This window comes from Thalassophryne amazonica, chromosome 18 (genome assembly GCF_902500255.1).
Source record: "Thalassophryne amazonica chromosome 18, fThaAma1.1, whole genome shotgun sequence".
Taxonomy (NCBI): Eukaryota; Metazoa; Chordata; class Actinopteri; order Batrachoidiformes; family Batrachoididae; genus Thalassophryne; species Thalassophryne amazonica.
Genome location: NC_047120.1, coordinates 67,350,441 through 67,422,529, shown reverse-complemented (window position 1 = coordinate 67,422,529; position 72,089 = coordinate 67,350,441). Strand labels below are relative to the sequence as shown.

The window sequence follows — 72,089 nt, the reverse complement described above, 5'->3', positions numbered from 1 at the left end:
ATCTATCTATCTATCTATCTATCTATCTATCTATCTATCTATATAGATAGATTGATATATATATTTATATCTATCTATTTATATAGATAGATAGACATCTATCTATCTATCTATCTATCTATCTATCTATCTATCTATCTATCTATCTATCTATCTATCTATCTATCTATCTATCTATCTATCTATCTATCTATCTATCTATCTATCTATCTATCTATCTATCTATCTATCTATCTATCTATCTATCTATCTATCTATCTATCTATCTATCTATCTATCTATCTATATAGATAGATTGATATATATATTTATATCTATCTATTTATATAGATAGATAGACATCTATCTATCTATCTATCTATCTATCTATCTATCTATCTATCTATCTATCTATCTATCTATCTATCTATCTATCTATCTATCTATCTATCTATCTATCTATCTATCTATCTATCTATCTATCTATCTATCTATCTATCTATCTATCTATCTATCTATCTATCTATATAGATAGATTGATATATATTTATATCTATCTATCTATATAGATAGATTGATATATATTTATATCTATCTATTTATATAGATAGATAGACATCTATCTATCTATCTATCTATCTATCTATCTATCTATCTATCTATCTATCTATCTATCTATCTATCTATCTATCTATCTATCTATCTATATAGATAGATTGATATATATATTTATATCTATCTATTTATATAGATAGATAGACATCTATCTATCTATCTATCTATCTATCTATCTATCTATCTATCTATCTATCTATCTATCTATCTATCTATCTATCTATCTATCTATCTATCTATCTATCTATCTATCTATCTATCTATCTATCTATCTATCTATCTATCTATCTATCTATCTATCTATCTATCTATCTATCTATCTATCTATCTATCTATATAGATAGATTGATATATATTTATATCTATCTATCTATATAGATAGATTGATATATATTTATATCTATCTATTTATATAGATAGATAGACATCTATCTATCTATCTATCTATCTATCTATCTATCTATCTATCTATCTATCTATCTATCTATCTATCTATCTATCTATCTATCTATCTATCTATCTATCTATCTATCTATCTATCTATATAGATAGATTGATATATATTTATATCTATCTATCTATATAGATAGATTGATATATATTTATATCTATCTATTTATATAGATAGATAGACATCTATCTATCTATCTATCTATCTATCTATCTATCTATCTATCTATCTATCTATCTATCTATCTATCTATCTATCTATCTATCTATCTATCTATCTATCTATCTATCTATCTATCTATCTATCTATCTATCTATCTATCTATCTATCTATCTATCTATCTATCTATCTATCTATCTATCTATCTATCTATCTATCTATCTATCTATCTATCTATCTATATACTTAATCCCCTTAAAGCACCCAAATATAGTGTTAGTAGCTGCTGGCAGCAGCACATACAGACTTTATTGGCTTATGGAAGTGGAAGCCATCCAAACTAGAAGTCCATGTATGCTGTAATTTTTCTGCAACCTGTGTGGGTGAGACGGGCTGCGGCTGAGCTCCAGTTGAATAAGACGATGCGTCTTTCACCCACCGTCCACTGGGACAGGGGACGACTGCGGTGCAAACCTTGCATAGTGTTAATGACACGCTGCTGAAAAGAAAGTCAAACAAAAGGATGAGTGGCATGTCTGGTCTCAGCCATCATCAGCGACAGTCATCCTGAGGAGGAAAACATTAGTGCTCTTAGATTAGATTAGGTTAGATTATCAATCAATCAATTCAATCAATCAATTTTTTATATAGCGCCAAATCACAACAAACAGTTGCCCCAAGGCTACTAGATTAGACAGAACTCATAACTTTAGAACTTTGGGAAAACTCCCTCAGGGAAACTGAGGTACCAGCAGCATTGTATAGCAGCACACAGAGCATCAGAAGTGAAAGTAAAAAATAATTTGCAAATATAAATATAAATGCAAATACACAAATATAAATCCCATAAATACTGCTCGCTATTGGTTTACTGGCTACTACTGTTCCTCTCCTTCCTATCCCCTGTCTTCCTGTTACTCCTCCTCCCCCTGAGTGAGGAGTTGTACAGTCTGATGACCTGAGGGACAAAGGAGTTTTTCAGTCTGTTGGTCCTGCACTTGGGAAGGAGCAGTTACTATGATTAGCATGTTAATGTTATTAGAAAGTAACGATTAAAACCAGGAAACATTACATTACATGACAAATGAGCTAAGCAGAAAGCTGAAAGTGATGATTTTCTATTGAGGATGTCCTCATAAAAGCGTAAAGGTATGAAAAGTAATGCACAAAAAGTCATACATATTTCAAATTACATGTTCTGTAATTTGTGTCTGTATCATGGCCCAAGCAGAGGGTCACCCCTTTGAGTCTGGTCTGCTTGAGGTTTCTTCCTCAGAGGGAGTTTTTCCTTACCACTGTTGCTCTGGGGGTTAGTAAGGTTAGACGTTACTTGTGTGAAGCGCCTTGAGGCAACTCTGTTGTGATGAAATTAAACTGAAAATTGAAAAATTGAAAATCCCATGTAGTTGTCAGCTGAGATGCTGTTATAATGTTGCTGAGGACAAAATGGAAAAAGGGGTAAATTTGTCTTATAATTAGTATTATTTCATGTCTGCCACTGTGCAAGCAGTGTATTGTAATCACACCTGTGTGTGTGTTTGTGTGTGTGTGTGTTAATCTTATTAAATATGAAATAAAATTTATTTTGGACATCGATTTGTTTCAAAATATAATCAACTACTTCTTAACCAAAGGTCTACCTTTCTACCAAATTCCATTGAAATATGTTGGGTTTTTGCCTTTAGCCTGACATCTGAAGCGATCCTGGTGGTTTTTTAAAAGGTTGCCGACCTTTATGTCACAGCTGATTTTGAAGGTTATATAATGCATTGCTGTGCTGCTTCAGTCGACTCTGCAAAAAAAGGATCGAGGCAGCTCTGAGTCTTTTTGGATGTCACTTACACCTTTTTCAGTTCAGGGAAAGAGCTCTGTCTCATCTCCCTCTTCCAGTTTTCCTCTCCTTGATATGGTAGTCAGATCACATATGGAAGACATCACGCTGCTACAGAGCAGCTCTTACCACCGAGCACTAATAACAGTGCGGCTACGGCTTTAATAAAAAGGAATGGAACGAATTATGGCCTGGGCTCAGTCAGTGCCATCATGTACTGCAGCATATTAGCATTTCCTCAGCGGCCTTTTCAGTGGCTCACAGACTGTGAGGATGACAGAAGGAGAGTGGGAATGTGACGGGGACCAGGCAGCTTTCTCAGTAATAACCAGTCGGGCTGTTGGGGCTCGATGCTGCGGTGGTGGATTGATTGGAACACACAGAGAGGTGTAGCCAGGGTGAGTGTGTGCAGAGCCGAACCAAACCCTGCCGCAGGACGACAGCAGCAATAAGACGTTAGACCGCTAAAGCGAGTGCTGATTAGTAAAGACGCAAGAAAAAAATGTGTTTTCAGCTAAATACATGAACAAAACGTAGGAATTCAGTGGCGTAAAGAAATGCTCAAAAAATGTTCATATATGCCATATTTGTTGTTATTATCATGATTATTATTATTATTATTATTATTATTATTATTATTATTATTATTATTATTATTAGTAGTAGTAGTAGTGCACGACAAGACTGGGCCTGTTCAGTCTCTATGTACATCATCCCATTCAGAAATCAACCAAGAAATGATATTCCCTGCCACGGAAGGATTGCCACAATGATTAGTAGTAGTAGTAGTAGTGGTTAAGAGGCTGACCTGTCAATATGTAAACCTGGGTTTGATTCCCACTCATACTTCCTATAGGTGTCTTCGGACAAAACACTTAATCTGCACCGTTTCCATCTGACCAGCTGTGACTGGGTACCTGCCTTAGCTGGGTAAGTAACGTGTCAGACTGGTGCACTCTTCAGGAGTAGTTGTAGATAGGCACCTGCACCAGCTGGCTTCAGGGTCTACATAGGGCTTACATCATACAGAAACCAGGATCTAAGGTCAGTAATTAGACATCAGGTTCAAAAATGATTGCTCAGGATGAAAGTTTAGCAATCAACAGCTAAGATCAGCAATCAAACATTGAGTTCAGGTTCAAAGATCATTATCATGGATGAATGATCAGGATCAAAGGTCAACGATAAAGACCAAATATTTGGATCACAGATGAGCCTCAGCTTCAAAGATCAGGCCTGAAGTGTGGATATCTGATATGGATATACGTGCCATTATTATAGATATCTGAAACAGCCTTCTGGCTAGTGACAGTGTAATTATCCACTCGTCTTCAACTGCTTATCCGGGATCGGGACGTGGGGGACCCCGGACTTCCCTTTCCCGGGCCACATTGACAACCTCTAACTGGGGGATCCCAAGGTGTTCCCAGGCCAGTGTGGAGATATAATGTCTCCACCTAGTCCTGGGTCTTCCTCGGAGTCTCCTCCCAGGTGGACGTGCCTGAAACACCTCCCTAGGGAGGCATGCAGGGGGCATCCTTACCAGATGCCTGAACCACCTCAGCTGGCTGAGGTGGTAGCTACAACAAATAAAATGCAAATACAGATACTACAGTAAACAAAATAGTTCTCCACGTTTGAGCTGATTTTCTGAGGACACCAGCGTCATGCTGCGCGGGAAGGCTGGCGAAGACCACGGCGTGTTGACACAGATTTGTGTTGTAAAAGGATATATTAACTCAGACGTATGTGCATGCATGAGCAGCCGCAGAGAGACACTCATAAAATCACATACATGTGCTCACCATCCTTGTAATTGCACCTCCATCAATATCATATTACCTGTTCCTGTTGGCTGCCTATCGATCACACCCGCCACGGCGGTTCATGCGCCGGCTACGATGTGGCCTATTACCTGAATGTTTAGTGTCAGCCTCTCAGATCAGGATAAGGTGATTGCGTGGCGGTTTTGGCCGGGTGGGAGTTAGGGGGGGATTATGGTTGTCCAGGCCCTGCATTGATCTCTGGGAATGTGAAGTGTTTTGGAGCAGATGGACACTTTACTCCATATGGAGAATGTTATGGAGGCTGGCAGTGGAGTGGAGGGATTAACGTTTGGCCAAGGACGGATTTCTAGAAGGCTGATAGGGATTGTGAGAGTTCTGGAGAGAAGTCGGCTTTTACTTCTGATTCACTAAAGCATCATATGACACTAAAATTATCCACTGGATTCAGACTTTGGAGTTTCAACTCTTGAACTGCAGTGAACTTTGTTGACTGCAGACAGAAGCATTTTTTTTTTTTTTTTTTTGCAGGACATTTAGCAAACATCTTGTCAACTAAAATCTTAACCTTCATCATTTCAAAGGAGGATGTCCAGGAGCAGATCTATAACCTTTTCCCTGCATTCTCAGGCAATCTCGGAAACTGGATGTTGACCTTCTAGTTGACAGTTTTAATGCACAATATTTATTTTAAAAGCTGGAAATCTAATCCTGCATGCAACAGCGTTCATCAATCAGGCTTTGTTTGTGCAAGACCTTTCCCTTATTTTATCACACCTTTGGTCAACTGTTCAAGGGCGGTTGCAATCAACTCAGCTCCCATCTAGATCTACGGGTTAGGGTTAGTTAGGGTGCCACGGGTTGACCAAAGCACAGAACTGACCTGAATCCTGGATGGCAACCACCCAGGCATGCAGACAGACAAAAGGTTGTCCCCATCTCTTGTAAGTAACCAGCTTTCTGCCATAGCCAGGTCAAAAGTGAGCATCCCTTTGGCCTTCTCCAGCCGCTGGGGTCCTCAGTACTAAGGCAGGTGCATCCTGGGTCATGCTCACAACCAAAATGTCATAGCTGATGCTCCCTTCACAATGTAAGTGATACACCTCATCCGAGTCTTCCTAAGTAACCACTTGTTTGACACAAATTCATAGGATCCTCCAAAGATGCCGAGTGCCACAGATGTCTAGTCATCACGTTAGGTCACTTGTTATCCAAGTCACCACACAGTAAGAGAGTTAAGTTCTAGGGTCCTGAGGAGTTGGACCTTCTTTCTCCTGCAAAGATCTTGGCATTTTTTAGTGACCTTATTGTTATGTGTCGACGCGGATTGAGGAGTGGACCTGCGTCTGACGGAACCCAGCGCCAAAACAACCAGAAAGCGGTTCCAATAACAAAACAATTTATTTTCCCCCTTCTGTGCAATACAAAGTGTACAAACGTAAAATGCGTCTGTCTGGCGGAGTGAAGGACGGCGCGCTCTCCAGCGCCCAAAAGGATCGAAGCCCGGCGCTTCTGGACCCACGTTCACCGCCAAACACCCCCCAGGTGGACACGACAAACCGACTCTGCGAAGGATAGAAAAGGTGAGGTAAGTCAGCAGCTACAACTAATATCCTTCAAAAGGCACACACTATCAGCAACACATTCAGGTCTGAATTTAAGCTTTATGTAAATGAGCAGCTTCTCACAACAGTTGGAGAATCATCTGTCTGCACGCCACGGCAGTGAGAAGCGAGCTGCACAATTCTCATCAATATTCACATATACTGCGTAACAAAATACCAAGTTACTGTTAACAATTATTCAGACAATCAAATCACCTCTGATGTGTGCTGACAGCATGTGTCCCTCACCCGTCCTCCTTCACAGGCACGATGTGTCAAACCCAGGCGCGGTCCTCAGCGTCTCACAAACGAACATCACAAGGTCGAGTTCCCGGCAATTCTGCTTGAATCACACATGGCTTAAATGCAGAACGCCATCTCATTATCTACTTCAGCTGAAAGTCTTTAAGGTTGCACGTGAGCACCATCCACAGGTGCTGCACATTACGTTGATGAGGGTGAAGGACTCTTCTGCCAGCACCTTCTCCACAGACAATAAATCAGTTTGCATACCACATGGAGAGCAAAGAAAAGAAAAGAACACCCAAATGTCCAGCCAAACCCCCCAACACACAACACTTATGACTCCAAGAGTTCTTCCCCAACATCTCCCAGTCTCAAAGGCTGAGGACCCAGATAGTCCAAGATCAGTGTGTGTCTCTACAGAGTCAATACTACTTTCAATGCACACAGACAGTCCTGATGGCTGAGTCCTGGATGTCATGGAAAGCTTGGATTTTGATCTTGATCCAGGACAAATGCACATCCAGACGCTCCAGTTCCTCAAGACAATCAGGTTATCCATTGATTTACTTAACTGCACGAGTTAAATGAGATAATGAATTAATAAAAAAAATTTTTAGTTTGTCAAGCCTCCCATATAACATTTGGTAATATGAAATAACATTTTCTTTTTTACACTGTGCATATAAATGCTTCCATATAAACCCACTGCTGCAGTTCCATTTTTTCTGGAAGAGAATCCTTTCCTGGGAGGAGGATCCTCAGGAGCCTCCAGGCAGGACCAAAGAATGTGGCCAGGGAGCGGGATGTCTGATCTACCTTACTTAACCTCCTGGCCCAGATAAGCAGTGCAAAACAGATGGACCTCATTTAACAATTGATGTGTAATTTTTCTCTGGTTGCCATGTAACCCAAACCGTAGGATGTCAATTTGTGGTCTTTCATAAGTGGCAAAAAAAAAAAAAACCCACAGCCTTTGACCATGATGGATGAAGGGGGAAGATGAATCAAGGAGATTATAGCTATACTTTCATTACATTCATATGCATATCTCAGTAAGGCACTGGCTCACCACATGTCACCGGAGCAGTTTCAGTGCACCTTGGCACTGAGTCTACAAATTAATGTAACTCTGCAGAGGAGATGGAACTATATTCTTCAAAAATATATTCCTTCGTTCATTCCTACACTTGAGTCCAAAATCTCCCATAGATGTTTAGTAGGGTTGAGATGTGGTAACTAGTACTGCATTGGCTTTCCGAAGACTGCATCTGTTTTTTTAATACTGAAAATAATTCGCCAAGCATTTCCTGCAAACTCAGCTTGTTATTTAAGGTGAAGTTTCTCAGCTCTCCCCTTTGCCTGTGTACACAGCCCAGTCTCACCTTTTTTTTGTGTGTGTGTGTGTGTTCCCATGATGAAATGAGTCAAATTTTCGTGGCGGGGTGTTTTTTTAAACTCACTATTCCTAACCCTACTCCTACCCCCAAGCCTAACCTTAACCACCCACTTTTAATTTTGTGCAGCCATCACGGAATGAATTCGAATGAATTCATGCTGCTGTGACAAAAATGAGGCGTTTTTCATCACAATATCATAAACCAATAGATTAATGTATATTTCATGCTGCTGAATCATGACTTGCCGTGAGACCAGGTTGGTGTACACCACCTCTGCTGCATCAGTGTTGCTGCCTGCTGTCAGTCCTGCCTCCACCACAGCATCCACCTGTGGGGAATCTCATATATATATATATATATATATATATATATATATATATATATATATATATATATATATATATATATATATATATATATATATATATATATATATATATATTCATTGCTCCTCAAAATCACATGTAACAATCTGTAGGGAGTGATGAGGTCGGTGCCTAAATGCCCACCTTATAACATGACACTCACACAATACATTTCTTGGCTGCCTGAGATTTGCTTGATGACTCTGCTGCATTTTGTCACCATGAGCTTAATGTTTGCATCATAACTTCTCAGTTACTGGTTAACCTACCCAACATTTGAGGGTCTCTGTTTTCAGGATGATCACTGTATAGCTCCCTCGTGCAACACTGTAAGCTAGTTAGAGGAGCAGATCTCTTCAGTCCTGAAGGCATACTTGTTTCACCGGTTATTAGTGCCACTTACTATTGCGAATGTTTATGCCATATAGAAATCCAGTCCCTGAATGCAAGACAGACCCATTTTTTCAGATGTACAGTGAGGAAAATAAGTATTTGAACACCCTGCAGTTTTGCAAGTTCTCCCACTTAGAAATCATGGAGGGGTCTGAAATTTTCATCTTAGGTGCATGTCCACTGTGAGAGACATAATCTAAAAGAAAAAAAAATCCGGAAATCACAATGCATGATTTTTTAATAATTTGTTTGCACGTTACTGCTGCAAATAAGTATTTGAACACCTACCAACCAGCAAGAATCCTGGCTCACAGACCTGTTAATTTTTCTTTAAGAAGCCCTCTTATTCTGCACTCTTTACCTTTATTAATTGCACCTGTTTGAACTTGTTACCTGTATAAAAGACACCTGTTGACACACTCAATCAATCACACTCCAACCTGTCCACCATAGCCGAGACCAAAGAGCTGTCTAAGGACACCAGGGACAAAACTGTAGACCTGCACAAGGCTGGGATGGAGTACAGGACAACAGGCAAGCAGCTTGGTAGAAGACAACAACTGTTATGATTATTTATTAGAAAGACCTGCACAAGGCTGGGATGGACTACAGGACAACAGGCAAGCAGCTTGGTAGAAGACAACAACTGTTATGATTATTTATTAGAATGTGGAAGAAACACAAGATGACTGTCAATCTCCCTCGGGCTGGGATTCCATGCAAGATCTCACTTTGTGGTGTAAGGATGATTCTGAGAAAGCTCAGAACTACACAGGAGGACCTGGTCAATGACCTGAAGAGAGCTGGGACCACAGTCACAAAGATTACATTAGTAACACATGATGCTGTCATGGTTTAAAATCCTAACCCTGCTACAGTGTGTACAAACCTGGTGAAAAACTACAGGAAACGTTTGACCTCTGTAATTGCAAACAAAGGCTACTGTACCAAATATTAACATTGATTTTCACAGGTGTTCAAATACTTATTTGCAGCAGTAACATACAAATAAATTGTGATCTCCGGATTTTTTTTAGATTATGTTTCTCACAGTGGACATGCACCTAAGATGAAAATTTCAGACCCCTCCATAATTTCTAAGTGAGAGAACTTGCAAAATCGCAGGGTGTTCAAATACTTATTTTCCTCACTGTATTTCCAAGAAAAAAAAAACAGTCTAATATTGAGAACAATCCTGATCTTCTGCTTGCAATGGATTCAGACACCACTATGGCTCTGTTGCTGTTAGATCTTAGCACTGCGTTTGATACAGTGGACCATCATATTCTATTTGATAGGCTGGAGAATCATTTTGGGCAGTAATCCCAAAATAATCTCTATTTTATCTCCACAGTCCTTATGGAGATAAAACAGTCAGATTCTGTAGAGACATTCAAGCCAGACTTAAGACGCATCTATTGCCCCTCTCATATGGTTAGCAGACTGACACAGTATGCAACTATGCTTACTATCCCTTTAACTCATCTTATTAATAATTGAACAGGTCCCGGCTTCAGACACAGTATGCAACTATGCTTACTATCCCTTTAACTCATCTTATTAATAATTGAACAGGTCCCAGCTTCACTTCATCTAAATTCTGGGTCTGTTAATGAAGTTTAGGGCTACCTGCCAGCATTCACCTTCGTATTCTCTCTGCTTCCTTGTCAGTTTACTGCCGGTGAACTCACCTTAGGTCCAGTTTTTCTGGCCAACTGATTCTGCTCTTTTTCTCTCTGTCCGAGGCACTGACAACACCACTGACTGATCCTGACCCAGCACCACTGACCTTGGGATACCACACCTGTTCCACGACTGACCGGAGGTCCTAGCCTGCAGCCTATCTGTGCTGGACGTTATATGTTAGAGACCCAAGATGGACTCTACTGTATTTTCAATTAAGGACTCACTTTTTGGTGCTCGACTGCTTGTAAACAAACTTTTGTGCGATCTGCAAAATCCTTATAACAGTTATAATGGCCTAAGCAGTGGGTCACCTCTCTGGGTTTGGTCTACTTGAGGTTTCCTCCTCATTATCACCAGAGGGAGTTTTTTCTTATCACCGTCACCTGTGTGCTTGCTCGGGGGGGGGGGGGATAAGGTTAGACCTTACTCATGTGAAGTACCATGAGGCAGCTTTGTTGTGATTTGGTGATATACAAATAAAGTAAATTGAACTGAATTGAAACAATGCAGAAGGTTCCTGGTTCAAACGCATCCCCTGCCCATTCTCCAATATGGAGTTCCGCCAGGAAAGGCACCCGACATAAAGCTTGTGCCAAATCAACATACAGATGCACCTCGGATCTGCTGTGGCGACCCCGAGTAAAACAAGAGATGCCGAAGGGACTATTTGCCACCCGTTCGTACTCATGATCACAAATGAATATATGTTTCCTGTTATGAAGAAAGATAGAAACAGAAAAATGGAATATGTGTGGGGCCAAAAATTTCTTTTGGGTCTCATTTTTCTCCCTTGTGTTGAAAGCCTTTGGACTCATTTAATCTCTCACCCTCCCTGTCTCCAAGTTTACTCTTCACTTTCCATTGAATCCACATCACTGTGTCTCTTGCTGTCTTTTTCCTACCTACTTCTGTATCCATGGCCCCATGTGTGTTCAGCTTTTTGTGTTGATGTGACACAGTGTGACCGCAATTCTTTGACCTAATTGCAGTCTCTCAGCAAAGCGCCCTGATATTAAATGATGAGAGTCAGGGAGGTGATGTGGTTCTTTGTCAGGCCCCGGAGGTACAAGCTGCAGTATTGTTCCCATCTTTGACTCCAAAACGGGAATTAACTGTAGTCTGGCTCCCAGATGTACACAGGAAGTGCATACAAATTGCTCGGGTCACCGCTGCAGATAATAAAGCCAGATATTTTTTTTCTCATACCAGAAGATACCACATATGTTTAGAATGAGACTTTATGATTTACTAAGAGAAGTCCAAGATGTTCCAATTGTATATGACTTGCATATATTTGGATGAAAACTGTATGAATTAGTAATGCGTTGATCTGATATTTTTAATTGGTATTAGACTGATATCAGCCAAAATTACTGGATTGGATATCAAAACAAACAAAAAAAAAAACTGTTTTGTTAGATGGCTAAGTTAACAAAGGGCATTCAGACACATGTATTCATTAACAGATTATTTGTTTTACAACAGAGAAAAAGTATAGGATTGGTATCAGTGTCACCAGATACTGAAAAGTCCAGCATCCATATCAGTATTGATGTATCAAACATAATGATAATCATTTGGTGAGCATAGACTCATATTTCAAATAAATATATTTGCATAGAGATGTCAAAGAAATGTTTGCAATCATGTAGTTAACAAATTAGCACTTCTTACACAGAACATAAACCAGTGTTTAATGTAGAGAAATACTGTATTCACAAAGTGCTGACATGTCAATTTGACATTCTTGCAATAATTTTGCAGTTGGTTTGCCCTAAATGTTATTAAGGCCATTAATGCTGCAGTCACATTACGGATTAACAAACTGAACTCTTGTCAGGACGATAAGCTAATCATACACAAAAATGAAGCATTGTGGCTTTATTTTTATTTTAAATCACAAACTGGTTAACAGTCTGATGTTAATAGGTGAATACATTTTAGCATTAGGAAAATACATTATTTTATTGCAAATGAGCCCACACACACACAATTCCACATGATAACAAGCAGCTAGCATGCACTAAACTAGTGACTTGACAAGGCTAGCTAGCTAATACCATAGCTGCCACCAACAATATTATAAAATGAAATCACGCTAGCTACCTAGCTAACTGTCATGGCTGCCAATAAGATATTAATGATATAAGTGTTATATTTGACTGCACTGATCTGTTTATGAAAGACTTTATACTTTGGTAGGAAATAATTTTAACTGACTAGGCCAACTAGCTAGCTAACTATGGTTGCTGCAGTGATACTAAGCATCATATATGATTGCTAATGATACTGATCTCTTTGTAGAACAGTTTACACTTTGACCGGGAAGAATATTACAAAACTGCATGACACACTGCAAAGCTAGCCAATACTTTGTGAATTGCGATTTTTGGCTTAATTTGGACTAAATACACACACAGACTACTCAACCTTTGGACTATGAACCCTTCCCGCTGATATTAGCCGCCACCATTTTGAACAATGTCCCTTGTTTATGTTTAGGACATAAAGGTTTAGTGTTCTGAGGCTTCTTTGCAAATCAGAGATATTCAATTCTGGGCTTCACAGAAGTCAATAGTCTTTAGTTTATTATATAAAAAACAAATAAATGCATATCCTCAGTAGGACAGCTGGCTGTCCCAAAGAACCTGCCTGTTTTGGGGTTTTGGGGTTGCACTTTGAGGGTCAAAAGGTCATATCCACTGAGGGGGTCGGCTTCATTAAGTGTTAATGACCGTCCCCGAGGGCAGGTTGTCCACTACGCTTTTCAGCCTTCATGCAGCCTCTTTTATTACTTTCTGAAGGCCGACCTGGTCCCCGATGTCCTGGAACAGAGTAAAATTAATGTGTTCATCTGGCTCTTTGTCCTCTTTTTCTTCTGTCTCTTTTGTGTTTGTGGTGTTTAATGAGTGAACCACCAAACATGTTGGATGTGAAGCTGAACGGGCTCTGCTGAACACATGGCGGACTCCGTGAGAGGGTTCTTTCATTTAATAAACTGTCATCAGGAGGCTGTTCAAAAGCAGAGCAGCAGCGTGTAACGCAGGAACTTGGACGCGCTCCTGGTGAGATATCTGATTAATGTATGGTGGCTTTCTTTGTTCCACCCTTGATTGGCTAATTAGAGAGGAAACACGGGTGCAAATCCTCTCCGCTTTGCTGAAGGAATGCAGCGCTTGTAGCCAGAAGAGCAGAGTGTTTTCTGCTAATTTGAGGCCTGTGTGTGTGTGTGTGTGTGTGTGTGTGTGTGTGTGTGTGTGTGTGTGTGTGTCAGTAGGCCTCATTAAAGCGATCACAGAGTGTGTGATTTGGCTTCATTTCATTCAGTTATCATAAACAGACAATAGCAGCACTCAGAGTTTCAAGGACACTTGTTTGTTGATCAAATCCTTGATTTCCTTTTGGAGCTGACTGAGTTCCTGTTATGAAGGTACACAAGTAGGATCATTCACAGTAATGAAGACTCAGTTACAAAACGGTTCAACTTGTGTGTTACATTGATTTGATAGTTGGTCGGCAGTAGTATTATCGCCCCTATTTGTTTGTCTGTTTGTGAACAGCCTGTAACCCACAGTTTTTCATATATCATTTTGAAATGTTTACAGATGATTCGTATCCTGATAGCCAAGAACTGATTCAGTTTTCAAGGTCATAGGTCAAAAGTCAAACTCAGGAAAAATCTTGGAAAATTGGAAAAATCCCCATCCTTTAACATTGAATGAGTCTTCAAAAATTCATAAAAAATCTTCAAAAATTCAAAAAAGATTGAATTTATTTCATATTTGAGAGAATTATATAGGACGGTATCCTTTATCAATTGACAAAGTTTGATCCCGATCTGATCCAGATTACAGATTTTGTGGTCATTTAAATTTAAACCCCATTTAATGTATATTTTACATTATATCTTAATCAAACCTGCTCCAATCACTCTCATATTTTAAAGTGAGGTGCAGACTGACACTCACTATCACCTGACAAAGTTGATCTGGATCTGATCCAGATTACAGATTTTGTGGTAATTTAAATTTAACATTGAAAACCCCTTTTAATGTATATTTTACATTATATCTTAATCACACCTGCTCCAATCACTCTCATATTTTAAGGTGAGGTGCAGACTGACACTCACTATCACCTGACAAAGTTGATCTGGATCTGATCCAGATTACAGATTTTGTGGTCATTTAAATTTAACATTGAAAACCCCATTTAATGTATTTTTTACATTATATCTTAATCAAACCTGCTCCAATCACTCTCATATTTTAAAGTGAGGTGCAGACTGACACTCACTATCACCTGACAAAGTTTGATCTGGATCTGATCCAGATTACAGATTTTGTGGTCATTTGAATTTAACATTGAAAACCCCATTTAATGTATATTTTACATTATATCTTAACCAAACCTGCTCCAATCACTCTCATATTTTAAAGTGAGGTGCAGACTGACACTCGCTAACACCTGGCAAAGTTTGATCTGGATCTGATCCAGATTACAGATTTTGTGGTCATTTAAATTTAACATTGAAAACCCCATTTAATGTATATTTTACATTATATCTTAACCAAACCTGCTCCAATCACTCTCATATTTTAAAGTGAGGTGCAGACTGACACTCACTATCACCTGACAAAGTTTGATCTGGATCTGATCCAGATTACAGATTTTGTAGACATTTGAATTTAATATTGAAAAGCTCATTTGATGTACATTTTGTATTATATCTCAATGAAAAGTGTCCCAATCACTCTCATTTGTGACAGTGAGGTGCAAACTGGCACTCTCAATGAATGGACAAATTTTGAGCCACATCTGATCCGTATTGCAGATTTAGTGGATATTTGATTTTAACATTGAAAAGCCCCTTTGATCGATATTTTGTATTATATTTTAGCTTATGAAAACTTTGTGGAATTGGAAACGAGTGTTTGCGGAGGTTTGCGCTCGATGAGAGCAGTGCTCTAGTATCCTTTTAGTACCAAATTTCATGGTGCAGCTTGGCTTTCCAGGTGCATGCCTTAATACAAACTGGATAAGTACTGTAAAAAAAAAAAAAATAATAATAATATTTTGCAGTTTTCTTTTAGTTTATATTCTGTTTCCATTTTTTACTTCAATTCAGTTTTGCTTTAGTTTGATGAGTAAAGAGGAGGAAAATGCACATTAATGTGCATCACTGTGTGTACAGTCAAACTATTCTGAACCAGCTTGCATTCTAAAAAAGGAACTGCTGTCTCAATGACAAAAACTGATGTAACAATCTGCAAAGATTTAAAAAAAAAAAAAAAGTTATTTCAACTTTCAACTGAATTAATGCCACAAGTCTTCTCTAGTTAACTTGAAATAACTGTAGTTAAGTTGAAGTAACTTGAAAAATTGCAAATATTACATCACTTTTTCTCATTGAGATGGCAGTTAATTTTTTAGAGTGTATGTGCGTACTAGTGGTGCAGCGTAGCTAAAATTTCCATAACAACTTTTCATTTTGTCATAAAAGCACCAAATTTGGGACACATATTCTGAATTAACTAATGATTATTTTCAGATGTCAAGGCATCCTGGGACCGACCTTTAATGACCTACAGGGGTCAAAATTGAAAAATGTTCCAATCATATTGAAAGGTATACCACATTATTTGTCTGATCATAAAGATTCCAAAAAGGTATCATTTGAATTATCTATGACTGAATATTATGGACAAAGGTCAGTTTCAGTTTGTACAGGGGTCAAAAGTTAAAGTTGCTCCAATTTTGGAAAAAGTAATGCAAATTACTGAGTTAGTTGGTTGAGTCAGTTAGGTTTTAAAAAGGAATGCTTTGCACCATGTAATGCTTAGTTATCATGTTACGTGGTAACATATGTCACGTCATAGAATCCAATGGAAGTCGACCTTGTTTGATCTTTACTTTGGAGATGAAACATTCAACACAGTCAAAACTATTTCACTTATTAATCCTATTAACTAAACCAATAATCTGCATCTACAGAATGCCATATTATATTTTCCATCTGCTAAAACCACCACCAAAGTCTAAACTGAACAACACCATTCAGCAAAACATTTGAGATCTTCGGTAACATCACTCACAATGTTTTCTCCCCAAACAATGGGCTCAGTCATGACCAGTGTAGCTCAATCACTCCAGGCAGATGAGTCCAATACAAAAAGACTAGACAGATTAATCACTTCCTCCTCATATGAGGGTCAAATGAACATGGGTGACCTGGGTGATGGTTTGCACTTTGAACTCTGGCCTCCTAGGAGCCCACGTGCCTGATCCTGAGATCCAGAGCAGATCCAATTCTAGAGCAGCAAACAGTTGTTCAAGCTGTTTGAAGATCTTCACAGAAAACCATATTTTACACGCACGTCTTCTGTTATTGTGGACATGACGTGTGGCCACAGTCGTATAAGCATCAAAGTGACACACGCCGTGGAGACGTGTTGCACTGAAAGTTTAAATTTGCTGACCTTTGTGCAAACATGCTGACCTCTGCAAGCATTGAGTGTTGAGTAGGGCAGAGACTCTGCCTTCTCTCTTCTCCAGTTACTGAGGTCTTCAACACTCATCGTGCACAGAGGAACGCGTCACATGGCTAAAATGTTGGCACTGACGTTCCCTCACAATGCAAGCGATAAACCTCATAAAGTCATTCCAGCGGGACGCAAGGATCTTACAAAGGGACCGAGTACTAAAAACTAAAGTGAAGTGAAACACGCAAACCTATACAAGGAGATGTTGTGTTATAAATGCATATGTCCCGTTTACTATAAACACTACAGAAGACATGCTGAAGAAGACGTCATCATGGCTGCCATCTTATGTAGGTAAAGACAGTGTGCTTGGCTGCAACTAAACAACAACGACGGAAGCTCAGTCTCTATCTTAAATTTGCCGTTTTGTACATTTCTGTTCTATAGCTGCTTATTCCAGTTAAGGGTCACGGTGGGGGTGGAGCCTATCCCAGCAGTCTCTGGGGGAGAGGCTGGGTACACCATGGACAGGCCACCAGGCCATTGCAGGGCCAACACCTTCATAGCCCCTCTAATACCTACAGTCAATTTAAAGATTCTGGTTCACCTCACCTGTATGTCCTTGGAAGTTGGAGGAAGTGGGAGCACCTGGAGGGAACCCACACAAACGTGGGGAGGACATGCAATCTCCACCCAGAAAGGATCAGGTGGGAAGTGAACCAAGGACCTTCACACTATGAGACAACAGTGCTAACTACTAAGCCACTGTGCTACCTACAATTCTGAACCATTCTTCTTCTTCTTGTCAAATTGCACTAAAGATCATGATATAAACTCCATATAAAGTCAAAGAAAAGATTTCAAATCAAACTCAACATTCAACAACAATTGTTTGATTGGAAATATTTTGACTTTTTATATAATGTATCTCAATGATCTTTAATGTGTTTTCTCTCTATCTTTGTTCTTAAAAATGTTAAGAATAAATAATTTAAAACATTTAAGAAATTAAAAATGCTCCTTCAGTCAACCCAACGTTTTATAATATTGGTGAAGCTTTTAAAATGAATGTGGTGTTATTCATCCTTTTTGATATTTATACGCTGGGTTTTTGGATTTACACATTTATTCTTTTTCTATGTTGAAGCTTTTTTAAAATTGTTTGGCTGTTTTTCTATTTCAACAAAAATGGCCAAAAATAACAAATGTCCCAGTATGAATTACGGATATATTAATAATACATAGCGAATATATGATGAACAATCACGGTTATATAAGGCATGTAGTGAGGAAACTGATCCGACACATTGAGATTATCACAGCAGTATTACGGGTGTATTATGAATGCATCGCCCACGTGTTGCGCGTGCACGGCATCTGCATTGCAGTCATAAAAGAAGCGCACTCGGGCCGTCGGCATCACTATTCACACCAACAATACAGCCTCTGGAGCAAGTGCTGGACTTGGACAAGTTCAATCAATTCAATCAATTTTTTTATATAGCGCCAAATCACAACAAACAGTTGCCCCAAGGCGCTTTATATTGTAAGGCAAGGCCATACAATAATTATGTAAAACCCCAACGGTCAAAACGACCCCCTGTGAGCAAGCACTTGGCTACAGTGGGAAGGAAAAACTCCCTTTTAACAGGAAGAAACCTCCAGCAGAACCAGGCTCAGGGAGGGGCAGTCTTCTGCTGGGACTGGTTGGGGCTGAGGGAGAGAACCAGGAAAAAGACATGCTGTGGAGTGCTTTTTAAGTAATGGTTTAATTACTGCCACCTTAAAAGCCTGTGGTACATAGCCAACTAACAAAGATAGATTGATCATATTTAAGATCGAAGCATTAAATAATGGTAGGGCTTCCTTGAGCAGCCTGGTAGGAATGGGGTCTAATAAAACATTGGTTTGGATGAAGTAACTAATGAAAATAACTCAGACAGAACAATCGGAGAGAAAGAGTCTAACCAAATACCGGCATCACTGAAAGCAGCCAAAGATAACGATACGTCTTTGGGATGGTTATGAGTAATTTTTTCTCTAATAGTTAAAATTTTGTTAGCAAAGAAAGTCATGAAGTCATTACTAGTTAAAGTTAATGGAATACTCAGCTTAATAGAGCTCTGACTCTTTGTCAGCCTGGCTACAGTGCTGAAAAGAAACCTGGGGTTGTTCTTATTTTCTTCAATTAGTGATGAGTAGAAAGATGTCCTAGCTTTACGGAGGGCTTTTTTTATAGAGCAACAGACTCTTTTTCCAGGCTAAGTGAAGATCTTCTAAATTAGTGAGACGCCATTTCCTCTCCAACTTACAGGTTATCTGCTCTAAGCTACGAGTTTGTGAGTTATACCACGGAGTCAGGCACTTCTGATTTAAAGCTCTCTTTTTTAGAGGAGCTACAGCATCCAAAGTTGTCTTCAATGAGGATGTAAAACTATTGATGAGGTACTCTATCTCACTTACAGAGTTTAGGTAGCTACTCTGCACTGTGTTGGTATATGGCATTAGAGAACATAAAGAAGGAATCATATCCTTAAACCTAGTTACTGTTGGGAAGGTGTCGCAGCACGGACCCACAACAGGGGGCGCAAATGAACGGACAATGAGTAAGCCAAAAGGTAACAATTTACTGTTGTGACAAAACACAACTAAATGTACAGAAATTGCAAAGTCAATGAACACCACGTGACGTGTGGGCAGGCTCGAAGATAGAAGACCCCGACGAGAGAGAGACCGCGTCCCACACGGCCTCCACCACCAACGGTCTGAAGAACACCGGAGCCGCCAAGTCCCGAATCCCCAGGTGACCTCTGTCTTCGGCTGTCGACCCTGGTACTGCTGGCAGAAAGCAGAAAAAAGATGAATGAGTGTAACTCCTTACACTCAGTGGTCTACAGTTTGTGCACAGTAGGAGGAGAACCTCCACCTCCGAATCACACACTCGTGCAGCTCCTAGTGTGTCCACTTATCTGTAGCGCGGTTGTCGTCGTCACGCTCCACGCCACTTCCCAGATAAGGGTGAACACCACAGGATACCGGCTGCAACAGAAATTCAGAATCCTACACAACGTGTTAATCAGCAGAGAAGTGTACCTCACGGTAGTCGATTTCTCGGCGAGGAGGTGGAGTCCCGATCCGGCTTTTAAGATGGTGATGATGATGATGAACGAGTGACAGCTGGTGCAGGGGATGAATGACAGCTGTCACTTCCTCAGGGTCCGGCGCCCTCTCGTGCTTGGAGCCCGCACTCCAAGCAGGGCGCCCTCTGGTGGTGGTGGGCCAGCAGTACCTCCTCTTCAGCGGCCCACATAACAGTTACAGCGCTTTCTGAAAGACTTCTAGTGTAATGAAACTTATTCCCCACTGCTGGGTAGTCCATCAGAGTAAATGTAAATGTTATTAAGAAATTATCAGACAGAAGGGAGTTTTCAGGGAATACTGTTAAGTCTTCTATTTCCATATCATAAGTCAGAACAAGATCTAAGATATGATTAAAGTGGTGGGTGGACTCATTTACTTTTTGAGCAAAGCCAATAGAGTCTAATAATAGATTAAATGCAATGTTGAGGCTGTCATTCTCAGCATCTGTGTGGATGTTAAAATCGCCCACTATAATTATCTTATCTGAGCTAAGCACTAAGTCAGACAAAAGGTCTGAAAATTCACAGAGAAACTCACAGTAACGACCAGGTGGACGATAGATAATAACAAATAAAACTGGTTTTTGGGACTTCCAATTTGGATGGACAAGACTAAGAGTCAAGCTTTCAAATGAATTAAAGCTCTGTCTGGGTTTTTGATTAATTAATAAGCTGGAATGGAAGATTGCTGCTAATCCTCCGCCTCGGCCCGGAGGATTAGCAGCATCCTCAATGAGGATATAAAACTATTGACGAGATAATCTATCTCACTCACAGAGTTTAGGTAGCTACTCTGCCCTGTGTTGGTATATGGCATTGGAGAACATAAAGAAGGAATCATATCCTTAAACCTAGTTACAGCGCTTTCTGAAAGCACTGTAACTTTCACTTTCAAAAGATTCAGTGGCTTTGCTGTTTGCTGCGGTTGCAGGTAATTTGAATGAATGACATCACAAACCTGTTTGGAGTCTTGCACCGTCTTAGATTCAAGCCCTACTCCTGAGCCATGCTGTTTGCATATCAATGCCCTCAAGCCTGAATGCCGCCTGGCACTGGATGAGTAGACTTGCTTCGTTCTCAGCTCTGAAGTCTAGACATAAGGAAAACTTTCATTAGATGGTAACTTGATAACGTAGCTTCCTCATTCCCTTTATGCTCGGCTCACTCATGAATGCGGTTTTATGACTTGAAGGTACTTTACAATTGAAGAGTAGTTCAGTAGAGTGAGTTATTTAAAACTGTTGCTGCTGATATTCTTTTTTCCACCATCAGTCCACGTTCTCACTGTTAAACCAGCGTCAGACTGCAGTGACAGCAGCATAAGGAGACGTTTCAGGAGCAGCATCCTGCAGGTCCTCCTGGGGGATCCAAAGGCATTCCCAGGCCAGATGGGATGTATAAGCTTTCCATTCCATTCTGGTTCGACCCTGGGGTCTCCTTCCAGTTGCTTCCCATGAGGCATGCCAATCAGAAGACCAAGACACAGTAATTTAGCAGCATTTTTAATGTCAGTTTGGGGACAGGGTTGGGTTTGGGTTGTGGGTAACACAGCTTGTGCATCTCTACTATATATGACCTCCCGTGTGGATTTGTGTTTCGTCCCTGCATCAATTACAGATGTATGGGAGATATATCATGTTAAATAATATTTCTCAAACGGATGATACTGACCTGTGTTCGACCTCCGGGCTAAATCAAAGTGGCAGTGGGACATGGCACATATGAGTACATATCCCCGTCACCCGTAAACTAAAAAGGAAGTTATTGATCCACACCAGCGGAGGGCTGCAGGGCTGAGGATGCAGGTTTAAGGGGTTGGGTTTTTTTGAGTGTGTGTGTGTGTGTGTGTGTGTGTGTGTGTGTGTGTGGGAGCATGTGTCTGCACACACAGCCCATGCACAGTGACTCCCTTAAGCATTGCAGAGGTAGTGGTCAGCAGTTTATGGTGCCCAGGCTCACAGGTCAACGGGGTGAAGAGGTCAAAGATTGCCGGACCTAAAAGGTCTGACGATTACCCCAGAGAATTGATTGCTTACACATCAGAAAAGCCACTGTGGTGTGTTAACGTCAAATTCAGCCTCGACTGTCTGGAGACACAGCACCTCCTTTAACACCCCCCGACTCCCCAAAGTGTCCCACCACCACATGAATGCTTCAGTCAGTCAGGGACTGAGGTAACTCAATCATGATGGGTCAGATTTACAACTTTAATTAATTCAGGTTGGGCTTTTCCAAAACAATTATTTTGCTGCTCAGATGTTTGAATATATTTCTATAGGGTCTAGTGACATAATTCATCACAACTTGAATATCACCATAGTCATAAACAAAACCCACAAAACTGCCCCGCATACCATCTTGCTAACCACTGAGACTTAAAAGCAGATGTCTGGCTCTAATTACTCGAGGACCCCAAGTTTGTATTTGGTCCAACTTAACATTTTTTTTTTTAATGACTGAAAACATCTGTTGTGGGCTTTTCCCACAATAGCAGCCCCCTTACTGTGACTCACTATAACCACTGAGACTAGAAAGCAGATGTTTGGCTGTAATTATGCAGAGACCCCAAGTTTGTGTTTGGCCCAACTTAATATTTTTTTCTAAAAATGAAAAAAACAAAAACCCATCTGTTGTGGGTTTTTCCCACAATAACAGCCCCCTTACTGTGACTCACTATAACCACTAAGACGAGAAAGCAGATGTTTGGCTTTAATTATACAGAAACCCCAAGTTTGTATTTGGTCCAACTCAACATTATTTATAAAAATGACTGAAAACATCTGTTGTGGCCTTTGCGCACAATAGCAGCCCCCTTACTGTGACTCCCTACAACCACTGGGACTAGAAAGCAGATGTTTGACTTTAATTACTCAGAGACCCCAAGTTTGTATTTGGTCCAACTGAACACTTTTTTTTTTACAAAAATGACTGAAAACCTCCGTTTTATCCTTTGTTGCTAATAAAAATCCCCTTCTTGCTATGACACACAATTGAGAGATTTTGAGCCTGACCCAGGAAAAAGTAGGGCGTGGTTCTCCATCTTTTGTATTCTGAGAAGTCAACATTTCTCGACATTGCACCCATCATTTCTCCAGAAATGATGGTTTCTCAGTAGGCAAGAGATGGAGAAACATGCCCTACTTTTTCTGGATGTGACTTCTGAATCGTCCCTTTTCGCAAACCACTGAGGACAGAGAGCAGATGTTTGGCTTCAATTACTCAGGGGCCCCAAGTTTTAATTTGGTCCAGTTAATCTTTTTTTTTGTGAAAATTACCAGAATTCCTGATTTTAATCTTTAATGTCAATAAAAGTAGCAATTTAGTGAAATAGTTCCACTGAAAAGATTAACATAACAGATTATAAAGAATCACAATTTAATATGTACAGTATATATTTTTGAACTTTTAGTGATTAATGTGAAAGGTGAATGCTTTTGCATGATGGGAAGAATTTGACGCCATCAACCTGTCCAAAAATTTGTTTCAGGATGTGGCAGATCATGAACCTTATGTCAACTCTGCCTGGAACATATTATGTTGCATCTGGCAGAACAAGTTTGTAATGAAGAAAAAATGTCAGAAACAACAGGTTCAAAACCACAAAAACCCCAACCTGGAACATCTCAGAAATATATGAATAGAAACACTTTCTTTAAAAAATAAATGTTTTAGTTCCAAATTTCACATACAAAGTCAGAGGAAACATCTCAACCATCCCGTTTTATAAATTAAACTTTTAGAATATACAGATAGATGAATGTCAATCAAATGAAGTAGAAAACAAGCACAGAGGCGTGATGTTAAGAACATCATGTTACACTGGGGCATAAATAACAGCAAATTTACAGCGCTTTTTTTTTTTTTTTTTTACAGTTTTTGTACCGTTACAACATTTTATAAAACATTTTGGAATTTAAAAGACAATCAAGGAAGGAAGTTGCATGAGTGGACAACCTGAAAACGTCTTCATATTGATGCTGTCCAGATGGCGAGGACGACTCACTCATCATCACAGTTAAAATGATTAGGACTGCTCTGTTTTGCATAATTAATGGTGCTCACTGTCTTTGGTTCTTCTGCTGTTCAGTTGATTGTATTGTGCTTCTGTCGAGCGTTGTTACTCCTGACGTTTGCTTTGACTTCGGGCACGTCTATTTGTAGTTCTGGCTCTATTCTCCTGTTATTTTCAATGGAGAACTTCTGCTGCTAAGTGTTTCGGACAGCACTGAAAGCATAACATCCTTTTGGCACGCAGGCGGCGACTGCAGAACGTCTGAAGAAGTATGCTTCGTTCTGGCCCACGCTCCTCGTGCTGCTGCAGCCATTACCGGCTCTTTCCACAGGATTTGTTTAGCGTGGCGTATGCAGACCTGAGGCAGTAAAAACTCTCACAACCTTTGCTAGCATGGCCACACTCTCATTCATTCAGGGTTGTTGCACACCTGGAAGCAAAGATGGTAGGAAAGTTGGTAGGACATGTCTTTGGAAAACTGCTTTAGATCTTTGGTAACAATATCCTTGTCTGGTTTTGGTTGCTGTCTGAACAAGAACTCCAGAGAACATTAGGTAAGAAGCCATTCAGTCCCAACCAAAGTTGTGGCCAGTCATTTGGTAGAACTTCAGATTGAATGGCCTGTAGAAGTCCCTGAGCCGAAGCAGCACCTCAGAGGAGATTTGGGGATGGGGCCTGCCCTTCGACTTCCCCAGGCAGCGTGGTCTGCTGCTCCCCTCTGGCTTCTTTAAGCAAGGGAACCCTTTGGTCTGATTGAAGTAGAAGTGCTTATCCGTCACCACACGTTTGAGTCCCAAGAAGTCCTGGACCCTGCCCATCTCCCCCGCAGGGTCCATCACCAGGCGTTCGCCGCTGACAAATAGGAAGCGCGAGAGTGAGAAGAAACGTAGCCAGTTCTCTAGATGCTTGGCGTAGATACCGATGCGTACTGCGCTCCAAGATGTATCAATGAGGCCAGTGGTGAGATTGCGAAAAGCGAGGTTCTGGAAGGATGGGAGACCGGGCGACTTGGACAGGGTCTGGGTGTAATCAGAAACCGCCCGTGTTACAGGGTCACGCACCACCACGATGAGCTTGGTGTGGCGGCTCATGGAGAAGACGCGGCGAGGGGCTTCTTTGGTGATGAAGTAACTGGGGGTTTTCTCCATAGTGATCTGACCCTCCAACGTACGAGGCATCAGGCTCCTGAATGGAAGAGAGTGAAAAAAAAGAGAGACCAGACTGTTAATAAAGCTCTACTCTAAACATCCTAAGAGAGAGTACTTGATAGAATGCCAACATGTGTTTTGTATCACAAAAGTAGCACGGTTCTACAAAACAATGGAGTCTCAAAACTTTGAACAAGGCTTTGATGATGCCTTACTTGCCTTGAAGGCTTTTTGGCTTTGTAATTAGTGAGGTAAATCTGTGATTAGTGAGAGATAAACATGATATTAGCTACTGGCGTTGATGGAGTGACCATGTCAGGTCCTACTGGGGGGAACTCTGTGATCGGCTACTGGGAGAAAACCACAAGACTTTAATACACGCAGAAAAGTCATTTCCTCCCCCGCCTCCTCCTAAACAGGCTCAGAAGACTCTGGACTCTCCCGTTCCTCTTGTTTTTCAAACTTGCATAAGGTTGTCCACTAGTACAGAAATAGCAGCCACATTATTGTCATATACTGCTGGTATTTGTTGTGTTAGAGCACAGTTGTTATAAAAAAAAAAAAATGGCCACAGCAGTTCTGTTTTCCTAAATACCTCCACCGAAGATGTGATGTGATTGTTTATGTTGGTGTGTTTATTAGTAGGATTACTCAGAATGTTATAAAGACGTCAAGCCCTGCACTTTTAAAAATAACCTACGCCACCACTTGTTTCCATTTTCACAAAATTTTACCTTGGAAAAAAAATTTCAATGTATTTAGTTCATGTACTTGAATCAATTTTTTGGTGGTGTTTTCAGGTTTTTCAGTTTTTTGGTTTCTGAATTGTTTTTCAGATAATATTCACAGAACATTGTTTATCTCTGCTGTGCACAATTCGTTGGTTTTTGGCACTTGGTTTCTGACTGATAACTGCAAGACAAACTGGCATAAAATTGGAACCTCCATCCAATTTTGGTGGTGTAGGTAAATCCAAAACAGAAAAATGAGCATGATTGAGGCACTTTTGATTTAGATATAATGCAAAATGTACACCAAATGGGCTTTTTAATATTAAATTCAAATGTCCACAAAATCCACAATCCAGATCAGATCCGGATCAAACTTTGTCAGGTGATAGTGCCAGTCTGAACCTCACTTTCAAATATGAGAGTGATTGGGGCACGTTTGATTAAGATATAATGTAAAATATACATTAAATAGGGTTTTCAATGCTAAATTTAAATATCCACAAAATCTGTAATCTAGATCAGATCTGGATCAAACTTTGGCAGTCGATAAAGAATATCATCTTACATAACACTCTCAAATATGAAGGAAATGTGATCTTTTTTGACAGAGTTATGAATTTTTGAAAACCCATTCAATCATTTTTTTCTGACTTTAACCTTTGAACTATGACCTGGAAAATTGAATGAGTTGTTGAATATCAGGATATGAATCTTCAGTAAAAATGTCATGACTATATATGAAAAATTGTAGGTTACAGGCTGTTCACAAAAACAAACAAACAAACAGGGATAAAAACATAACCTCCTTCAACTTCATTGGCGGAGGTAAATATAGCATGTGAAATATCTGACAGAACCACACAGAAATTGGACATCATTAAAGAAGTATTCAGCAATCCAACAATACCAGTCTTTAACATGTACCCCCTCTGGTTACGCCCCTGCTTACAGTTCACATACAGTGCAGAGGCCACTTACAGTAAGGACAAGGCTTCATCACAGACCTTTACACACTGAGATTTACTACATGCAGCAACAGAGATGGGCCAGCAGGTCTCACTTGACTATTTAAAGTCCATGTTTCAAACATTTTAGGCCCGGTGGCCCCCAGGTTCAGACCAGCAGCCTATGGTGCCTAGGGGGGAAATCCTGCCTTCTTTTAAACACTGAGATGGAGCAATTTTTTTACATTTTGATCGATTTCTTAAATATCAAATTTGAGAGCTCAGATGGTTTAGATTATTGTTAATTAATTAAACTGCTCAGGATTCAATTGTGTCCTTGAGTAAGACCCTGTACCCCAAACTGCTTGTTGCCTTGGTTACCACCCTCCTTGGATGCTCTTGCAATTATGTGAATGTGACCGTAAACGGCTTTGGATAAACATATTTGCCAAGTCTGCAAATGTATAACTGTATGATCTTGATAAAACGAGTCACTTGTGGCCACAATAAAATGAAATTTTAGTGCACATTTGATGAGGAGCTGTTGGGTATTTGTGAACGTAGTTGTTGTTTTGTAAGTAATACAGCTGCAAACATGAAATAAACTCATCCCAAATGTAAAATTCCAAAAGTTCTTCTGCCTTGATAACAGTATGTTTTGTCTTAGAGCCTTTCTAGTTTTATTTTCCAGTCTGCCTTTCCGTCTGTGGAAAAATACAGATGCTACAATCCAGCCCCAGATTGCTTAATTCATTTGATTGTCATTTTTTTTTCATTTTAGTCTCTGCTTTGATTTTATGAAGGCTCAATTACAACAATAAATAGATGTCCAAATTTTTATCATTGTAAAGTTATTGGATGTTTTAACTACAATTGGATAATTTGTAATGATTATTATGAAAGCAAGGCAACAGCCCAGTGGTTGGTTGTTGACTTTGGCGTTGTGATTGTTTTCCCCCATCAATAATTTAAGTTTCTCTGCACATTTTGGCTTCCATAAGCCTGGACTGATCTTTACAGTGCACCCTTATTTAGATGACTCACAGACTTAGAGTATGTGGCTCAATACCTCAAAAACTTCAACAAACGCTAACCAAAGTCTGTGTTTGACTGGAAGTCCTGCGAACTTTCCATGGCTGATTGTATATAAGATGAGGGAAAGGAAAACCTATTTGTCTTGTGGCGTTTGTCAGTCAAAAGCTACTGTAACACGAAAATGGAATTGTGAAGAATCCATTGTGAAGAATCTGCTGCCAACTTTCCCGTCCAACAAAAATCTGGTCATTTTTATTGACTTTAAAGAGAAGACTAAAATCTCATGCTAAGTTTGCTTTGTAGAAATCTAAGCATTGAGGAATGCTCACGCTGGAACGTGCTAATTTCCACCGTTACGCCTCCTCGGTACTCATGTGGTGACGGCTGCGTCTGAGCCTCCGTGGTTGGTCTAACGGTACTGGGAGCTCTGATGATGGAGCCAACTTCAGTGGTCCCTCTGATCCAACACACACACACACACTCCACCAAATATATAACTTATGGTGTTCATAAGGAAGCCATTTGTTTTGTTAGAGGTACAACAAAATAGAGAAAAATACACATCGGACGCCTCAGAGGAGAAGAGTTTGCAAAAGCTATATTGTTTCTAAGTCGGGTCTCAACACAAGTGTGACATGTTAGTGGTGATATATTTTAATAAGTCCCAGAAAAAAAAGCTAAATGTCTTATTTTGAAAAGAACTTGAGAAACTCCAACCTTTACTTTGCCGCTGTTAATCTTTGCTCTCTCTTTGGCAGATATGATCATGGTTTGAAACCTTATCCTAACCCTGGAAAACAATCAAATTAAAAGACAATATAATGACAAATCGTGTTGCATCTGGTAAACTTGAATGAACCAACTTCATCCAAGGAGCAAGTCTGTTTTAACTGTGTAATGCACTATAAAAAATCCTGCCTCCTGCTGGATGGTTAGTGGAGGCGCCTGCTTTGTGAGCGACAAAATGTTCTAGATGATTAGTAGACTGAGGATGCTGGGACAATTTTCAAAAATTTGCAATTGGCTGTTGTTAATGAACAACACAATGAAATAATAGATAGAACGTGTGCCTGGGGATAGCACCCAAAGGCTTTGTCAGTTGTACAAATTAACGGTGCCAACTCAAAACACTGCTCTGGACTATTTCAAAATGTGTTTTGGACAGTGTTCTAGAGTTTGTGTCACGAGGAAGACATCACGTGTTGGGTGAATGGGGCTTCAATATGTCAGCAACTGATTAAAAAACAAATGCTTCGAAAATTTCCACTTGGTTTGGTGATAAAACATTAAAACAAAGTGATTGCACTATTTTTAAATTTCAAAATATGTTGAATGTACTCAAAATAACGGTCATTGCATTTCTAATTCCAGGATGCCATTTTTCAGGCCTTTGAAAAGTGATGTACATTTTCAACCACATGATTCATATGAAAAATACATTAAAATCACTTGAACATTTGAATATTTACATTGGTTTAACGGCCTCCCTCAGTGACTAAGGGCCTTTTTCATCACATTTATCTTATGCCTAGGCAGTGGTTCTCAATCCTGCTCCCTGGAACCCCAGGTTGTGCACATTTTCCATTTCTTCTGGACCTGATTAGCCAGATCAGGTGTGTCCTGCCAATCAGGAGCTGGTTGAACAACGGAACACCCCAGATTGGGTTTATTATGTGCTGCAGGTAGATATGGAAAATGTGTCCCGAGGATCTGGAATGAGAATGAGGTTATAGCGTTTACTTCTTGGTTAGCAAGTACGCCATCTCCTCAGTGGAAGTCCAGTAAACACTCTTCCAGAACTCAGTGGCTCAGGGACACAATGTCCTTTGTAAAGCTTGAGAAGATTAAATATTCAGTGAGAGGAAATTGTGAAAGTTTTTATAATAAACGACCATCGCTTTTAACGTTTTTCAACTTTCTTCAATCGTCTCATGACTGATGGGCCCCTTGTCCTCCCTTTTTCCTCTCTCTTTTTTTTTGATTCTTTATATTTAATTATTTTTTCTTTCCGAGTACACATTTTTTTTGCATTCGTTCTTCTTCTACATCTCTGCATGTGGAGTTGGTCCCCGGGCGCCGGACTGTGGCTGCTCACTGCTCCTAGTGGTTGGATTGTGTCTAACTATAATTATGATGGTTAAATACAGAGGACAAATTTTGTTGTATGTATACATGTGCAATGACAGTAAAGATTCTATTTTGTTCTATTATTTGATTTAGGTATTAATATTTTTATTTATTTTGCTTTATTTTTCTTTGTTGTTAGGTTATTTTTATTTAGTTTGTAAATATCATAAAAAACAGAAAATGTGACTTGTTTTTTCTTTTAATTTAACATGCATAATTTTTTTTGACAATGTTATTATCAGACTGTTATTTTTAGTTTCAAATGTCATTCTTATCGTCAAAATGACATAATTTCTTAATTATTTGTGTCTATGAAATTTTTGTCTTTGAAAGCCATTTTTTTCCCTTTCCTAATAAAAATATTGAAAAAAAAAGTGGATTGAGAACCACTGCCATTTTCTTTGGTGCCCTTTTGCTTTCTGGCTGTTTAAGTTCATTGAGTCTGTCGACAGTCAGTCCTGGTGTTCAATACGAGACTGATCGGGGCTCCCACTGACGTCGTGTTTGTATTTCGAACCTCGGACCTCTAATCACAGAAGAGTCCGGCTGCAGGAGAAAGCCCAGCAGGAGGCCACACAGCCGTGCACCATGCAGAGGAGGGTGCACGGTGGCGGTGGAAAAGAAAAGCAGCAAGTTAAAACAGGAAGATTTCACTGTCTTCTTAACTGAGAAGCAGCTCATCTCTCTTGTATGATTAAAAATATGTTTCTTGTTTTTACGTGATGCAGTGACGTTCGGCCCTAAAGAACACTTCAGGAGAACGTAGTGACCCCCGGCATCCGAGCTCATCAAACCTTCATCGTGGGCATCTGCAGCAGGAATGTGAGTGCATTTGACAGCAGACAGATGTGCATTCATCTGGAGGTGCAGATGTGTTCAGATGCTCTCGGAGCTCAGAGTGGGTGGGCTGAGCTTTACTAGGATCTTTTTCAAACATGCGAGGCCTGTGCACAACTCAACGTCTGACAGCAAACACAACAACACCAAAAGAGCAAGCAGGGAGCACCGAGGACTTAGTGTAGATCTTCCTGCCTGTCTCACTTTGCAGATCCAAGCACAACTTTAACACTGTGAAGTCAGCGTGAGACGAAACTGGATCAACACATTTTTGAGTTTCTGTAAAGTCAAGTTGAGCCAAGTCATGTTTGGGAACGTGTGCATCATCCGTGACACCAAGACTATAAAATTATTCATGATTCCACCCTGTTCCACCTCACAACATTTACATCAGGTCTCTTATAAAATTAATTTCTTTCTAAAATGAATGAATGAATTTGTAAATATATAAATAAAACCATTCATCAAGAAGGTGAAATGCAAAGAAAAAAGAGAAGGACATTAAGTCCTGACTCCACCCAAAAACATTTTCATCATGTTTCTTATAAATAAATAACTAAACATTCACTGGGATGGTGGACTGTTTTGCAATGTAAAAAATAAGGTCTTGCGCCCCCTTTTAAACCTCAAATCATTTGCACCATGTTTCATAATAAATAAATAAATAAATACATACATAAATTAAACCACTGGAGAAAAATATGTTAAAAAAGTAAATCAAATAAAAACATAAACAAGCCTTTGCTCAAGCCTTTCATCTAAATTAAATTTTAAAAATAAGTTTTTTTGAGTCAACCCGATCACTTTCTTGTCCTTTTTGTGTGGAGTTTGCATGAAAATTCAGTAAGGTATGTCTTCTATAATACATTCAAATTCTAAGGTACAACTCTATTAGTGTATACTAAGGTATGTCTAAATATCAAAAAAAAGAAAAAGAAGAAGAGTAGAGTAGAGCCACTTAGGTGCCTGGTCTTGAGAACCAGGGATGGTAGGTTGAAAAGCTTTTTTATCCCATGGGAACTCTCCCTACCCACCTAAGCGGCTCAAGAAAATGGACAGCATGTCCATGCCCTGATTGTGATATTTACACAATCAGGGTAGTAAACAACATATACAAGAAATATAGTTACTACATAATATTATAGGAGTTAGCTCCTGAAACGTAAATATGTTCTCTTGTTCACGCGGGTTTCCTCTGAGTGCTCCGACATCCTGTTTGGTGAACTGTTTGGTGAACTGTTTGGTGAACTGGAAACTAAGTTCTCCATTGGTGTGAATGTGTTTGTTTGTCTATATATGTGGCCCTGCGACAGACTGGCGTCCTGTCCAGGGTGTATAGGACTGCTGAGATAGGCTCCATAAATTCAGCATTATTTCATAATAAAAGACAGGTAACCAATCAGAGCGCGACAGCAGCAAGCATGGGCGCAATTTGGTAGGGGGGATGTCCCCCCCACCTTTCAACCAGGGGGTACAGAATATGGTATGTCCCCCCCACCTTCTGACATATATGTGTGTACTTGAAACATGCTATGCCAGTCTTATGTGCAAAACCATGTCAGAATAATATATTTGTTTCTGCAAGTTTGTATTTTTAGCAGCATTGACTTGTTTACAACACCTGTTTCTTGTTTGTCACATTCGGAATTTTCTGGGACTGCATTTGCCCAGATTTGAAACCAAAAATAGTTGCCTCTAGGGACTAGTGTCTACACATAAGTATCAATGGACCATATGCTAATTTACTAAATTCTGAAAGTTAGAAAAGGAAATCAGAAAAGCTATCTGGGACCTCAGAAAGCCCATCTGCAATTATTGCTTGATCTCCAAAATCAGTCTATGCAAGTGAAATTATGTTCAGTATGAGTGTTGTCATTAGTGCCACTTCGAAAATTAAATTCATGATACGTAATTTATCCTAAACTTATGATCTGTTGTTTTTTCAAACTTATGCAAAAACAAATCTTGAGAAAAAAAAAATACAGTATGTGATAGTTAATAATTATTAAGAGCCTGTTCTTTCATATTTATGAATACATTTTACCACATTGCAGTTGTTTTTTTTAATGAGAACTCAACCTATCATTCTTTTTGAGTTCTACACATGTGGTGATACCTTATTTACACCAGGATGTTAATAAAATCAGTGCTGGCTATTCTCAGAATAAAGTTTCAAATTGCATAAGTCAAATGGTGTCCACTTTATGGTCTTCTCAAAATATTAAAATTACTGTTCTGGATGCTCAGAATGCATCTGATGGCTAATAATCACATTATTCCCTTTGATCACTCTGTTCAGTCGATCTTCATGAACCTTGGTGGACAAGCACAGGGAGTTCTGCCGGATCCTTCCCACATCCTCTACCCCGAGTTTGAACTCCTACCATCTGGAAAGCAATAGAGTCCCTCAATGTAGACTGAATCACTTTAAAAATTCATTCATGCCCACATCAGTTAGAGTTTTAAACAATGATTCCTGGGATATGTAGCAGGATTGTGCCTTAATGTCATGGTGCTACTCAGTGTTATTTATTCATTCTTATTTACCGTTTTGTCAGCACTTTCCTTTTAACCATATGTGTGAGACTGCTGTGCAATAGGGGTATGTGCAATATGGATATGTGTATTAAGGATATGTGCAATATGCATGAAGCATCTGTGCAAAAGGGGTATGTGCAATAGTGGTGTGTGTATTCAGTTACAGTAGTGTTCAGAATAATAGTAGTGCTATGTGACTAAAAAGATTAATCCAGGTTTTGAGTATATTTCTTATTGTTAGATGGGAAACAAGGTACCAGTAGATTCAGTAGATTCTCACAAATCCAACAAGACCAAGCATTCATGATATTCACACTCTTAAGGCTATGAAATTGGGCTATTAGTAAAAAAAAGTAGAAAAGGGGGTGTTCACAATAATAGTAACATCTGCTGTTGACGCAACAAACTCAAAACTATTATGTTCAAACTGCTTTTTTTTTTAGCAATCCTGTGAATCACTAAACTAGTATTTCGTTGTATATCCACAGTTTTTCATGATTTCTTCACATCTGCGAGGCATTAATTTTGTTGGTTTGGAACCAAGATTTTGCTGGTTTACTAGTGTAAATGGCATGTCCTCTTCAGCACAAGGCAACATGACCTCTTCAAGTATTTTGACATATCCAAACTGATCCATGATACCTGGTATGTGATATATAGGCCCAACACCATAGTAGGAGAAACATGCCCATATCATGATGCTTGCACCACCATGCTTCACTGTCTTCACTGTGAACTGTGGCTTGAATTCAAAGTTTGGGGGTCGTCTCACAAACTGTCTGCGGCCCTTGGACCCAAAAATAACAATTTTACTCTCATCAGTCCACAAAATATTCCTCCATTTCTCTTTAGGCCAGCTGATGTGTTCTTTGGCAAATTGTAACCTCTTGTGCACATGTCTTTTATTTAACAGAGGAACTTTGCGGGGGATTCTTGCAAATAAATTCTCTGTTTTTTTTTGTCCATTTTAAAGCATTGGAGATCATTGTAGATGAACAGCCTATAATTTTTTTGCACCTGCGTATAAGTTTTCCCCTCTCCAATCAAATTTTTAATCAAACTACACTGTTCTTCTGAACAATGTCTTGAACGTCCCATTTTCCTCAGTCTTTCAAAGAGAAAAGCATGTTCAACAGGTGCTGGCTTCATCCTTAAATAGGGGACACCTGATTCACACCTGTTTGTTCCACAAAATTGACAAACTCACTGACTGAATGCCACACTACTATTATTGTGAACACCCGCTTTTCTACTTTTTTACTATTCGCCCCATCACCTTAAGAGTGTGCATATCATGAAAGCTTGGTCTTGTTGGATTTGTGAGAATCTACTGAATCTATTGGTACCTTGTTCCCCATGTAACAATAAGAAATATACTCAAAACCTGGATTAATCTTTTTAGTCACATAGCACTACTATTATTCTGAACACTACTGTATGTGCAATATGCATGAGTTACGTAATTATACCTTGGCAGCTTTATCTGTGCAGCTCTGGGAGTCCAAGACAAATTTTCTGGAAGGGACAATAAAGTGTATCGTATCATATCGTATTGTATCGTATCGTATCGATTCATCATTCATAACAAGAAGAGGAACTTACTGAATTTGGGCATAGATGTGGATTTTGGATCAGTTTTAGGTACCTTTATGAAATATGAGAGATGTCGTCTTTGTGGAGACATTTGGATACATTTTTCAGAAACCAACCTGTGCACAAACATATTATCCCTTGACTGTCAATCAAAAAGTGAAGTTTTGTGCAGATCCAGATATTTTTCTGGATGTGTTCCAGTGACGTCTACATAAAGACAAACAGTCGGTGATGTTAATGCAGGTGTGAGAAAGAAGCAGCCTTGATGAGGGTTCGCTCAGTCTGAGTTGGAAAGTTTTCATGAAATCTTGTGAAAACGTCGAGCCTGCTTTGGAACAGATCTCGATGAATTGATAGAGATTCAGGTAAAGAACTCTGCAGCGTTCCAAGATGCACTTTCTAAAAAAGTGATTGTGAATTTTCACAATGGCTATTATCGCCTTTCCGGAGGGAAGTGCACGCTTTTCCTGACTGGCAGCTTTATGTTGAGCGGACGCATTCGCACGCACACAGGCACACACATGTGAACATGCCTTCCACAGGATGGATCCACATCTGGGAGTAATGAAGCTCCCAGTGTGCGCATGTATTTGAGGGGGAGATGAGAGAAGTGTTTCTGGGGTTAGGATGTTTCCCTCTGTTCCCGGGATTTGGGCTCTGAAAGCTGTGAGCCATACTGGCTCTGCCAGGCCTCAAGCCAGAACCCTCAACCTGCTTAATCCTAGCCCCCCCACCCCCACACTCGGCGGATATGGACTCTTCCAGCCTGAAGGTCATACGCAGCTGGTTGTGATTCACAGGGCGAGACCACCGGGAATCATGGGGGATCATGTAATGCAACATGTCATTCTCTGCAGATTACTCTCCCGTACAGGCTACTTCTCCTTCTCTCCTCATCCTCCTCCCTATTTGCCTCTGTTTTTCTGACTCTCTTTCTTTTTGAGAAGTTCAAAGTAGGATTATTGTGAATATATTTAACATGTGTGAGGGAATTTTAGAACATGTAGAGTAGAGCGTGACACCTCTGCACGTTCAAAGATCTGTAAACACTGCCTTGTCTGTAACTTGCTGCTGTGCAGAGGTCGAAGTTTGTCATTAGTGAAGGCAGCCCTTCATTCACCACACGGCTGTTTTTTTTTTTTTACCATATTAAGCATTTCTGATGATTTGCATTTTTAAAATTATTTGTTTAGAGTTGCTATAACATTACACTCACATATAATATGTCTTGGCTGCTTGAGAGTTGTTTGATGACTCCACTGCATTTATCACCATGAGCATGACATTTGCACCATGACTGCTCCTTGGGTGCTCTTTAACTTCCCAGCTTTTGAGGCCCACTCTCTCTTTTTTAAGATGATAACTGTGTCTCTCCGTGTTGCCTCAGTCCTGGGAGGCACACTCTTTTCACAGGTATTTGGTACCACTTCCTGTTTTTGTACTCTTCTGATACAGAGGAGCATGTGATACCTCTGTATGTTCAAAGATCTGTGAACGTTGCCTTGTCTCACTGCTGCACAGAGGTTGAGGTTTGTCATTAGTGAAGGCAACTACAGGGTTGAAGAGCTTCTGTGGGCTGATTACAAGTCAGTGATTGACTGCCTGCAACTAACTACAGGAAGATGTCAACCAGCACTTTTCTTTGTTTCTGCTCATGCTGGAGGGATATCTTTGATGTGTGATGTTTCATACCAGTTTCAGACCTTTAAGCTTCTGAGAGCAACACCCAACCCTGTCGCTGAGAAAGCCAGAGCACGTAGGTTGAACAGGGCAAATATTGGCACTTTCTTCAACAAATTTAAAATATAAAAATCATTATTTCTAACTAAAGGCAAATTTATTCTACTCCATATCCGCAACTATGTAGCAACTCAGAGCCCTCTGCGTCATTGAAAACCCAGTTCGAGCACCTCTCTGTAGCTTGACGTGCACCTCCCAAAAATTAGAACTACACGTCGAAACATTAGAGATCACACGGGCTGTGACTGGTCCAGTAACTACATCAGTTCTGGAATCTCACTTTTCCAGTTTCACAGGCAATGACTTTCATGGAATAGCAGGCTAGTTTTCAAGAAAAATGTCATGCCCCCTACTGTTCTGGCAGTGAATTGCATTGCGACACCCACAGACCCCCCGACGGAGAACTTCAAAACGTTCATGCCTTGAAGCGATTGCATCGTAACGCAGTTACGGAGTAGTAGAAGCATAAAAACGGCTTTAGTAGTATAAAAACGGCTTTAGTAGTAAACACAACCTCACTGGCAAGATTCAAATATCCAAGATGACTGATCAGGATCAAAGATCAGGATTAAAGTTCAGCTATCAGGATCTAAGATTAGTGATAAGGATAAAAGGTCAGATATCGAGGCAAAAATTCAGGATCTCAGGTCAACAAGCAGAAATCACAATTTGACACAAATGGTTAATTTTGACCAAACGTCAAGATGTGATAAATTGGGTAGCCTTATTGCATGACTATATGATGCACAGCGAAATGCCGTCCTAGGCCCAGGATGGCAATCACCCAGGCAGATAACGGTCCAAAGGGACTGTAGAATTCTTTTGTGTTAGATCCGCATGAAAAAAAAAAAAAAGAAACTCTCGCACACTGCCTCACTTGGAACACAAAGGTGAATTTAATCAATCAACGTTTCAGCCAGTGGCCATCTTCAGGCAAATCATTTCTATGAATGAAAAGCCGACCCTGTTTAAGATGGCTTTTCATTCATAGTATTTATTTGCCTGAAGATGGCCAAATATATTATAAATATAAATACTAGAAACTTTACTGGTTTACTGGATACTACCGTTCCTCTCCTTCCCGTCCTCTGTCTTCCTGTTACTCCTCCTCTCCAAGTGAGGAGTTGTACAGTCTGGTGGCCTGAGGGACAAAGGAGTTTTTCAGTCTGTTGGTCCTGCACTTGGGAAGGAGCCGTCTGTGGCTGAAGAGGCTCCTCTGGTTGCTGATGACTGTGTGCAGAGGGTGACTGGCATCGTCCATAATGTCCAGCAGTTTGTCCAATGTTCTCTTCTCTGCCACCATCACCAGACGAAATACGACTTCTTGAAAAAAGTGAACATTTTCTTTAACTTTTATGCAGTATTGCATCAACATTCTACTCTGAACATTCACACGAGAGTTCACTTATCCGACCCAACACAAAAATCAGTGTTACATAAACCTCACCTTGCGGTACTCAGTCTCATGTTAGACGTCTGTGCGGCATGCCATCGTGCTCGCTGAAGGTTACCATCTGGCTGAGTCACCAGAGTGGTGAAAAGTATTTTAACTGAGGAGGCTTGCATCGCAGGGGTAGGTCGGTAAGAAAGAGCTGAAGAATGCATCTTTCAGAAAGGAAAATTAGTGGTGTAAGAGTACGAGGAGACATTTCAGGGCCCGAGAGCGGTGAGCGGTCAGAGTTTCCTACAAGATACCAGGGCAGCCGTCATGACAGGCGAGCTCACGGCGTGTGGACGTATGTGTGAAGTTCAGCAAAGACAAGGATTCTGTGCTGTTCAAACTGTGAGCATTAAGTTTCAGACGGTTGGCTCCTCTTTTACAGGACAACCCCCCCCCCCCCCCCCAAAAAAAGAAGAAGAAGAAGAAGAAGAAGAGCCCATTAAATCTAAAAGATTCATCATCACAAAACCCCACTAAGGCCAATAGTCCACTCGTCTGTAATACACATTTCTATGTACAGTGATTGAATGAAAACATATTTTGTTCCTCTGGATCTGAATTTTTATCCAGATCTGCACTAAATCTCACATATTCATAGATACGGGGTGACCCCTCCCCCTCCAAAAAACCCCCAGAACCCATAAAAATTGTAATGAATCCTACAAAGGTCCAGCAAATTTCAAATTTCAAGAAATTTGCTGGAAATGTTGGGGAAGACGATTGGAACAATGATGCAACAAAATATGAAACTGGTACCAGTAAAACTGCAAGTCAAAGTCTGGAATGTGTGTTTGAAATGTGTATCGTGTGGATGTAAGTATAGGTAAAACTGCACAATGTCACTGATTGCTTCCACTCTCCAAACTTATCAAATGGGAAAATCTGCACTTGTGTTCCTGTTGGGTCCACAGTGACCCATTTGTGTTGCTTTATCTTGTGGCGGCCGGGGGCTTTGGGGCCCCGCCCTGTCACCATCTGATCCCCGAAAGCAGGATGGAGGGAGCGTGGGCGAAGAGACAGACAGATCACAGACACTTCCTTCCTGTACCATCCTGGTGTGACATCATGACATCTCCGCTGCAGTTACATACTGCATATGTGATAAAAAAAATTCTGAAATGTATTCTCTCTCTCTCTCTCTCTCTCTCTCTCTCTCTCTCTCTCTCTCTCTCTCTCTCTCTCTCTCTCTCTCTATATATATATATATATATATAATTGGAGCAACTTTACCCAGCCCATGAGCAAGTGCATGAACAGTGATAAGAAAATACACTCCTGCAGACATGTTAAAAAAATAATGTTATTATTATGTGAAGAAACCTCAAGTAGACCAGACTTGGTGAGGTGACCATCTGTTTTGGCCGTACTAATTATAACAGAACAAGGAAATAAACAAAAGCACAACAAGGAATTGTCAGCCATGCAGAGACAGAAATGTTGCAGCTAAGCAGCCATACAAACCTGCCGTGGGCTCCACCACAAGGTTGTAGCTTATCCTTCTCCATGCAGCAATATCTTGGTAAGGTTAGATCTTATTTGTGTGAAGCACCTTGAGGCAACTTTGTTGTGATTTGGTGTCATATAAATGAAAGAAACTGAATATCTTAAGGAAGATATATCATGTGTCAAGTCATTAAAGTGCACAGCAACAGGATGATTGCAGTCATTTCAGTTTGTGTTTGCTGAAGGATCGTTTGATTGAACTCCCATTGGGTGCCACTGAAGGACTGATGACACTCCATGTGCAACTTGTGAGCAAACACCATGTCACCATCATCAGTGTTTATGCACCAACTCTTGACACTGACCATGGAGAGAAGGAAACCTTATCCCATTATCTATCAACATCATCCTTCTTGGCGACTTCAATGCTCGGGTTGGAAAGGACCACCAGCTCTGGAACAGAATCATTGGGACAAATAGAGTAGGTAAGTGCAATATCAAGGGTACCTTTTTTCTCAGGAAGTGTGCTCAACCTGATCTTGTCATCACCAACACAATCTTCGAGCTAAAGGAAAAGTTCAAACTCTCCTGGCAGCTCCCTCGCTCAAAGCATTGGCACCTGCTCATCCAAAAGCATGATCAGAAAGATGTTCTGTCTACCAAGGAAATGATTGGTGCAGATGACTGTTGGACAGATCATCGTCTGATCTGCTCCAGGATCCAGCTAAACATCCACCCCAAGATAAAGTCGACACTGCAAAACAGTCAAAAGGTCCAACATCGCCAAGCTGGAAGACCCAAAAACAAAAGCAGAGTTTTAACAGTGCCTGATGAAAGAACTCCTCACAAAGTACTCTGTCCCGGCTCCTAAGCATTGGGAGGAGCTCAAGACAGTCATAACAACAGCCTGCCAACACTCTGACACCAGAAAAGGAAGCAGCAGGACTGGTTGATGATAATGACCAGGTCCTTCAACGACTGACTGACCAAAAGCAAAAAGCTTTTCTCAGCCTCCAGGAAGTGCCGACCTGGCAAGAGAAAACATCTCGACTACAGCAAAGAGACTGTATTAAGTGAAACTCGCAAACAGAAAAGTCAGTGGTGGATCAGCAAGACTGTTGAAATCCAAGCCCTCACCCAGCAGAGGCTTTTTTAATGTCACCAAACAGTCTACAACCCCTCCACCCAAGGACAAATGCTTCTTTGAAGCAAGGATGACATTAGAATGCTGAAGACCAGAGATGACATCAGTGCTCAATGGAAACAACAATTTGAAAAACCTCTTGAACATCAACCCATTAATAAAGGTGGAAGTGCTCAGCCATTTACCAACACAAGACATTGTTGAAGAACCCAGCCAAACCCAACCTCTTAAAGAAACTCTTGTCACCCTTAAAGGCATGAAAAACAACTAAGAACCTGGACGAGACAACATTCCCATTGAGGTCTTTAAAGACGGAGGTCCCTTTCTCCAACGCCAATTACACCAACTCATTGTCAAAGTCTGGACTAAAAAAAGAAATACCTACAGACCAAGAAGAAAATCACCACCACTTCACTCCTGAACTTCAAGTACGCCAACGACAGCAGTGTGTCATCCTTTATTGAAGAAGGCCTTCAGAAAATCCTTGAAAATCCTCGATAAAGCCTGCACCAAGGTTGGTCTTCACATAAGCCTGAAAAAGACACAGATCCTGTACCAACCTCCAGCCAACATGGTGAAACCCATGCTGACTGCTATGGAACTGCACAGACAGGTCCTGGAGAATATGGCTCACTTTCAATACGTGGGCAGCCATGTGTCATCAAACTCTGACACTGATGACAAGATCCAACACTGACTCAAGTGTGCAGGAACTGCCTTCGGCCGGTTACTTGTGTGCTTTAACAACAGAGACCTTCGACATGAAACAAAACTTCTCATCTACAACGCCATTGCCATGCCAACCCTGTTGTATGGATCTGAAACCAGGGCCACCTGCCACCACCCACATTGCCTGAGGAGTATCCTCTGCATCAGGTGGGGTGACTACCATATCAACATCAGGGCCCTAGCTGAAGCCAAGCTACAGAGCATAGAGTGTGTGATCATCAAGAACCAGCTTCCGTGGGTGGGTCACGCTGTCAGGATGGCGGGCAACTGACTTCCCAAACAGATCTTCTACTCTCAGCTGAGTGAAGGAAGTAAAGTGAAGTGTCCAGAGGAGGACAGAACAAATGCTACAAGGACCTCCTGAGAACTGCTCCATCGACTGGAAGACCTGGGAAGAGCAAGTGAGGGAACTAGCCAGCTGGTGAGAAATGATCTGCACTGGAGTGGATGTCTTTGAAAAAATGTAAATGAACAACACAGAGGAGAAGATGAGAAAGAGGAAGGACAGAGCGCAAGATCCTGACTGGTAGACGCTTCCTGTAGTAAGCATGTGCAGCGTTTGTAAGAAGGCAAAGGCTATACGCCCAACCGTTGGGCAGATAAATATAATGTCTTACCTTATTCGCCCAACCGTTGGGCAGATGAGTCATACATTGACCGTTACATGCAAAACCATTGTGCAGATAAATAGAATGTCTTATCTTATTTGCCCAACTGTGATCGTGTATTTGACATGTGTTTTTTACACCACTTTTTAAGGCTCTATTGCAGCGTATGTTTGACACATTTAACGGCGTCGTCTTTAATTACTGTGAAAACACTGCAATGGATCAAAACAGACAAACTTTATAAGCATCTTGAACGGAAGCCTGTTAACAATGACGAAACAGTTTTTGAACAAAATGCTGCTTGTTGGCTGTAAGATGGTGTTAGTTTGACACAGTTTCCTGGGTGTGATGAGCCAAACAGAACTGCTTTAGATCACAGCCCCTCGGCGGGGTGCGAACCCTCCCGCAGCCGGTGAAAAAATATCTGCCTTTTTTTCCTCCTGCGTTGAAACCGGAAGTGACCTTACAAGCGCGATCATTGGTCGGTTGTGGTTGGGCGTATATGCTTGCGTATTTACTTTATTGAACCAACGGTTGGGCGTATAGCCACTCCGTTATAAGAAACAGTGTGCATCAACACTGGAGCTGTTCAGTCATCTCCACGTCCACCATCCTGTCCGGGAATTGATCAAGAGACTATCTTCCTCGCCACGACGGGTTATTCACATACACTCTGTGATCATGGTGGGATTTTAAAGGCCCACAGATACAGTAAGTGCAGCCCACGGCCCCTTTATTGCTTCAGTCTGCATGTGGTACATTTTAAATATCATACACGAGATGTCCCAGCATGCCACGCTGGAACATTTACTCTCTGATGTTGCACATGTGACAGAGAACACAACTTCTTTCCCACTAATTAAACAACTTTTCTGAATGAATGCACACGCACATTGTAATTGCCTCAATGTGGACTGCTTTCTTGATTGGAAATTCCCCAAAATCTGGGCCAATGAGCGAATGTGACGCGGCCAAGTCTTGCTCACTCAGTTTCCGAGCCGGTCTGAGCTCACCGCACCTTGTGGTTTCTCAGCTCATTGTTAGCTGTGTCTTAAATCTAAAAAACAAGAATCACTGCTGGCACAGGAAAGGACTTTACAAAGGGGAACCGTCTGTTATTAGTGCCATCTATCAGCTGGTACGACGTGGACGCCATCAGCCCGACACCAAACACACACGGATTGGATGCACATGAAGCGGGAAGCAGTGCTGGTTCCCAGATTTTCCCCAAAGACACTTTATTTTGGATATTTTTTTTCCTCCCCCTCCTTCTCCTCTTGTAAAGTATTCAGCTGGAGCTCTCTGCCAGGGTTTGAGGGGTAATTAATCTCATTTCCTCTCCAAAGGAGCACAGCCATCAGCAATTAACCAATTCCTCTGAGTTGGTTAAGTTAAACTGCTGGGACTTTTCTGCGATGGTTTTCACGACAGACAAAGGAAGGTGTGTTCCTCCTCTGTGGGATTCTCAGGGTGGCTGAACGTTCTCACCCAGTCAGACATGAAGCACAGACAGACACCAGTGTAACACGCACACAGCCACCGGTTCGGGTGTTATCTCACTGGGTTGTGATAAATTGCGAACGCCATTCATGAGATTTCACGGGGCTTTGTGATTTCCCTGTGTGAGTCACAGAGTGGCGATCTTGTGTTGCTTGAATTTTGAACATGACAAAAAATTTGTGCGACAAAGTTTGTCTCTAAGTAGTCACAGAGTCAGTGCGGGCATCTCCAACCCTTCTCGATTTAGTTTCCCCGTGAGTCAGAAAGTGTGTAACGTGAGAGAGAACCCGTGAGGGGTTGGCGAAGCACTCTTCCTTTTATATGATTGGAGAGGAACTGCGTTTCTGGAAGCGGTGTGATGACGGCCGAGTGAGTCCAACAGCCTCCAGCCAAGTGACTCTGATGCAGCTCAGCTACAACCCAGAGTGCAGGCGGGGCAGCGGGCTGGACGAGTCCTGTGCAGCAGCAGCGGAGAAGGAGGAGGAGGAGGAGGAGGCGCGGGATCTGGATTTCTTTTTTCTTTTTCTTTTTTTGAAGACTACAATGGAAATGGGTTTCATGCTTTATTGTGTTGTCCTCAGCAAGTTTACATACTGTATTGTTTATTTTATGCACATGCTGAATAAATTAAATCAAATCAAAAGATGCACAACCCTGATGTGCTGCTGAACATCGCAGCGTGCCGTGTCACGGAGAAGTGGCTGTTCCAGCGAGACAGAGGAGTGCTTCAAGAGGATCCCAGAGCCCGGCCTCCAGAGGATCATATGCTGGTCATTTCTGGGAGAAGAGGAGAATGGATCTAACGTGGACAATAATAATAACAATGAGATGCAGTGGGCTGTTACTCTGCCGGACATCGTTCTACAAGTCTCCGAGGGCACTGCCACCAGACAAAACATCCACTCTTTTCTTCCCTTTGTTTCATCTTCATAGAGACATGCTAGGCCATTTTTACCTCCGCCAAGGAGGTTATGTTTTCAGTCGCGTTTGTTTGTTTCTGTCTGTCAGCAGGATAACTCAAAAGGTTTTGAACAGATTTTAATGAAATTTTGTGGAGTGGTTGGAAATGACAAGAGGAACAAGTGATTAAATTTTAGTGGTGATCTGGATCACGATCCGGATCCAGGAATTTTTTTAAGGATTCTTCACCATTGCGGGATAGGGGGAATTTTGACATTCTAGTTTCTAACACCACAAAAACAAGGCAGAAAGGCTTGAAAAAAAATGAAAGTGTAACATAGTCAAATGTTCTATCAAACAACAAAGTTTGGTGATGATCGGATCCGGATTCCGGATCTGGTGATCCAGAATATGCAAAAATATAGGGAAAATAGAAAATGTGTCAATGTGAGGTGACAAATGAAGCTAGAGATGCACAACTAACACCAAATTGTAGCTGAATCTGTACTGATTCAGTACGGTGTCATCAGATTTGGTGTAGCTTCAAATGTTATGGAGCTAGATCCAGAAGAAAACCGCCATTACCGAAAAATAATTTTATACAGTAACTTTTCAACTAATAAAGACATAAAAGTGATTTCAAGTTCTAGTGGTATGTTTTCATGGTCAAGGATGTCAAATATAATGGAAAGAAAAGTGTATGTATCATAGTTTAGGTTGAAACACTGAATTCTTGAATAGATCACTGTGCCAAGGAGGGAATCTCTTTAGGGTCAGTGACCCTATGGCCTTGGCAGAGGTTGCTTCTAGTTAATTATATGTTATTATTTATTTATTTTATTTTATGAGTATTTAAGAGCTTTCCCTTCCATAGCTATAGTCTTGGGTATTTCCACAGCCTCATTTCACATAATAGCAGCATTATAGCAGCCCACAGCCACACTGAGCTCTTTGGTTCCAAATGTGTCGTTATTTCAGAGCAATTCCAAGTGACAATTGTCGCTAATTAACTGATTTTCTTGCAAATTTGTGTCTCCAACTACTCTCCAACAGCAGACCATTGTGACCGGAGGACCTTTGTGGCCGGGACGGCAGTGGGATTTGAACACCTGACTGCTCGAATCGAAGACCAAAACTCTACCAAGTCAGCCAAAGGGGAACTCCCCACGAGCCAAGCTAGTAGGAATATCTTTTCAATCTGGACTTCATCCTGCTACATATTTCCCCACCATTTTTGATTTTGTCCTGAAGTCACAGGTGCATTTAAGCACATTCTGTGACTACCCACATTCTGTCGACAATGCCAGTTTGTGACCGGAGGACCTTTGTGGCCGGGACAGCGGTGGAATTCAAACAGTGGACTGCTCTATCTTTGTGGCCGGGACGGCGGTGGGATTCGAACAGCGGACTGCTCTATCTTTGTGGCTGGGACGGCGGTGGGATTCGAACAGGGGACTGCTCTATCTTTGTGGCCGGGACAGCAGTGGGATTCGAACACCATACTGCTCGAACTGAAGACCAAAACCCTACCAGGTCAGCCAAAGGGGAATTCCCCACTAGCCAAGCTAGCAGGAACATCTTTTCAACCTGGACTTCATGTTCCTACATTACACTTTGCTGATAGTTCACAACAAACAGTCAAAGTAAATTGGTTGAGGGTGTATTTGTTCCCTTTGATCTGTAGTAAATATGATTCTAAGATGACTTGAAAAGTACCTCTTTTCACGACAAAAATTATATATCGTATGTCCCTGAGTACAAGCTGCACATTTTTTTCTGTATTAACCGCTTTTTAATTTGGGATTTTAACAACAAATGGCTACTGTAACAACTGCAAAAATGTTTGAGTTGTAAAGTTGGACATTTCAACATGGGCATCTATGGGGACTGACCTGCTTTTGGAGCCAGCTTCAAGTGGCCTTTCAAGGAACTGCAGATTTTGTCGCTTGCACTTTCTGTTTATTTTTCAGCAATGAGCGGTGTCGTTTGTTACCCATCGTACTTTTCTGTCTCATTTTAACAAGTCTGAAACTTTGCAAGTGCTCATATTTTAAATTTGTTTACAGTTTGCAAAGTCATCTGAAAACAAAGACTGGTCCAAATCCCCAGAAATACCACCAGTCACAATGAAAATAGTTCAGTTTGTGCTTTGACACAAACTGAAGCATGGTGAAACTGTTTCCTGACTGTTCTTCTCAGATAGCATATCTCTGCTGTCTGACCATCTGATCCCATCCTTTCTGACTGGATGAGATGTTGCCTGCCCACCAGGGGAAAGATCAGCCAACAAGGAGCTGCCAAAACACTGATGACTGAGTTGGATCAGGCATTGTTTTTTTCTTGTTTTTTTACTTCCAGAATAAAAGTCCACACCTATTCCACAACAATCTATTATAGATAGATAGATAGATAGATAGATAGATAGATAGATAGATAGATAGATAGATAGATAGATAGATAGATAGATAGATAGATAGATAGATAGATAGATAGAAAATGCAAAAATCCACTTTTGTTCCACTTTTGTTTTCAGGAGTCAAAGTAAGACATCTTTTATGAACACAACATCCTTATTTCTCTTGAATTTTGTTCAGAAATTTGTTCCAAGTCTGTGCTTGTGAGCACTTCACATTTGACAAAATAATCCATCCAAAGATGCTGATTAAACAGCATGATTATTGCACAGGTGTTCCTTGGACTGATCCCAAAACATGCTGTCACAGTCTATATGTTCAGCAAATTCAAACTATTGCAGAATTGATACTTCACATCATACATCTTTTCAGGAAGTTAATATATTTCTGAAAAATAAATATTTAACATTTGCAATAAAAAACAAACAAACAAACAAACTCCCCCCCAAGAAAAATCTGTAGATAAAAAGCCATTTACAGGCATCTAAGAAACTAAATGTTTATGCGCCTGTCGCTTTAAATGGAGAGGAGCTGCTGCTGACCACGCCCCCTCTTTGACGGTACAGGCAGCAAGAATGATGTAAAGGTTGAGGAGTTCATCTATGTCCCACGGATTGGGTGGGTGTGTTACGCATTACAAAGAGCAGATCAGTGGGTGTGTCTCAGAGAGTAAACAGGAGGCCATATATGGACCTCTGTGACATATGTCACAGAAGTATAAAATGAGTCATTTCAAGCTGAAATCCTGTGGAGTTTCTACATGCACTTACCTAAATAAGTGGGACATTAACCTTCTTTTGTAATATGAAAACTCAACTGCATCTAAAGTTTCTCTGCACAATATGACACCTTTAAAGCGCAGAAATTTCCTCCTGGTTTTAATGGTGTAAAATTGAAATAAATAGGTGAGATCCAACATTTACCACATTTACATTCTGCGTGATTTCACAGCCTTTTACTTGGCCTTCACATATATGAAACAGAAGGCAGAGGAGTATTTGATGTGAAGTTTTCCTTCCTACCGTGAAGCTTCACATACTGGTGGAGCACTGGAGCCTGAACAGAGACCTCTTTCTTTCAGCAGCTTCTATACTTTTAACCATTTAAAAAATTTCCCCAAATCCTACCCTGAATGGCTTTGTTTTGCAAAACCCTTTCAATGGCAATCTTTGCAACATGCAGCTTCCAAGAACATGCAGACAGGAAGGAATTCAGCAGGAGAATCCCCCGTGATTGGCAACGACGTCCAGCAGGAAATAAAACCTTGACACTCATGTCTCGGTAGCCTTCAGCTAAATTATACACCACACTTCATGAGACAGGAGAAGGGGAAGCTATACGCTGTAAAACCTGATAAGTTAGTCCCGCTCAAAATGTTTGAGGAAACTGATGACCTCAACCCAACAAACTCAAATAATTCAAACATCAGTAATTGTTTTCAAGCAAGATAAATTAACTTGGTTGATTAGTGTACTATATATATATATATATATATATATATATATATATATATATATATACACACACCCACACACTTAGTATAAAGTGAATAGTGTGAACTTCATTTCCTGTGTCCCAAAAAAATATGCAACATTTTATCAGCAAAGAAAATGGTCAAAGCATATGTCTAGGAAATAAATTTATGACTGGATAGAAAGCTGAAAGGTTGAAGTTTTTCATACGGATGTCAATATTGGCCCTGCATTTTGTCAGTCTCTTAGACAACATGTTCAATGGAGGCCCCGCGCTGGCCAATTACGGCCTGCAAACGCTTTGGGGAAAGTGTCCTGAGGAATGTTTTGGATTTCTCTGCAGATGTTTTCCTTCAATGCATCGATGCTTGGCGTCAACATAAACTTCAGGGTCTCTGCAAGTAAAAAAGAAACATAAGTGATTAAGTTTGTACCATTTAAGAGTCAAACCGAGTGTTTTAAATGTTGTATATTTTTTTGGGGACACCCTATATATATTGCACTCATTCATAAAATTCTGTCAATAAATATGAAATACAACCAATTTCGACCATGGACCTTTGAGTCATACTCCGTTCTTCACACTGACCCTCCAACTTGTGGTTTAGCATCTTTAGCAAGCACACTGACACAACAACAACAATAATAATCACAATAATCATAATAATTAGCACTGTCTTGGTGGCTTCCCTCACCAGTCTCCTTATGGTCACTCATTTTGAGAACTGCTGACTTCAGATAGATTTACCATACAGTACCATACTGTTTGTATTTCTTAATGATTGATGTAAATAAATTTGAACACATATCCAGGGACTTGGAAATGTTTATGTATCCGTCCCTTGACCTGTCCAAAAAAAGAAAAAAAAATGGTTGTAAAAGTGATGCTTTGTATGAACAATCATTCTGATCTGATCTTTGTAGTTAGCATTGTAGAAGAAGTTGGGTTATCAATATGTAGACCAAAGTTAGATTCCCTGTCATGCTTCCTGTCTGTGTACTTGAACAAGACACTTCATCTGCATTGATTCAGTCCCAGCTGTACATGAGTACCAGCCTTGGCTGGAGAAGTGACCGGCCAGAGGGAGTCATAGACGCTTGTGCACTTCACAATATGGAATCTGGTGTCTCTTGACTGACCTCTACTGGTGGTTGGCTCTCACTGCGGTATTGTATCACTTCCTGTTCCGGAGCACAGCGGTGTTTTTCTGTATCTGTTAGCTGTTTAATCTGTGCAGTTAGACTGATCTAGTTACCTAGATAACGATTTGTTTCACAGTGTAATCTTCACGTGCCTTAACTAAAGCACTCCCTCTGCTGAATCACCTCTAAATTATTTACACATTATTCACTTTGTGTGTTTTTAGGAATCCGCTAGCTTAGCGCAGCTACTAGCTCTTAGCCGATTTAGCATGGCGGCTTCTCCTGTCTCTCCCGCACTTTTCTGCTCTGGGTGTGAAATGTTTAGTTATTCCTCGGCATCCTTTAGCAGTAATGGTACTTGTAATAAGTGTAGCTTATTCGTAGCTTTGGAGGCCAGGCTGGGCGAATTGGAGACTCGGCTCCGCACCGTGGAAAATTCTACAGCTAGCCAGGCCCCTGTAGTCGGTGCGGACCAAGGTAGCTTAGCTGCCGTTAATTCCCTTCCAGCAGATCCCGAGCAGCCGGGAAAGCAGACCGACTGGGTGACTGTGAGGAGGAAGCGTAGTTCTAAACAGAAGCCCCGTGTACACCACCAACCCGTTCACATCTCTAACCGTTTTTCCCCACTCGGCGACACACCCACTGAGGATCAAACTCTGGTTATTGGCGACTCTGTTTTGAGAAATGTGAAGTTAGCAACACCAGCAACCATAGTCAATTGTCTTCCGGGGGCCAGAGCAGGCAACATTGAAGGAAATTTGAAACTGCTGGCTAAGGCTAAGCGTAAATTTGGTAAGATTGTAATTCACGTCGGCAGTAATGACACCCGGTTACGCCAATTGGAGGTCACTAAAATTAACATTGAATCGGTGTGTAACTTTGCAAAAACAATGTCGGACTCTGTAGTTTTCTCTGGGCCCCTCCCCAATCGGACCGGGAGTGACATGTTTAGCCGCATGTTCTCCTTGAATTGCTGGCTGTCTGAGTGGTGTCCAAAAAATGAGGTGGGCTTCATAGATAATTGGCAAAGCTTCTGGGGAAAACCTGGTCTTGTTAGGAGAGACGGCATCCATCCCACTTTGGATGGAGCAGCTCTCATTTCTAGAAATCTGGCCAATTTTCTTAAATCCTCCAAACCATGTCTATCCAGGGTTGGGACCAGGAAGCAGAGTTGTAGTCTTACACACCTCTCTGCAGCTTCTCTCCCCCTGCCATCCCCTCATTACCCCATCCCCGTAGAGACGGTGCCTGCTCCCAGACCACCAATAACCAGCAAAAATCTATTTAAGCATAAAAATTCAAAAAGAAAAAATAATATAGCACCTTCAACTGCACCACAGACTAAAACAGTTAAATGTGGTCTATTAAACATTAGGTCTCTCTCTTAAGTCCCTGTTAGTAAATGATATAATAATTGATCAACATATTGATTTATTCTGCCTTACAGAAACCTGGTTACAGCAGGATGAATATGTTAGTTTAAATGAGTCAACACCCCCGAGTCACACTAACTGCCAGAATGCTCGTAGCGCGGGCCGAGGCGGAGGATTAGCAGCAATCTTCCATTCCAGCTTATTAATTAATCAAAAACCCAGACAGAGCTTTAATTCATTTGAAAGCTTGACTCTTAGTCTTGTCCATCCAAATTGGAAGTCCCAAAAACCAGTTTTATTTGTTATTATCTATCGTCCACCTGGTTGTTACTGTGAGTTTCTCTGTGAATTTTCAGACCTTTTGTCTGACTTAGTGCTTAGCTCAGATAAGATAATTATAGTGGGCGATTTTAACATCCACACAGATGCTGAGAATGACAGCCTCAGCACTGCATTTAATCTATTATTAGACTCTATTGGCTTTGCTCAAAATGTAAATGAGTCCACCCACCACTTTAATCATATCTTAGATCTTGTTCTGACTTATGGTATGGAAATTGAAGACTTAACAGTATTCCCTGAAAACTCCCTTCTGTCTGATCATTTGTTAATAACATTTACATTTACTCTGATGGACTACCCAGCAGTGGGGAATAAGTTTCATTACACTAGAAGTCTTTCAGAAAGCGCTGTAACTAGGTTTAAGGATATGATTCCTTCTTTATGTTCTCTAATGCCATATACCAACACAGTGCAGAGTAGCTACCTAAACTCTGTAAGTGAGATAGAGTATCTCGTCAATAGTTTTACATCCTCATTGAAGACAACTTTGGATGCTGTAGCTCCTCTGAAAAAGAGAGCTTTAAATCAGAAGTGCCTGACTCCGTGGTATAACTCACAAACTCGCAGCTTAAAGCAGATAACCCGTAAGTTGGAGAGGAAATGGCATCTCACTAATTTAGAAGATCTTCACTTAGCCTGGAAAAAGAGTCTGTTGCTCTATAAAAAGCCCTCAGTAAAGCTAGGACATCTTACTACTCATCACTAATTGAAGAAAATAAGAACAACCCCAGGTTTCTTTTCAGCACTGTAGCCAGGCTGACAAAGAGTCAGAGCTCTATTGAGCCGAGTATTCCTTTAACTTTAACTAGTAATGACTTCATGACTTTCTTTGCTAATAAAATTTTAACTATTAGAGAAAAAATTACTCATAACCATCCCAAAGACGTATCGTTATCTTTGGCTGCTTTCAGTGATGCCGGCATTTGGTTAGACTCTCTCTCCGATTGTTCTGTCTGAGTTATTTTCATTAGTTACTTCCTCCAAACCATCAACATGTCTATTAGACCCCATTCCTATCAGGCTGCTCAAGGAAGCCCTACCATTAATTAATGCTTCGATCTTAAATTTGATCTATCTTTATTAGTTGGCTATGTACCACAAGCTTTTAAGCTGGCAGTAATTAAACCATTACTTAAAAAGCCATCACTTGACCCAGCTATCTTAGCTAATTATAGGCCAATCTCCAACCTTCCTTTTCTCTCAAAAATTCTTGAAAGGGTAGTTGTAAAACAGCTAACTGATCATCTGCAGAGGAATGGTCTATTTGAAGAGTTTCAGTCAGGTTTTAGAATTCATCATAGTACACAAACAGCATTAGTGAAGGTTACAAATGATCTTCTTATGGCCTCAGACAGTGGACTCATCTCTGTGCTTGTTCTGTTAGACCTCAGTGCTGCTTTTGATACTGTTGACCATAAAATTTTATTACAGAGCTTAGAGCATGCCATAGGTATTAAAGGCACTGCACTGCAGTGGTTTGAATCATATTTATCTAATAGATTACAATTTGTTCATGTAAATGGGGAATCTTCTTCACAGACTAAGGTTAATTATGGAGTTCCACAAGGTTCTGTGCTAGGACCAATTTTATTCACTTTATACATGTTTCCCTTAGGCAGTATTATTAGACGGCATTGCTTAAATTTTCATTGTTACGCAGATGATACCCAGCTTTATCTATCCATGAAGCCAGAGAACACACACCAATTAGCTAAACTGCAGGATTGTCTTACAGACATAAAGACATGGATGACCTCTAATTTCCTGCTTTTAAACTCAGATAAAACTGAAGTTATTGTACTTGGCCCCACAAATCTTAGAAGCATGGTGTCTAACCAGATTCTCTGTATGCACCACTCTGCATTTAATCATTAGTGATTGATCTCTGCTCCCCTCCACAGCATGTCTTTTTCCTGGTTCTCTCCCTCAGCCCCAACCAGTCCCAGCAGAAGACTGCCCCTCCCTGAGCCTGGTTCTGCTGGAGGTTTCTTCCTGTTAAAAGGGAGTTTTTCCTTCCCACTGTTGCCAAGTGCTTGCTCACAGGGGGTCGTTTTGACCATTGGGGTTTTTCCGTAATTATTGTATGGCCTTGCCTTACAATATAAGGCTCCTTGGGGCAACTGTTTGTTGTGATTTGGTGCTATATAAATAAAATTGATTTGATTTGATTTGGTGTAAGCACCGGCACCAATGGACATCAGGCGGCCTATATAGGGACTAGTTATGAATGCTTCTTGTTGTCCTTTATTTGTCCAATGACTTATTGGCTCTGAAAATGGAGAGACAGTGTATCAGAATGTCTATAATTCCTAAATGGCTAATGAGACATTTCTCACAGGGAGGCATGCTACATGGCAAAAGTGTAGCTGACGTTTCCTCATAATGCCAGTAATACTCCTAATCTTAGTCTCCCTAAGTAACCACATGATTGGCACAAAGTCATTTCAGGGGTACAAAAGGATCCTCTGAAGAGTCTTAGTATGAACGACATCCAGTTGTGGTTTTATGTCAGTGGTTAGTGACCAAGTCTCACAACCACACAGTAGGACAGGAAGTGCCTTGGACCTTCGTTCTGCAATGATATTGGCTTCACCCGTGTCCAGTGACCTCATGACTTCCCAGGTGTCTGTCAGTCTTACAGGCTGAGGATTCAGAGACTTGAAAGTCAAAGCCAAGACAAGTGAATGTCTCTCCAAGTTCAACACTTTGGCCGCACACAGACGCCCTTGTGGTGGCTGAGTCCAGGAAGTCACTGAAAGCCTGGATCTCAGCCTCGATCCAGTATGATCACAAACCCAAATGCTCGGACTCGTTGCTCGGCTGTTTAAATTCAGCTCTGTCTGTGTCCAAATACTCATGGACCAACTGTATAAATAGTGAGAAAATGAGTCGATAAAGGATGAGCTGCAGCGTCAGAGAGAACAGGAGCACATCCAGCAGAGTTACATCACACAGTTCATCCTGAACAAGCCAATAAATCCACAAAAGCAGCACTGTGGGGAATAAATGTCAGCGACAGCGGGAGCAGCAGCTCGCTGTCAACAACATCCAATATTCACAAGTTAATTCATTTCTACTGCAGCGGCGTGATAAAAGCGTCAAGCCAGAGATCAATAGGAAGAACCTATTTCAGGTGATCAATATCCAGAAATGGCATTCATATCTGCTGGATGTTTACGGTATCAACAAATGGTGGAGGAGGGAGAGAATGAGGACGTGGAGGGACGTGCACTCAGGCTGGAGATCACACTCACGCGCACGGTGCACACCCAAGAGTGTGAGATGAATTTCAGCAGGGAGATGATAAAGTTAATTAAATTATTAGTTCAATCAATTAATTAATTAAATCTGGGCTGTGACCCAGGTCTGTGTAGATTTTATCATTCAATCTATTACAGTAATTTATTTAACACTGGGGGGTTGTCTCCTTTGATCTCTCTCTTTAACACTTTTGCTCTGTGATGTCACAAAGAACCGTTGAGGACTGCCAATGGGTTTATGGGCAAGAGAGAGAGAGAGAGAGAGAAGGGAAGAAAAGAAAAGAAAGAACAGGAAAAACAAAAGTAATTTAAACAGGAAAAATAAAAATAAAGGGAAGAAACAGGAAACCAAAGAAGATAAATGAAATGTAAACAAAAGCAAAATAATGTAAAGGAAAGGATGGGAAAGGGAAATTTATGAATTAAAGAATGAGAAAACATTAGAAAGGAGAGAAAAGAATGATAAAAAGAGGTTAGTGTTATGTGTCGGACGCAGCCCAGAGAACCGACCAGCGTTTGAAGGACCCAGTATAAAATAAGCAGAGCACGGTACAAAGGATAACAGAGTTTAATGAACATAACAGTGCTGTGAAAAATATAAAAGTGTGCGGTCTGGCGTGGTGGATTGCGGTGCGCTCCCAGCAGCGCTAACGGTCCGGAGCCAGAACTGGTTCGGACCCAAGGACCCCGCCGACACCCCCCAGGTGGCCGCGACAAACCGAGTCTGTGAAAGAAGGAATCATTATGTGAGTCCACACTCAACACACAGAGAGAACGCTCAAAGGTGCACAAACAGCAAACACTTCCTGGCTTAATTACTAATCAGCTTCCCACCCTGCAGGCATGGAACATCCAGTTCACAAACTCACTGCAGCGGAAGCTGATTTAAACAACCAACATACAGCTCAATATAATAAGGTGTGAGGGACACCACATTTACTGACTGTATAAATGTTAGTCACAAATCTAACGTACCTCAGGAAGTGTGCTGACGAGCGTGAGACCTCACCCCCTCCTCTTTCACAGACCATGCATCAAACCTGGACATTCTCTGCATCCACTGATGATGAGATGGCTCCCGAGATGACGATCTCACCCGTCTGGTCACAAGGTCGAGTCTCTGGCAAATACACACTGTATACTCCAGTCTTAAATGCCACCATGTTCCAATCCATGTAGATGCACCACAGCTGTGAGTCCTGACGAGCCGCAGGTGATCAGGGTGAGGTCCTGATAAACTCAGCTACACAGCCACTCAGTCCCAAATGCAAGCCACCTGGAAGGAAAAACAAAAGACAGAAACAAAAAGGCAGCCAGGCCCCCCAGCCATACAACAGTTAGGAAGGAATGGGAAAATAAAATAAAGAAATGAAAGAATTAAAGAACAGGAAAAGACTGGAAAACAAAGCAAAAGATGAAAAAACAAATGACTAGAATGGGAAATTAAGGAATTAAAGGATGGGAGAGGAATGAAAAGAACAGAAAGTTAAGTAAAGAGGAACAAATTGAATTAAAACAAAGTGAAATGAACAGAAAGAGAGAAAAGGATACAGGAAATGAAAGGTATGAGAAGGACAAAAAATGAAGAAAAGAAAGAAAATCAAAGCAAAAAAAAAAAAAAAAGTCCAAAGGGTCTGTGTTTATTTTTTTCAAATATCTGCCTCATAAAAAAATTGGAATGAAATAAAGATGTCGTTGCCAGTCTGTACTGTGGTGAGACATCTCGTGGGTGCAATAAATATGTACATGGTGAGGTAGAGGAAGACTGAGGCGTGGGGCCGACACGGGGTAGGGGTGGGGCAACAACTGATGTCTAACTATGAATGGGGTCCAAATCCCTCTTAGCGTGACCCTGAGCTGTCCATGTTAATGTCTGGCCTGTCATTACACCGGTCCAGTTCAGGCAGCGCTGACATGATCCGTCACCGGATTAAGACCGAACACAAACCCACATTTCATTACGGCTTCAAAAAGAGAACAAGGGAGAGGAAGAGAACAAAAGATGAGAGGTTAGTTTCCTGTCAGCAACAATGTAAAGGTCATTCACCTTTAAATCCTTATGTTCCCCTTAAAGCCCCCCCCACAAAAAAAAAACAAGGCAGGAAAAACCATTCTGAACTAAAATTCTATTTTTTTAATAAATATTGCTGCTCCTTTACACCAAATGTGAACACCAGAGATCACACCCTCATATGTGTCGCTTCATAAACATGTCAGCAAAATTTTATGAGGCTTTGGAAAAGTAGAATGCAGTGAGTGACTGAATGAGTCCAACTGTCTCCACTTTAACACAATCAGGGCCGGTGTCACTGACCGAACAGTCCCCCCTAAAAATCGGCCCACCCTGCCTTCACTGTGTCATTAGCCGCAGTTCACCAATTATCACCTCGTTTCTGCTTAAAACTGACTTTAGAATGATTTAAGAGGTTTGACCTTTATCATTTGATGGTTAATAATCACATAAATCCACTTGATCACTTTGAGTGAAGAGACTCTGTCTCAGACGAGCGGCTGAGCTCCGAAAGGACGCATGCGCAGTGGAGGCAGGGCGGTCTGTTCGGTCTGTGACACCGACTCAAGCCATTTTGATGTCCTAGGCGCGATTAAGGTTTTAAATGGACCACAATGGAAATAAGTGTTTTCACTTTCTTGTGTCATCCATGTATTTTTAACAAATTTACAATTATATTCATTACTTACATTGAACTTACTAAATAAAAATCACACACGCACACACTTGCAATTTTAATATAAAAATGATTTACTGCCCCCTGCTGGAATGCCTTGTGAGTCCAGAATGTAGTTAGCAACATTCGTTGTTCAATGTTGTTAGCTAATATTCGTAGTTTCTCCAAAAATATTAGTCCTATCAACGTTCTGTTCTGGAGCCGTTCATCCTTGACCCAGACTACAAAAGCATACCAAATGGAAAATGCCAGCTCTCACCAGTTTGTCTGAGATCAGAGTTATACACATGCACACAGAGCTTTTTGTCTGTTCTGCATTCTGCCGCAATCAGGTGCTTTTATTTTTATACACCCACAAACAGAGATGTGGTCGAAGACATCAAACGCAATAGAGTTCCCACTCATGGTAACGGCAACATGACACTGAACTAAACAGACTAAACAAACTGAACTACAAAACACAATAAATCAATAACACTAACAACACTGTTAAATTAACATAAACCACAATAACAGCATTTAAAACCTCAAAACCCCAAACGCCCATGTTGCACTGCAGCACAATGTCCATTGTTCACTGTTGTTAGCCACTATTGCTAATTTCTCCAAATGTATTAGTCCTATCAACTTTTTGTTTTCACAGCATTCATCCTTGACACAAAATACATAAACGTACCAAATGTCAGCTCTCCCCAGTTTCTCTGTGATCAAAGCTGCACATGCACGCATGCATTCATAAACACACACAGAGGGCATTTGGCTATTATAATATAGATGGTGCTACGGTCAGTGAATACTTTGTACTTGTATTTGGTAACAATGGGCCTTATACAGTGTCCTCCAAAAGTATTGGAACACTTGGTATTTCACACATTTTAATTTGTTTATGCCATTTTAAATACAAAAAATTCTAAAATTATCATCCTTAAAGTCAAACTGAAAGCAAATCTCTACAACTTGATATAAATATATAATAAATAAAAACACAATTAAAAATATAAAAGCCAAGATGATGGATTGCATAAGTAATGGAACACTTTGGTATAATACCTGTAAATAATCAGTTTTATTGCCAGTTTTCTTCAGACAAGTCAGGGGATGGATACATAAACATTTCCAAGTCCCTGAATATGTCTTGGACTTTATTTACATCATTTATGAAGAAATACAAACAGTATGGCACTCTATGTTACGATTAGCAACACAAAATGAACCCAATTACGTAGGCAGCAGACAAATGGGAGGCAGGTGATAACACGGGTGATTTATTAACCACAACACGTAAGATTAGTCCAACAACCAAAGTGAGCACAAAGGGGTTAAACACCAGTTACAATCAGCCAGTGTAAATATGCGCACATCATCACCAGGTGCAAGGCTACTGTAGTGAACATGAAACAATAAAAAAGCCTGCACACTTACTCCTTTGTTACTGCATTTAATGTGACAATGTTTCGATCCCACTGGATCTTCCTCTGGTCATGACCAGATGGTCACCAAGATGGAGGCTGCTTGTAATCACAGGTGCTTTATAATTATTATTTTTTTTTAAATAATAATACAAATATGCTCCTTGGCAGCAAGTCTTGAATGACTGAAAATTATGTAAATATCTTTTTTTTATTTTTAAATATAAATACAGTTTCCAATTTTTTTAAACATATTCTTGGTAAACCTACAAGATCCAGCCTTGTCCTTCTGTAAAAAAAAACAAAAAAAACAAAATAATAATAATAATAAAAACCCTGAAAAGTAGCAAACCTGGGAGCTCAAACATGTTTCGAGCTCCATTCTAGCTTTAAAGTGGCTGCACTGTTCTCTTGCTTCTCACTCATATTTTCTGCCACAGCTCTGTTTTTCTCTCTTTTATCTCTTCATCAGATCTTCATTTACTCCCTCAGCCCCCCCCCATCCTTCCTGCCCCTCACGCTCTGTTATCGCCCTCCTTCTTTGTGTTTTAGACGTCTGTCAAATGCAATGAAATAATATTTGCTTCAAACATTTCTTTTCTTATTGAAGTCATTCTCTTCCTCTTTTTTTTTCCAGTGGAAATTTTGAAATTAGGTGTCTGCTGATTGCAGCAGTTGCAGCTCAAAATCTGTCTGCGACCACCTCATCCCACCATCTCCTCCTGGAACGACCCTCCTCCCTGTGTGATCCGGCTGCGAGTGACAAATGCTCTCAGGAGACCAACACCGACACTTAGGGAAGCAGCATGTCAACTCAATAAACAGCAATTTATTGGCAGCGGGCTGAATACATCCTATCAGGAGAGCTGCTTATCGGTGGTTAGAGATTATTACAGAGACGAGAGAGTCCAGCCTGACAAGACAGAAATGGACAAATGTGCATCTGCACAAATATTTTATGTTGAATCATTTGCAGAAACAAATGATTTCATTACCATTCTTAAACACTATGAATGATGGTAATAAATAGTAATTTTTTTTTTTAGGAATATCCCAATCTGATCACAGTAATTGGTATCAGGATTGGTCAAAACATTTTTTGATTGATTGAAATTGTATTTATTCAACACGAGACACACACATCAGTGTGCATTCCATCTCACTCTGCTTCATAAGCTCTGTGCTGACAGCTTGCTGCACGTGCCACAGTGCACGTTTTAAAAAGCATATTTATGCTCTGCCTCCCTTCAAATATGTACCAAGTCTGTTTCTGATGGATGTGAAGGGCAGCACGCGTTGAAGAACAGATGTTCAGAAGGTGGCAGACAAACTGCATGGAAATGGAACCGCAGCTGTTTGTGATTTTCCGCCTTCTGTCCAGCAGGTTGTAGACACATCTACGAGGTATTATATAGGCAAATCAAAATTGCTTTTTCGATTGATCTGGAGTATCAAAATTCACTGCAAACTAACTAGTTCAGGCTCATTATGCTGTTTTTTTTTAATTTGGTGAGTTGAAAGATGAGAGGATTTATTGTTTTTGAGTTACTGTCAACAAAAGTTGGCTGTTACTCACTCACTCACTCACTCACTCACTCACTCACTCACTCACTCACTCACTCACTCACTCACTCACTCACTCACTCACTCACTCACTCACTCACTCACTCACTCACTCACTCACTCATGTTTTTGCTGTCCAGCTCCTGTAGTTACCAAGGAATACTCAGAAATATACAGAAACATCTGGAATACAAAATTTTAGTCCCCTGAAACCCTTTGATTGAGCAAATGTGACGTCCCCATATAATACGTGGACACGGGGTCACAGGAGGTTACAGTGATCAACATTTGTTGCCTTACAGCTGTTGCATGTTCAGCATAAAATAATAATAATAAAATAATTTTATTTGTATCACACTTTCAAACTATTTTCACAAAGTGTTTCAAAATAATTGCAGTAAAAAATATAAAAGAAAAAATAGACAGAAATTAAAGCAATTCTTTATAATATCTGTACTTGTTATTAATCATGTTATACTGTTATAATGTTATATAATGCAATATTAATTATCATATATTAATGTCATTGCCAAAACGGGATAGTCCTCCAAAACTGGTGCACATATTAAAACAAAATTAAATTAAATTTAATTCAATTCGTCTATAATGCCATAATTATATCATGTCAAATAAGCTCATAAGACATACAAGGAAAAAAATGTGAAAAACTTAATTAATGCATTAAAGTTCATGCGATGGCAAATTTTGGGCTCTTAATTTCTGCTTCTTTACTTTATTTTTCCAGATTAAAGCTTCTGTTAAAACGTAATATTAGTGCAGATTATTAAAAGGAAAGTTGAGTTGGAAAAGAATTAGAGAACACAAAAGTGGACGTTTTGTGGCAAATTTGGAGAAATGAAACACACACACACACACACACACACACACACACACACACACACACACACACACACACACACACACACACACACACACACACACACACACACACACACACACACACACACACACAAAATATTCTGAGTTAAGGTGTCCTCTAAAATCACAGATATCAGCCAGCAGGTTACAAGACTTTCGAAGAAACTAGAGCGCGCAGAGAAAATATTAAAATTCGTTTGTTTTTTGATTTATTAGCTGTTATCCTGATTCGGGGCAACGTGTATGATTTAATTTTAGTTCCACACGCGCACGTGTTTTTTTGTTTTTTTTTTGTTTGTTTTTTTGTAGTTCAAATGGATTCTCCTCACCTGTACCATTCCAGTCCCTTATCATAGAAGCGGTCGAAGAAGTGCGGCTCTGAGCCCACCGCTCTCACGTCCGGATGGATGCGCAGAAACTCCAGCAGCGCCCGCGTGCCACCTTTCTTCACGCCTATGATGACGGCCTGAGGAAACTTTTTACTGCCGAAATTATTGGCTATAGACATGTTGCTTGTGATCGGCTCCTCTGGAACCTCGTCTGTGCTGACAGTCCCCAAATCCGACAGCTGTCCGCGGACAAACGAAGACGCGTTGGAGGCGCCCGGGTGATGCGCTCGCGCTTCTTGTCCATTACGCGAGGGAATTTTGCTGTGAAAACGGGTTTGCTGGTCGTACACGGGCCTGAGTAAAGATTCACAGTATCCGTTGAGGCAATAAAAGAGGTAAGTGAAGAGAACTAGCATGGTAAAGAAGACGGACAGTTTGGACTGCGCCTTCAGGTGTCCACAGTTGAGCGCTGCTCTCCATTTACTACATCCCATGAGTCGCAACCCTGAGCGCGAGGACACAACGCAGGAATACTGGTCACATCACATCGCTTGGTGCTTTCAAAGCGATTCAAAGTTTGAAACAAAAATAACTGCGCTCCTGCTTCCACTTGGTGTGGCGCAAAAGGTGGCCACCGCGCGTAAAAACGCGGCGCATGATTCCCCAGCGGGTTGTTTTTCAGCACCTCGCGTACAAGTGCTGACTTCTTCAGCGAAGCCCCGATCTCAGCCGGGAGATGTTTGTGATATGTGCGTCCCGCAGCGCTCCGTGGCTCCTTCTGGGCTCCCGTGGGCGCGTCCGTGGCTCCTTCTGGGCTCCCGTGGGCGCGTCCGTGGCTCCTTCTGGGCTCCCGTGGGCGCGTCCGTGGCTCCTTTTGCGCTCTCTCGGCGCTCCTGTGTGCACTTCCGTGGCTCCTTGGCAGCTGCTCCATAGAGGAGCCTTCCACAGCCCTTCAAGTCTGGCCACCAAATCCACGCCCGTGAAGTACACGCCCCTTCCATTACCAACCTGTGGCACTCAAATATTTAATGGAACAACACTCCACACGGAGAAACGCGCACAACATGACGATCACGTCACCTTTACGTTGGTAAGTTCTAGAAGATTTACAGGCCAGTTGAGCTGTTTTCTGTAGACAGCTCTTGGCCACCTGCATGTCTGTACCTTTTACGCTCGTGCGCAACAGGTGTGATCGCCTCCTGTTACTGCATCCAAAGCAAACACGCCTCAGCTCAGACCACCAACACCGTCTCTCTGTCTTCATACTTTCTCTTCTGCGCGTAAACATTTTATATAAACTGTTTGACTCCAAAATAAATATGTGAAAGTGGTGAGGCAATGTCTTTAAACCCACTGAAGCACAAACTAGTGGAAAGTATTTTGGAACAGAATCCTTCATGTGGCCTCAGAAATCCTTGTTTGTTCCAGATTCATATCAATCAATTTTTTTATATAGCGCCAAATCACAACAAACAGTTGCCCCAAGGCGCTTTATATTGTAAGGCAGGCCATACAATAATTATGTAAAACCCCAACGGTCAAAACGACTCCCTGTGAGCAAGCACTTGGCTACAGTGGGAAGGAAAAACTCCCTTTTAACAGGAAGAAACCTCCAGCAGAACCAGGCTCAGGGAGGGGCAGTCTTCTGCTGGGACTGGTTGGGGCTGAGGGATCATGCTGTGGAGGGGAGCAGAGATCGATCACTAATGATTAAATGCAGAGTGGTGCATACAGAGCAAAAAGAGAAAGAAACAATGCATCATGGGAACCCCCCAGCAGTCTAAGTCTATAGCAGCATAACTAAGGGATGGTTCAGGGTCACCTGATCCAGCCCTAACTATAAGCTTTAGCAAAAAGGAAAGTTTTAAGCCTAATCTTAAAAGTAGAGAGGGTGTCTGTCTCCCTGATCTGAATTGGGAGCTGGTTCCACAGGAGAGGAGCCTGAAAGCTGAAGGCTCTGCCTCCCATTCTACTCTTACAAACCCTAGGAACTACAAGTAAGCCTGCAGTCTGAGAGCGAAGCGCTCTATTGGGGTGATATGGTACTACGAGGTCCCTAAGATAAGATGGGACCTGATTATTCAAAACCTTATAAGTAAGAAGAAGAATTTTAAATTCTATTCTAGAATTAACAGGAAGCCAATGAAGAGAGGCCAATATGGGTGAGATATGCTCTCTCCTTCTAGTCCCTGTTAGCACTCTAGCTGCAGCATTTTGAATTAACTGAAGGCTTTTTAGGGAACTTTTAGGACAACCTGATAATAATGAATTACAATAGTCCAGCCTAGAGGAAATAAATGCATGAATTAGTTTTTCAGCATCACTCTGAGACAAGACCTTTCTGATTTTAGAGATATTGCATAAATGCAAAAAAGCAGTCCTACATATTTGTTTAATATGCGCTTTGAATGACATATCCTGATCAAAATGACTCCAAGATTTCTCACAGTATTACTAGAGCTCAGGGTAATGCCATCCAGAGTAAGGATCTGGTTAGACACCATGTTTCTAAGATTTGTGGGGCCAAGTACAATAACTTCAGTTTTATCTGAGTTTAAAAGCAGGAAATTAGAGGTCATCCATGTCTTTATGTCTGTAAGACAATCCTGCAGTTTAGCTAATTGGTGTGTGTCCTCTGGCTTCATGGATAGATAAAGCTGGGTATCATCTGCGTAACAATGAAAATTTAAGCAATACCGTCTAATAATACTGCCTAAGGGAAGCATGTATAAAGTGAATAAAATTGGTCCTAGCACAGAACCTTGTGGAACTCCATAATTAACTTTAGTCTGTGAAGAAGATTCCCCATTTACATGAACAAATTGTAATCTATTAGACAAATATGATTCAAACCACCGCAGCGCAGTGCCTTTAATACCTATGGCATGCTCTAATCTCTGTAATAAAATTTTATGGTCAACAGTATCAAAAGCAGCACTGAGGTCTAACAGAACAAGCACAGAGATGAGTCCACTGTCCGAGGCCATAAGAAGATCATTTGTAACCTTCACTAATGCTGTTTCTGTACTATGATGAATTCTAAAACCTGACTGAAACTCTTCAAATAGACCATTCCTCTGCAGATGATCAGTTAGCTGTTTTACAACTACCCTTTCAAGAATTTTGAGAGAAAAGGAAGGTTGGAGATTGGCCTATAATTAGCTAAGATAGCTGGGTCAAGTGATGGCTTTTTAAGTAATGGTTTAATTACTGCCACCTTAAAAGCCTGTGGTACATAGCCAACTAACAAAGATAGATTGATCATATTTAAGATCGAAGCATTAAATAATGGTAGGGCTTCCTTGAGCAGCCTGGTAGGAATGGGGTCTAATAAACATGTTGATGGTTTGGATGAAGTAACTAATGAAAATAACTCAGACAGAACAATCGGAGAGAAAGAGTCTAACCAAATACCGGCATCACTGAAAGCAGCCAAAGATAACGATACGTCTTTGGGATGGTTATGAGTAATTTTTTCTCTAATAGTTAAAATTTTATTAGCAAAGAAAGTCATGAAGTCATTACTAGTTAAAGTTAATGGAATACTCAGCTCAATAGAGCTCTGACTCTTTGTCAGCCTGGCTACAGTGCTGAAAAGAAACCTGGGGTTGTTCTTATTTTCTTCAATTAGTGATGAGTAGAAAGATGTCCTAGCTTTACAGAGGGCTTTTTTATAGAGCAACAGACTATTTTTCCAGGCTAAGTGAAGATCTTCTAAATTAGTGAGACGCCATTTCCTCTCCAACGTACGGGTTATCTGCTTTAAGCTACGAGTTTGTGAGTTATACCACAGAGTCAGGCACTTCTGATTTAAAGCTCTCTTTTTCAGAGGAGCTACAGCATCCAAAGTTGTCTTCAATGAGGATGTAAAACTATTGACGAGATACTCTATCTCACTTACAGAGTTTAGGTAGCTACTCTGCACTGTGTTGGTATATGGCATTAGAGAACATAAAGAAGGAATCATATCCTTAAACCTAGTTACAGCGCTTTCTGAAAGACTTCTAGTGTAATGAAACTTATTCCCCACTGCTGGGTAGTCCATCAGAGTAAATGTAAATGTTATTAAGAAATGATCAGACAGAAGGGAGTTTTCAGGGAATACTGTTAAGTCTTCTATTTCCATACCATAAGTCAGAACAAGATCTAAGATATGATTAAAGTGGTGGGTGAACTCATTTACTTTTTGAGCAAAGCCAATAGAGTCTAATAATAGATTAAATGCAGTGTTGAGGCTGTCATTCTCAGCATCTGTGTGGATGTTAAAATCAAATCGCCCACTATAATTATCTTATCTGAGCTAAGCACTAAGTCAGACAAAAGGTCTGAAAATTCACAGAGAAACTCACAGTAACGACCAGGTGGACGATAGATAATAACAAATAAAACTGGTTTTTGGGACTTCCAATTTGGATGGACAAGACTAAGACTCAAGCTTTCAAATGAATTAAAGCTCTGTCTGGGTTTTTGATTAATTAATAAGCTGGAATGGAAGATTGCTGCTAATCCTCTGCCTCGGCCCGTGCTACGAGCATTCTGACAGTTAGTGTGACTCGGGGGTGTTGACTCATTTAAACTAACATATTCATCCTGCTGTAACCAGGTTTCTGTAAGGCAGAATAAATCAATATGTTGATCAATTATTATATCATTTACCAACAGGGACTTAGAAGAGAGAGACCTAATGTTTAATAGACCACATTTAACTGTTTTAGTCTGTGGTGCAGTTGAAGGTGCTATATTATTTTTTCTTTTTGAATTTTTATGCTTAAATAGATTTTTGCTGGTTATTGGTAGTCTGGGAGCAGGCACCGTCTCTACGGGGATGGGGTAATGAGGGGATGGCAGGGGGAGAGAAGATGCAGAGAGGTGTGTAAGACTACAACCCTGCTTCCTGGTCCCAACCCTGGATAGTCACGGTTTGGAGGATTTAAGAAAATTGGCCAGATTTCTAGAAATGAGAGCTGCTCCATCCAAAGTGGGATGGATGCCGTCTCTCCTAACAAGACCAGGTTTTCCCCAGAAGCTTTGCCAATTATCTATGAAGCCCACCTCATTTTTTGGACACCACTCAGACAGCCAGCAATTCAAGGAGAACATGCGGCTAAACATGTCACTCCCGGTCTGATTGGGGAGGGGCCCAGAGAAAACTACAGAGTCCGACATTGTTTTTGCAAAGTTACACACCGATTTAATGTTAATTTTAGTGACCTCCGATTGGCGTAACCAGGTGTCATTACTGCCGACGTGAATTACAATCTTACCAAATTTACGCTTAGCCTTAGCCAGCAGTTTCAAATTTCCTTCAATGTCGCCTGCTCTGGCCCCCGGAAGACAATTGACTATGGTTGCTGGTGTCGCTAACTTCACATTTCTCAAAACAGAGTCGCCAATAACCAGAGTTTGATCCTCGGCGGGTGTGTCGTCGAGCGGGGAAAAACGGTTAGAAATGTGAACGGGTTGGCGGTGTACACGGGGCTTCTGTTTAGAACTACGCTTCCTCCTCACAGTCACCCAGTCGGCCTGCTTTCCCGGCTGCTCGGGATCTGCCAGGGGGTAACTAACGGCGGCTAAGCTACCTTGGTCCGCACCGACTACAGGGGCCTGGCTAGCTGTAGAATTTTCCACGGTGCGGAGCCGAGTCTCCAATTCGCCCAGCCTGGCCTCCAAAGCTACGAATAAGCTACACTTATTACAAGTACCGTTACTGCTAAAGGAGGCCGAGGAATAACTAAACATTTCACACCCAGAGCAGAAAAGTGCGGGAGAGACAGGAGAAGCCGCCATGCTAAATCGGCTAAGAGCTAGTAGCTACGCTAAGCTAGCGGATTCCTAAAAACACGCAAAGTGAATAAAAGATTCATAGTGAGAAGGTCTCATTAGCGTACTGTGGCAATAAAATAGTTCCACTGCACCTTAAACTATTAAACACGTTTAAAGGGTAGAAATGTGAGTTGCGAGCTCATGCGGATGCTCAGTGATGGAAATTTGCATCCAAGTGACTTTCTTTTCCATTTTGCGTCTTTGCAGTGAACATAACTTTGGTCCCTCATAAACTCTAACATACTCACTTGCACACATAAATTTGCAGCATAAATTAGACTCTTGTCAGCATGACATTTGGTCCCAGTCAAAGTAGTGTTAAATAAATAGTGTTAGATAAACTCTATCATAGTATTAAATTAAATTGTAAAACTATAATAGAGTCATTTATATTATAGGCTGTGGATTCAGGGGCGGATATAGATTCAGGTGGGGGGGTTGTGATTTGGGGTGGTTAGTATTTTTCCTGCATTGTAAGACAATCTGGGAAGTTAAACATGGATTCTCTGGTTGTTTTCATACACAATTTTCATTTTAAACACAGGAAATCTTTTGAGCATGGTGACTTCACTTTTATCACACCTGGTCAGCAGGTCAAGGGGCTTCTGGAGGAAGGGGGAGGTAGCAAACCCCTCAACCCTCCCTCTAAATCTGCCACTGAATACAGGATCTCACATGTGTCTCTGCATTCCGCTTGATTTCAACACTACAATTGTTTGGTAAAAAAAAAGTTGGAAAAAGTTTTAACTTGGTGCACTTACTGGAAACAGTCCCGTCATTCTTTTCAAGTCTGCACCTCCGGCACTTTAGTGCCATCAACCGGTAACATTCAGAGGTGTGTCTCTGCATGCAATGTTTGAACTTTATGCCCAATTTTAAAATTTAATTGGATTCAGTGCAACGTGTGATGACAATATCAGAATTTATGTCACATTGGTTTGTATGGGTAAGTTTAAAAAAATGTTCTCAGGCCACAAAAGGTTTGTCCAGTCTTCACAAAATTTGGCACAGTTTATCCTCAGACTAAGCCTCACAATTGTATCTGTAAGGCTGTTTGACTTTTCAAAGCATTCATCCACCACAGCTAATTGAATTCAGTAGGATGTGAGGTCATATCTCTGAAACGCTTTGATGTAACAAAACCAAACTTGGTATGTGGGCTTGAGATCCATTTGGGATGAAGTACGAAAAAATTTAGTGGTATTTATCATATACCACAGTGCCCTCTATTTATTATAGAAGGCGTTGCTTCTGATAGAGGATGCTTGGCCATGAAATGCTTTGTGTAATGGAATCCAGACAGTCGATTTATGCAAAAATGACTCTATATATTCTCACTTTCACACACTCTTATTGCTTATTGACAAACACAAACACCGTCACTGACACATGCAGACAATAGCCTCACTTACATACATGGTTCTACATGCAGGTTTGGATGGAAGTAATGTCCATCAAAACCTACTGCAAGAAATGACTTATGAGAGGCTGTTGAAGGAATAATTCATTCTTAAACTCTCACATACACACATATTTTCTATCTCACATACATGCTCACTCATCTTACACGTCACATGCACATGCAATAATCCAATTAGATTTATATGAAGTGGATACAAGTTATCACAAAATAAAGTGAGTCATTGAAAATGGGTCATGCAAACAATAATTCTTTAACTCTCACATACAGCACAAGCATTCCTCTCTCACATACATACATCGTCACTCTCACGTCATATAGTTTCAGTCACACACACACACACACACACACACACACACACACACACACACACACACACACACACACACACACACACACACACACACACACAGTTTCCAGTGCAACAACTTTTTTCCACATATACTGGAGAATGTGTTCTGCATGTGTGAGTGTGAATACATGTATGTGAGAAGGAGAATATGTGCACGTGAGAGTCTAAGTCTGAATTCTGACCTGAACATCCCCTCATCATTATTTGTACAATGAGCAGTGATCCAAACTACGGGCTAGTAAATTCTTTATCAATTTTATCCTGCAACAATGCAAAGACATGAATTTAAAGACACAGTGTGGAGGATTTGGTGTCATCTAGTGGTGCGGTTGGAGATTGCATTATGCCGTCAACAGTCACGCTTTTGTTTCCCTTCGTATTTTTCCTTCTTTTACAACAGGGAGTCATCTCTCTTGCCTCTTTTTGTGATAAGCAGCATTATTTCCCAAAACTGAGGGTTTTCAAACCAGTAGCTTGTAGACAGAGTAAGAGGGAGCAACCACTGGTTTCTTTTCTTTTCCTTTCAGTTTTCCAGCTGTGCTGCAAAATGGGACAGGCGGAGTAAATATGTCCCTTTTGAGCTACCGTATCAGCATGGCGGTGCAACATGAGGGAGATGGCTCCTGTGTGGAAATGAAGGCCTCATTCTAAGCTCAAGAAACACATTTTGTTGTTGCAGGTAATTACAGTAATTACACACAAATAATAATGATAATAACAATAATCATAATAAACACCCATAAATCCTACATACTGCATCCTTAAGATAAACGTGTCTCTGCAGACTTTCAGCTGTTTATACTGTCAAGAAACGACTTGAACCTTTAAGCGCAGTTTGTCTATGCATCACTGATGATGTACTTTAACAACTAGAGCAGCACTCATTAGACTACAAACATCAGCCAGGTGCCACTGTGGAATCATCGTGGTGTGTGTATGACCTCGTTTCCAAAAATAGTTTTTTAACAATAATATCAATCACATTTTATTGGCAAGTTGACCTAATATGTAAGAGAGGTGCAACATGACAGCACGTCCGCGTAATGATAAATCTAAAGGGGGACGACGGTATTTATTGACTCGGGCCTCCTCAGACCTGACAGGCTGTCGATTTCTCCGAGTGTCTAAACAGAGAAGGCATCATTTACCCTCGTCTCCTCTCAGAGCACTCCTCCGTATTGATCAGGTGTGATGCTGAAAAACAATCGGAGATGTGCCACTCTGCGTTCCGCCTGGTCGATAACGCGGCCTACCTTTGTTTCCAGGTGCCGAACACAGCTGTGGACATTCCAGTTTAGAGATGACCCCGATTCAGAGAAAGTTGTGGTGATATGAAAATGCAAAAGTGAATAAACTATAAAAATAGGAAAATAAACAAAAACACCCCCCCTCCAAAAACTAACCCCAAAACAAAAACAACAAAAAAAAACGCATTGATATTTACATTTATTTTGTCTTCTATTTCATTACAGACATGAAAACAAGATATCTTTTCTGTGGTCAACTTCATTACATTTGTTAATAATATACATCCATTTACACATTTAAGTCCTGAAATACAATTCCTAAATGACGTGTCAGAGGGCTGTAGCACACCCTGTGCACGCGCCACTCAACCATACAAATGTATGACTGTAATAGTGTTTATGACTGTGTATGTATGACTTCATCCTGTGGCTTCATTATGAAGTCATTCATACTAAACAATCAAAAAATATTTTGCTGATCAATATATGTTTTTGATCATTCATTTAGGGTTCTTGGTTGTTGAGATACTGAAATAAAAAAAGTGTTTTTCAGACGAGGTTAACTTTGACCTTTGATCATACTACTCCAAAATCTAATCACCTCCAGATATCTATTCAAATAATGTTCCCACCATGTTGGATTCATCTACACTTTTCGTTTTTTGAGATACACAACAAAGTGGGATTTTGTCAGACCAGATTTTCCTTGACCTTGGTATCTGACCTTTAACTAAATTGCTCCAAAATCTTATCACCTCTTGATATAATAAGTCTATCAAAGGTGGGTCTGCATGTTGTTTTATGCCATCCTAACCCTAACCCTAACCCACAGGCACCCCCCCCCCCCCGCCCCAACACACACAGAGCAAAGCAGCAATATTATAGTGTTGTTTTCGCACATGCCAGTGAAAACATTAACAACACCATACTATTGCTGCTTCACTGATGTGTGGGATAAAAAGCCGGGACAGGGGCGATGTATTCTAAACATAAGGATTAAATCATCACTTTGACAGCCAGTTTCCTTTAGACAAGTCAGGGGATGGATACATGTACATTCCCAAGTCACTGAATACGTTGTGGACTTCATCATTAAGAAATGCAAACAGTATGGTGCTGTACGGTAAATCTGTGCCAAGTACACCATGCTGGAAGGACACTGGTGAGGAAAGCCACCAAGACACCCAGACAGCTCTGAAAGAATGAGTCTTCTGTGGATGCGAGATGAGACACTGGGCGCAGTGCAACATTTGGCTACTGCATCTTCCTCATTCACAGGCTCAGCTGAGAATTTTAAGCCTGACTTTGTGCTTTGTGTTTTTGTGATTGTCATAAAAAAAGCTCATCTCCTCAATGTTTGCGGTCACGGTGTCTAAATCACTCTTGTGGTGCGATACAGAAGGGTGTTGCTGTCCTTCTCCCTTAAGGGTGGTGTCTCTGTACTGAAACATTAGGGGTGAGATCAGGTCTCTCTTCACCGTCCAGTCAGCTCTCCTGGGCAGAAAGTGTTTGACACAGAAAACACTCGTCACCAAACCCCTCCAGATATCATTGTTAAAGGGCAGCCTGGATTAAAGGAGGACTTACATGCTGTTCTTTCTACACTCAACAAAAATATAAACGCAACACTTTTGGTTTTGCTTCCATTTTGTATGAGATGAACTCAAAGATCTAAAACTTTTTCCACATACACAATATCACCATTTCCCTCAAATATTGTTCACAAACCAGTCTAAATCTGTGATAGTGAGCACTTCTCCTTTGCTGAGATAAT

General features: G+C 40.7%; 1 protein-coding gene across 1 annotated transcript; it reads right to left on the bottom strand.

Annotated features, from left to right (window-relative positions):
* Nucleotides 1-23,779: 23,779 nt before the first annotated feature.
* si:dkey-121b10.7 (heparan sulfate glucosamine 3-O-sulfotransferase 6) lies at nt 23,780-62,385 on the bottom strand. Its single transcript, XM_034194588.1, has 2 exons — nt 61,474-62,385; nt 23,780-25,329 (listed from the first exon to the last, which is right to left on the bottom strand). The coding sequence occupies exons 1-2, from the start codon at nt 61,965-61,967 to the stop codon at nt 24,711-24,713; spliced, it is 1,113 nt and encodes a 370-aa protein (XP_034050479.1). The 5' UTR covers nt 61,968-62,385; the 3' UTR covers nt 23,780-24,710.
* Between the last annotated feature and the right edge of the window lie 9,704 nt (nt 62,386-72,089).

Bases quoted from the DNA above. Each gene is read 5' to 3' on its own strand.
- si:dkey-121b10.7 (XM_034194588.1), bottom strand. From the start codon at position 61,967: ATGGGATGTAGTAAATGGAGAGCAGCGCTCAACTGTGGACACCTGAAG. The intron at 25,330-61,473 runs GTGAGGAGAATC...TCTTCCATTCAG, and splicing joins AAGGGACTGGAATGGTACAG to GAGCCTGATGCCTCGTACGT.